This window comes from Peromyscus leucopus, chromosome 14 (genome assembly GCF_004664715.2).
Source record: "Peromyscus leucopus breed LL Stock chromosome 14, UCI_PerLeu_2.1, whole genome shotgun sequence".
In the NCBI taxonomy this organism is placed as follows: Eukaryota; Metazoa; Chordata; class Mammalia; order Rodentia; family Cricetidae; genus Peromyscus; species Peromyscus leucopus.
Genome location: NC_051075.1, coordinates 9,044,919 through 9,117,007, shown reverse-complemented (window position 1 = coordinate 9,117,007; position 72,089 = coordinate 9,044,919). Strand labels below are relative to the sequence as shown.

Below are 72,089 nucleotides of genomic sequence, written 5' to 3'. Positions count from 1 at the left end.
TAAATCACAGTTGTTTCTTTGGACTGTCCTTAAAGGAAGTTCCATTCTAGTATGTACTTTACTACATATGTAAACATTCTCTACATACCATAAACTGTTCTCCTAACTAGTTGCCTTGTTCAAAGCAATGGTTTGTTCTACCTCCTCTTGGTCATTGGGTCCCACTGGATGCAGCTCTCAACTTGTGGTGGCTCCTGAGCATTCCTGGTCGTATCCCAAACTCTCGGGCTTGGATCCGTTAGCACTACTTAATTTAGCCCATTTTATCCAAGCTTTAGTCAGCTTTGGGCAGATATAACAGTATCTTAGCTCATATTCTGTACATAACTAGCTTTCCCCTGCCCTGCCCCCACCCGGATTTCTTTGATGCGGCAGCAGGTGATCGCCATAGGGATATGCCCCTGCTACTTCTGCATTGACAACTGAGAATTTAGGGGAGTTCACACCCAAGGAACTGCATCTGACTAGTGCGACAGGGACCCACATAGATAATGGTTCCTCTGTGTCTCCTTGGAAGATATTTCAAGTATGACTTTTACAAGGCCCCTTCAAGGCTTCCCCAGGCTTAATCAGCAGTCTGCCGCAGCTGTGGCCGACTAGGATGCATCTCCTTCAACTGCTTCTCCTCTTTTACTGTCTCACTTTCTCCCTTAGTTCACTTCTGTTCCCTGAGCTGCAATTCTCAAATAACGTACCTTCAATAAGCAATTGTCTCAAATCTTGCTTTTGAGAGAACTTAGGATAAGATAGTGAAGAGCTCAGAAATATGAAAAATTGTACGCTTACAGCCTATTCGCATATTTCTGAGTGTATTAGGACTGATAGCTGCTTTGACCTTTTGCCCTGCATTCACCCAGATGAGGTAAAGGCAATTTAAAGGAAGCCAGGACTATGTAAACATTTTGAATTAACACCCTGTAATCAGAGGTTGTAAACCCCAGCTCTTTCAATGCCCCCCCCCCCCCTCCCCCCCCGCCCCCCCCCCCGGTTGTAAATCCAATGAGCTGCACTCTGCTGAGAGCTGCTCTTTCCCTAGGAAATAAATCCCAACTCCAGGGCCCTACTTCCCAGAGACTCAAAATCCTGCACCCCTGCACGTGATCCTTCTCTATAAAAGGATGTTCAAGGCCCCTTCTCAGGATCACAGAACCAAATAATTTTCCATGGCTCTGGTTTGCTAGAAATTTTTGTTCCTCACGTGTGTGTTTGTTGGTTTTTAAATAAAGCTGCTTCTGGTTCATAGACTTTGGTGGTTTGCTCCCTGTTATTTACCCAATTCCAGGACCCAACAAGATGTGTTCCTTTTCTTAAATACATTTCCCTTTTTGCCTACTTATTATGCTCCCTAGATTCAGAATGACTTCACTCCTAAGTATCTTTTATAGCCACATTGCCCTGTCTGACCCCAGGGAAGACCCTCAGAGGATACTTTAGTTGTTCTGAGTGCGCACTTGGTTTAGTATGGATTTAAGAAATTCCAATGGAGCTGCTGCCTTACTAATCTGCAGATACGTTTTCTACTTCACACAACTGGCTTGGCCTTGCCCACCAAAAGCTTATACTTGTCGATGAATACAATTTCATCATAAAGCTGCAGTGATTGATAAACTAGCTTTGTACTTTTAGAAAAACCTAAAGCCCTTTGAGATGAAGGTGGCCAACAGTGACCTGTGGGAAGTCCAGGGTGAACTGGCTGTGGCTGAGGGAATGTGACTTCCTTTGATTAGCATTGTCCAGCCTGGCCTGCACTTTCCCTCTGCATTGTCTCTGACCATTTCGTCCTCTCAATTACAAATTTCACAGAATCCATACGTCTGTTTGTCCCTGTGAATTCTATGGGTCATGTTGTTCTTGTTTTATAGACAGATGCAAATCTCCTTCATGTTCCTTTTATTGTTAAACCACCCTATCTATAAGTTTCCCTGACCCTTCATTCTCATCTTCTTTTATCTAATTTTGACTTGAACTTGAGATAGAAGGCTGTGTGTTTTCCTGAATGAATGCCCCCCATTAGAATACCCCCGGTTAGTCCTGTGCTCTGTAACATACTGAACCTCATGTACTGATCTTATTGTCTTTTGAGTTCTGTGGTCTTAGAAATTCTTCTCGTTGCAGTTTCAGTTCTGAGCATTGAACATACCACATGCCAGACATTTGGTAAAATTTAGTTACAGAGGTGGATGGATGGACAAGTTTATTTTAAACATTCTTTATTCTTTCACTGAACTCTCTTCCAATCATTTCACCAAAACTACCATTGGGTATAACACGAAGAAAATCTGACCAATTATGAATGCTAACACCTAAGGAGTTGGACAGAGTTACTGCCTCATCTTTCAGGGTTTGGTCCTAGAACCTGACTAGGGTGACTAGACATGAAGGAAGGACAGACACACATAGGAAATCTAAGATCTAGTGGACTGCACTTGCTCTGATGGAGAGCACCTTCTATGCAAGCGGGAACTAAGTGCATTTATGTAAAGCACAGGAGGAGTTAGCTAAGTTAGCTAGCGCTGGTGGGAGGTCTCTGGGGGTAGGAGTCTAGACTGTAAACACCCAGGAGAAGAAAGCTACTCTTAATGCTTCCTGCATATTCTGTGAACGTTTGCATACAGACCAGGGGGAGGCTTTGCCGTTTCTATTGGTCTGAGCACTGACATCCTTGACTTGGCCCTGCTCATGTCAATTATGCACACTGACTCAGGACTTCATCTGCTTCCCACAAGACTCGAAAGCTGGAAACAAATTTTCTCATTTGCTGAATGGCTCTCTCAGGATTGCAAGGAAATCCATAGACCAGAGAATTTTTGGTGGTATAAAAATGGCTTATATGTAAAAAGGAACTGATGACTTAAGTCATAATAAAATAAAAATTTTATTTTTCTCATCAAGAATCATCCTGTAAGCTTTCCTTCATAGAAAGTAAAAACTCAGGTAATTATATAATATGGATGAAAGAATTTTAATGCATACCATGCACAGCTCAAGATGAAGTTCATTGCTGAGACCTAGAATTAATTGATGAATATTTTTGTGTGCACACATTGGGGCTAGAGGACAACTTGAGATAGTCAGTTTTCTCCTTCCACCAGGTCCAGGGACTAAACTCATATTGTCAGTTTGGGTGGCAAGCACCTTTTCCTCACCCGACAATCAGAAATTCTGTACTTACAACATTTAAAAATAAGGAAAACTAGCAAAGTACAATTGCATATTACCATCTTGACCGATAAGTCCTGTAAAATGCCTCTTCAGGGTACAACGATCGGTTGTTCATTTGTTACCCAGAAAATATTGATCCTAAAGTCAAGTCAAAACAAAAACTCAAATCAAGGCTATCATATTTTCTGAATTAATAATTTTGTTTTTAAAGTTAATCTATTAAACATAACATTTATAAATCATCTAAAATGTTAAAGAAACATTAAATCTGAAAAATTACAATTGTGTTTCTCCAGTGGGAAGTGGCTACAACAGAAATTTGAAAAGTCTAGACGCCTTCCAGAATAAAGTAGAAATACTTACATTTTTCTTGTTAAGGAAAGTTGGAATAGAATTTATGAAAAAGCAGCCTGACTATTAATCTTCAATTTTTTTTTTTTTGATAGACTGAACAAGGAAGAACAAGAAAGATCTGGAATGTCTTCCTTTGTGTATAGTGGCAGATATATACCACCGAGGAGCTGGGACAGAGTGTCTACCATCTCTTCACTTGATCAACAGTGGACCAGGATTTTCCCATCTACAAACTCAAAATCGTCTTCAAGAGGACCTAAACAGCAGTTTAAAAGCCACCATATTGCCAGGAGGTGGTGGCACATACCTTTAATCCAAGCACTCAGAAGGCAAAGCCAGGTGGATCTCAGAGTTTGAGGCCAGCCTGGTCTACAGATCGAGTTCCAGAAGAGCCAAGGCCTTTACACAGAGAAAGCCTGTCTCGAAAAGCCAAAACAAAACAAAACAAAAATTAAAGCCACCATATTTCTATTGATGACATTTTACTATGATCCAAGTATTTTGCCTTTCAAGATGCAAAGATGTTATTTTTTGATACTAAGGTGTACTGAACATACACTATGTTTTTTCAAAAATGTAATCATGAAATATTTTTGGTAGCTCTATCGCTAGACTCAACAGAGAAAGCTAATTTCCATTTTAGTGTCAACTGACTGTGCTTTCCAGCAGCCTTGAACCTTCAAGCTGTCCTCAGTCACTCTTTATGCCATTTAGCCAAGTTAGCAAAGGGTGAGCTGTCGCCTCACTTGTGGCCCATCTTTCAAAACCTAGTTGTTTACTTAAGAAACAGGAAAGTCATTACATTCTTGAAGCCCTACATTAATCAATCAATCAAACAAACAAGTACAGAGACCACAGCCGGACATTATGAAGAGTGAGAAACCTTGGAACACTTAGCCCTCTACAGGATGTCTCCAACTAATCCCTCCCCTCAGTGCTCAGGAAACCCACTGAAGAGGAGGCAGGAAGAGTTAGGAGCCAGAGGGAATGGAGGACACCTTAGAAAACAAGGCCCTTCCTCTAAATCCACATGATCAACGCACTCATTGAAGGGGACCCCACCCCAAGCTCCTGCACAGAGGGGTCTTCTTGCAGGATCATGGATTGGACACAAACCACACCCAAACACGGGTTTTCACAGAGAGATCCTTTATTAAGTGGGAAAGAGAAGTTGAAGTGATTGCTTTCTGACTCAGGCAAACAGCAACAACAAAACAAAAACAAAAACAAAAAACAAACAAACAAAAAACCCCAGCAGCTAATGACTTTGCAGGTATGATTTTTTAAGAGAAGGGGAGGCCTGTGGTGCAGTGGTAAAGTAGAGGACGGGAATGAGGGAGAGGAGGAAGAGCTATTTCTCCCCAAGGAACAAAGGACTCCCCTTGGATAGAGAGGAAACAGATGTGGCACATAGGCAAATGGAGGTTTATAAAGGTAAAGGGGGAAACCCCATGTTTGGATGAGGTGTCTAATTTTAATTGGGCATGTTAATTAGCTTCTGATTGCTGGATTTCCATACTTCCATAGCTGGACCTTGGTAGTCAGCCTCAGGAGGAGGAAGTGGCTAAAAAAGGAACTAGACCTTGGTGGCCCGCTTTAGGAATGTAATCTAAAGGTTTTTAGCAAGGCAGAGGGAATGGGGGAGAAGGGCAAGGCCTGCCAGAGCCATATTTGCCATGCTTGAGCTGGCCAGAATCCCCTCACTCACAGAGACTGAAGCCATGGCCAGCATGGGTCTGTACCAGGTCCTCTGCATACATATTATGTTTTCAGTTTAGTGTTTTTACTGGATTCCCAAATCTATGAATGAGTGATTCTTTGTTTCTTATACCCTCTTTTGGGCTCTTTTTCTGCTTTTTTGTTTGTTTTGTCCAATTTTGATGTGTTCATTTTGTTTAATTACATTATATTATATTCCCCTAAGAAGTTTTTTTTTTTTTTTTTTTTTTTTTTTTGTTTTTTGTTTTTTGTTTTTCTAATGAGAGACAGAAAGGGGATGGATCTGGATGTGGTAGCTGTCGGGCTCCTTCCTTCCTTTTTTACAAGGGCCTGGCATGCTGTAGAGGAACTGGAAGGAGTAGAAGAGGAAACTGTAATCAGGATATACTGTGTGAGGGGGGAAAATCCATTTTTAATAAAAGGGAAAGATAAAGATTTGGAAAAAAAAGACATTGTTCGAATGAGATGCATGCTAGGCGTGAGGATGCTGTTTATTGAAGATGCTAACTCTAACTGTGCCAGTATAAATAGGCCCAGCCACATTAACTTCAAATAAATCCAAATTTACAGTGTAAGCATGTGTTGTTATAAGAGAGACTGTTAAGTATTTGGAAGATTTGCAGTCCCTGGGGGAGAAGAACATCTTTTCTTGATTTTCTTATAGGAATTAATTTCTGTATTAGGGTACCATTCTGGCTTTTGCCTACATGTGGGCCTCTATGAGACAATGAAGCTCAGAATTCCAGCTACAAAGTTGTCTTCTGTTCATGTTTCATCCTGCATGATCTATCCTAACATCTATATTTATACTCTAAAACATTTGAAATTTTAGTGTTTATATACCACTGTGCAGGCAATTGCTAATTATATCGTGCTTCTCTCCCCATCTTTCTCACATGCAATCTGCCTCTTTTATGCTTTTGTAATCTAGCCAAAGATAGAAAGTTTTCTATATTCCTTCAAGCAATCAACCACAATACTGAAAATGTGAGAATCTAAGCACTAGTTCTCGGCCTCTGTTGCTTGCCTGCTAGAGTCTGTCCTCTAGTGATGTGTGTTCTCATCTTCTGGTCCCTGCCTGGCTGTGTTTGTTGCGTAAGAAGAGAACACTCAAGTAAACCAACAAGTCTGTGTCCCAGGAACTGGAGCTAAACCAAACAGAGAGAATGCCTGCATATATATCGGGGTCTACAGAGCAGGTAACTTACGAACGGGCGTTAGCCATTTCCAACAGGAAAAGAGGGCCATGCACAGAGAGGGCCAGGAGTGAACAGGGTTTCCTGCTGAACTTCCAGCTTTGCTCACAGAGCTTCCTTAGGACCTAACTGAATTCTTTTCCCCCTTAATTTGTTCTTTGAAGATTTCATCTGTCTATATAATATACCTTTCATTTGCCTCTACCAACACATGCCAAGATAACCCCCTATAGCATCTATTTCCTAACTTCCTGTGCCTCTTACAAAAATGTTTTTAGATCTATTTATATTTTATGTGTATGAGTGCTTTGTCTTCATGTATGTATGTGTACCATATGTGTGCATAGTGCTTGGAGGGGTCAGAAGAAGACATCATATCTCTTGAAACTGGAGTTATAGGTAGTTATGAACCACCATGTCAGAACCTGGGTCCTCTGTAAGAGTAGCGGGTACTCTTAATCACTAATTCATCTCTAGTTCAATGTACTTTTTTTAAAAAGTAGGTTTTAATTTTTTGTGATTTCTATTTTTAACCCACTGAATCCAATTAGTGTGGTCCTTATACATAGGTGTGGGGTCATCTCCCGGAGTATGAGCAACTTTCCAGTGACCACATCTTGTGTAGTAGTTTCCTTGTAGACTGAAACATTCCATCTCCTTAAAACTTCTGGAAAGCAAACAACTCAAAATTGCTTCAGTAAGTCCCTGAAACTGACTAGATCCACTAGGATCTGGCCTCCCAAGAGTAAACAATAGAGACGGCTGAGAGTCACTCTTTGACAAGCCAGGCTGCAAAAAAAGACTCTGAGACTTAATCAGCTGCCCAGAAGCAGCAGAAACCAGCTGAGCTGACTAGAAGAGGTTTAGACCAGCTGAGTCACTTGGAGAGGACACTCTGCCCTGTTGAGCCACCTGCAATATGTGCAGTGAGCTCCAGGCTCCCAGCTTCTGTTAGTGGTCACCTGTGCTGGGTGGGCTTTGGGTTATGCAGCTGTCTTTAGCTCATTTCAGCTCCTGTAAGTAACCCTTCACCCATATTCCTGCTAGCAATCCCAATCAAACTCATTGCTTCACCAAGTTGGACTTTGGTATCTGTATTTGGTCTGTCATAGGCTTCCTATCTGAGGTGAGTAGACCTATGTGCTGTGTCCCCAGGAAAAGTTTTATCACACAACACCATACCCTTAAAGAAAATGTTGGTTTAAATAAAGATGCTGGAAATGGTTTTTTAAAAAGGGAGATGAGGTTCAGGTGCCCTAGACCCACTTATTCACCTCTGACTTAACCATTCTACAGAAAGTAACTCATTGATTCTAGCTCTTAAGCTCCTGTATTTGGAAAGCCAGGACTGACCCCAAGGCTTTTGATCACTGTCTCAGTGATTAGAATTCATGAATTCATGACATTGCGTTGTAATTATTGAGTTAGACATTTGAACCTGTCTTTATAGTCCCTCCCTCCACCAAATGCTTACATAATTATTTACATTATATCCATATTCAATCAATAAAGAATCTTTAAAAAGATTATATGTTGTACTATTGGCACATATAAGGATAACCTTGTTAAACATACACAAAATCTATATACAAATCTCTATTGAAACTAGATTTTTTTCATACAATATATTCTGATTATGTATATATGTATATTTTTCACACAATATATTCTGATTATGGTTTCTCCTTTCCCTGCCCTCCCTACCTTCTTTCCCTTTCAGATTTACACCTTTCTGTCTCTCATTAGAAAACAAGGGATAATAATAAAATATAATAAGATAAAACAAAAACAAATTTGAATAGGACAAAACAAAAGAGCCCCCCAAAAGGCACAAGAAACAGATATTGAGGCAGTGAACCTCTTGTTCCCATGTTCAGGAATCTCATAAAACATAAAACCAGAAGCCATAATATATATGGAAAGGACATGTAGGATTAAAAAAATAATAAAAAAATTTAAAAAAAGAAAGGAAAAAATTTGCTTTGCTTTGATTTGATGCTATGAGACAAGGACCCTCCAAAGACACCATGAGTTTGTTTTCTGTTGGCGTCTACTGCTGAGCATGGGACTACACTTAAATGTAGTTTGCTTCCCCAGTGAGACTCCCTAGGAGAAAATGAATTTTTTTTTGAGTAGTGTTGCTTACTGGATTGCAAATGGTTATCAATTGGAGATAGCTTCTTAGATGTTCATTTGAAGGTTGGAAAGAAAACATGTTGCCAATACAATATCTACCTCGGGTTCCTTGACATGGGAACTGGGTCCATGGAAGAAATGTAGGGAAAATTTGGGGATCATATGGGAAAATCAAATACAAAAGGTTAAATGCAGGTAGAATATTAAGAGTCATATAATAATGCATCTAATACATTTTTCAAATGGTCATTCCACTCATTCTCTAATATTTTTATTGCTGGAAAATTTACCAACTTCTGGTGTAGAAATTCCATTTGGGAGTATGTCTTAGGGTTCCTATTGCTGTGGTGAAACATTATGACCCAAAGCAACTTGAGGAGGAAAGGGTTTACTTGGCTGTTCATTTACATCACCGTTCATCATCGTAGGAAGTCAGGGCAGGAACTCAAGCAGGGTAGGAACCTGGAGGCAGGAGCTGATGCAGAGGCCATGGAGGGGTGCTGCGTACTGGCTTACTCCTCATGGCTTGCTCAGCCTGCTTTCTTATAGAACCCAGGACCACAAGCCCAGGGCTAGTGCCATCTACCATGGGCCACCCCCTCTGACATAAATCACTAATTAAGAAAATGTCCCACAGGTTTGCCTACAGCCTGGTCTTACGGAGTCATATTTTCAGCTGAGGTTCTCTCCTCTCTGATGACTCTAGCTTGTGTCAGACTGAAATAAAACCAGCCAATACAGGGTAATAGGTTTGAATACTTCTTTCATGAATTAATTTTATTTACTTCATCAAAGGTGTCAACCGATTGGGCTTGAAGCTGAAAAGACTGTACCATGTGTCTTCTCAGAACAAACTTTTAAAAGTTAAAACCACCATTTTTCATTTTATTCTCATTTTTTTTGAGACAGAGTTTCTCTGTGTAGCCTTGGCTATCCTAGAACTAGCTCTTTAGACCAAGCTGGCCTCGAACTCACAGAGACCCATCTGCCTCTGCCTCCCGAGTGCCCGGATTAAAGGCATGCACCACCACTGCCCAGCAAATTTAACATTTTCTTAAAAATGCAAATCCACAAATGTTAATTTTCCTTTTCAATTCTTATATTCCTATTTTTACATTGGTATTTTAAAATGCGATCCTCACACCCTGTTTGAGGTTTACTCTGCTCTTTCTGCACCATATTTTTCATAGAACCTAAAACCAGATAGCTTTGTTTTATATTTAGGCACAGCATCGATCTGTCATGCTCAGCTCAGAGTGAAAAATGTAAGCTTTTATTTGGGAGGGAAGAGACGCATAGGATGCTCTCAGTCTTTACATTCCTCCACTGCCCTGATGAAAACAGTCTCCCTTATTTTGTTGGCTTGCTGGACACGCTGCTTTAGCTTTGCCATGAGGCGTCTGCAAACAGTGCCGGGATCTGATAGGTAGTGAGAGGAGACGAAAGACTTCAGAACGGCTGGCGCAGAAGGTCCGCTTTTACAGAATACAGAGGAGGAGAAGGGAAAAGTAGAGGTCAGCAGTGCTGTGGGGTACCATGTGCTAGGCAGGGGAGGTTCGAGGCTGACACAGTAGGTGAGGGGGGGGGGACAAGCTGTTGTGAACTGGGGAGCAGTAGCAGCTTTGGTGTGCAAGCATCATCCAGTTGGGGCGAGGAGGGGTAAGCTCGCTGCCTTAGGAACCAGGCTGGTTCCTGAATACCACCAGACTTAAGTTTGAGGGAAGGTTGTGGCAGCCTAGCCTTGAAACGGTGGTGGCTACCACTCCAGACCATGAAATGAATTTATGTTCCGGCCGAATATCACCATCTTAAGTCCCCCCCCCCCCCAATGAGTCAAGTCTTCTCATCGCAGTTCCCTCTACCGGACGCTGTCCTACAACCACACTCCATAGTCCACTCCACATTTTGAACTATGGAACTCCTAAGAAACCTTTAGTTCTCGGCATAGATGTTGCTTTGGGTTTTGGGAACCTGTCCCTGGTCTCTTGATGATGTACAGACATCCACTCTTCTTCTCCACAGCACACATCCTTACACAATTCAGCACACTGTGTCACACTCATGTATTTACCAGTACCTTCTCTGATGAGCTCCCTGGTCACAAAAGATATTTTATTCAACTTTTATGACCTACACTTTAGCATATAACAGAGACTATACAATAAAATAGTGATGAATGATTCAATAAGAAATTATTGTCATAAATCCTAAATTTAATTACAGCTTTACTTCTTAACAGCTGCATCATTTTAGTCCACTCACTGGTCTTGTGAACTTTGATTTCTTTCTTTCTTTCTTTCTTTCTTTCTTTCTTTCTTTCTTTCTTTCTTTCTTTCTTTCTTTCTTTCTTTCCTTCTCTCTCTCTCTCTCTCTCTCTCTCTCTCTCTCTCTCTCTCTCTCTCTCTCTCCCTCTCTCTCTCTTTCTTTGTTGGCTTTTTGGTTTGGCATTTTTGAACAAAGATTTCATAATAAGCCCAGAATAGCCTTAAACTTATGCTCTTCCTGTCTCAACCTCCCAAGTACTAGACAAGTTCCACTATACTACAAGATATTTGCAAAATATATGGTCTAAAGTAAGAAGGCTTTTTCAAGCACAAAGTTGAGCTCACCCTCCTGTGTCCTGTATAAAGTCATTTTAGACATCAACTACAGGCTCTGGAGGACCCTGGTTCACACCTAGAGCAACCCTCTGGTGAAGCAAGAGTCTGAGACCTCTGTGGTAACAGAAGGTGAGCCCAGATGGATGAAACTTCTTCAGAGCCTTTGGAAAGATGAAAATCAATTTGCCTGTTTCCCCTTTCTTTCAGAGGCGTGTCTCTCAGTACTTAATGAAAATCACAGTATTCATCATGATGTTCATGTATGTATTATAAGGTATATATTCCAATTTTTTAGCATAACCTTCTATCTATTTCACATGTAGCATATTCCATGCTTAATCTATATATACTATAGCCTTGAATTCTTACCAACATGAAGGACTAAAGCTGAAGCCATGGAGGAGTGCTGCTTACTGGCTTGCTCCTTATGGCTTTTTCAACCTGCTTTCCTGTACCATCTAGGACCTCCTTGCCCAGGGCTGACACTGCTTACAATCCATATCAATCATTAATTAAGAAAATAGCCTGTAGACGTGCCTACAGATTAATTTTATGGGGCATTTTTTTTTTTCATGTGGGACTCCCTCTCCTCAGATGTGTCTCGGTCTGTGTCAAGCTGACAAAATTCAACCAGCATAATAGACCCCTTCTCAATTTGACACACAAACACATCACTTATTATTAATATATAACCTTTCCTTTCTTGTTCATCTCCAAGATCTCATAATAATATCAATAGCACAGTATAGGGCATTATAACTTTTAAAAGTTCCCCAGTCTTTAAAAATTCAAACATTTAAAAAATTGTCTCAGCTGGGGCTGGTGGTACATAATCCCATACTGGGGAGGCAGAGGCAGGTAGATCTCTGAATTTGGAGCCAGTCTAGTCTACAGAGTGAGATCCAGGACAACCAGGGGTACAAAGAGAAATCTTGTATAGTTCTCCAAAAATCCAGTCTCTTAAAAATATCCAAAGTTTCTTTTAATGTTAAAAATCTCTCTAAAATATCCAAAGCCGCTGTAAAATTCAAAGTCTCTTAACTTACAGGCTCCTGTAAAATAAAAACAATAAGTTAAGTACTTTCATATTTTAAGAGGGAAAACCCAGGACATCCTCATAATCTGAACAATGCAAAACTATAATTCAATAGTGTAAAAAGTTTAGTGCTTGCTGTCTGGGACGCATACATAATCCTCTGGGCTTCAAAGGGCCTAGATCACTTCCTCGCCTCCATCCTCCGAAGCACATAGAACTTGTCCCCAGGACTCAGGCTGTAAAAACCAGTCTGCACACAGGGTCATCCGGAAGGGCAGCGGTGTTCTTAAGTGTTGAGTCGTCTCTCGAGTCCTAGGTTACACTTTTGAAACAGGAAGAATCTATTGTTATTTGCTAAATTAACCCCACTCTGGCTTTTGTCAATATTTCAGCCTTGATTAACTTGGCAGTCAGATAATCTGCAAGTGTGGAGCGAGCAGCAACAGCCTTTACGTTTGTGAAAACTTCTGCTGAATCTCAAAAGATTTGATGAACGCTAAAGCAAAGTAAGGCCCATTGTGTGTTTTTAAAAAAGTGATTTTGGGGGAAAAAGTTGTATCTTGTAAGGTGAGAACAGGGAAAAGATGTATGAATGAAAATCTTCAAAATGAGGAAAAAAGAGGAAATATTTAATTTTCCAGTATTCATCCAGAAATTTGCTTGCTAATATGAATAAGTAGTAGTTTTTCTAGAAATATTCCAGTTTCATCTGACCATGAAACACTAACTACTTCCCTACACTGTGATCCCATCCAGTCTGCTGATTCCAGAACCGAAAGAAGTTGCAAACATTGTCTTTCTTTGGTATTTTCCCCTGAGTTTATTGTTTCCTCTCTCCTCTCCTCCCACTGTTTCCTGCATTTTTACTTGGCCTTATTCTCTGGCAGAATCCTCATTCTTACCTTTGGCTTGTGTCTTCTTCATGGTGAGATCATGGAACAAACCGTTAGAACGTACCTAAGGGAAGGATTTGGACAGAAACTCACAGTGGAAAAATCTACTACATAGTCACAGAGAAGAAACTGCCGCTGCAGATTTTTCCACGAAGAGTGCTGTCCTGCTCTATTTTCATCTCAGTCACCAGAATTGATGAATAGGGAAGCTGACTGGGAAATATCACTTCCTGGACGGTCCTTGCTCAACTCTCCACCTCCTCGGGCTCTGCCTTTGCCCAGAAGACTCTCGCGGCTTTGGTCCCCACTTTATAAGTGTCCCCTCTCCCACTACTGCTCTGATTCCTGGGTCTGTTAGAAAAGAGGGTTCAGAAGGAAGAAGCCCCTGTAAGCATCACTGTGGTGTGATAAGGAGAGAGCTCGCCTGAGTCCATCCTCCAGGGACCACACTGTCAAGGTGGCACTGAGATATTTGGTGATGCTCATGAGAACTTGTGGCTTTTTGGAAAGTTCATCTGCGTCTCTGTGTGGCCACCCACCTTCCTAGACATCCCCCTTTCCCTGGGATCTTGCCTAGTTTATCCCTTCCTGATCTTCAAAAGTACTTCTACTGGGTATATTTTGACCTTATTGTCAATATGTGTTACTGATGCTTTCTTTATTGGCTTCCGAATCATTTGAGGATATGGGCAATGTCCTTTTAAAAGAATTACTTTTTTCTATGTGTATGTCGTATGTATATGCATGTGAACGCAGGTGTGCATATGTCAGAGTATGAATGGGGGGGGTGTCAGAGGATAACATATGCCACAGTGTGCACTGGGGGTGGTCAGAGGATATCACACACCACAGTGTACTCTGGGGGTGTCAGAGGACAACACATGCCACAGAGCGCACATGGGGGGGGGGCGGGTCATAGGACAACCATGGTGCTGGTACCTGTCTTGCACCCTGTTTAAGACATGATCTCTGTTGTTTGACTCTGAGTGCACCAGACTGTCTGGCTCCAGGTCTTCTGGGGTTTTTCCCGATTCTCCCTCCCATCTCACTATAGGAGTACTGCATTGCAGATGCACACCGCCACACACAGCTTGACAAGGTTCTGGAGAGTGGAGCTCGGGTCTTCACGTGTGAGCAGCAAGCCCTCCACCCACGGAGTCATTTCCCCGTCCATCACCATGTTCCTCAACACTGCATGTCCAGGGCCTTCAACTTCGTTTTTGCTCAGGAATGTTGTTGATTGGGTGGATGGTGACAGGGCATTCCAAAGGAAGGAAGAAGAGGAGGCAGCACGCAGAAGCCATTTCTGGAAAATATTATTATAAATTTTATTTGGAATAAAGGTATCGATAGGTATTTTATGTCTCTTTTTTATTTAAACATTTGAGATTTGAGGAATTTATTCAGATGATAATGTCTTTTGGGGAAAGAAATATTGTAAATAACCGAAAAGAATTATAATTTTACTTTTTCTTCATTTCATATGTATGCATGTTTGCTTGTGTGTGGCATATGTGTAGATGTCCATGCACATGAGCATGTGTGTGTTTTCATGTGGAGGCCTGAGGTTTGACATTGAGAATCTTCCTCAATTGCTCTTCTAATTACTCTGTGAGGCAGGATATCTCAAACCCTGAGCTGGCAGATACAGCTATTCTTACTAGCCAAATTGCTCTAAACGTCCCATTTCTGCCTTTCAGAGCTGGAATTGAGGTGAGCTATGGAAACTGTCCAGCATGAGGATTCCCAGGATCCAACTCGACTCCCTTGTTCTGTGGCAAGCACTTCACTGAGTGAAGTGATTTGCAACAATCATATCTCTTGGCCATCTCCCTAGCCCTGGAATTATAACTATAAATGTAATAAAAGTAAAACACGCGCTCACAATAATTCTGTAATGACTCTAGCTTCTAAAACCTCTTAACGCTTGGGATGCATTAAAGTCATGATTTTGTGCATAGCAGATTATTTTTTTCCCCAGAGATTTTGCAAACTGTCCATTGCAAAGCAAGTGTCTTTAGTGCAGGAGGAGAGGGCAGAGATGGACAATGACTCTGCTCTCTCTGAGATGCGTTCTTATTTCATCCGGAGGTCTGCTGCTGGTGCCCCTTGGTGGCAGTGGTTGGGGGTGTTTTTCCACAATTGCTGGATGATAAAAGCAAGACTGGGGCATCACTGAATTAATTGGACAAGACTGTAATTAGAAATGAAAGCTCTTCAGTGTTCTAACAGCTAATGGTAGAAAATGAAGTACAATAAAAATACCCTGGGCTTTGATGAGCTTTGCTTTTGATTAATTAGCAGATTTAATGGCCGTCCACAGTGTGACAGCTATTCTATTGATCCACCTCATTAAGGATCATGAAAGTAACTCCTCTTCATTTTGGTACCAAATCTCTGTGATTCATCCAAATTTCTCAAAGGGCTGCTAGCAATAATGTTGTTAGTGCTATATGTGGTTTCCAGTGTGTGTGTGTGTGTGTGTGTGTGTGTGTGTGTGTGTGTGTGTGTGTGTGTGAAGTATGCTGATTTGAAGTAAGTCTATTGAAATTTCTTAGTTCATATTTGTTTGCTTGACTACTGGATAGGGATAAGTAGAACAAAATCCTTAGAAGGGACATTGACTTACAACTGTATAAATATTCTATCAAATACTATACATGAGTAAATTTTAATTATTTATCATTGTTGACATGAATTTGCTGGTCCAACATGAGAAAGACTGACATATTGTGCTAAAGTGTGCAATAGTTTCTGGGTATGGTGCCTTGTGTCTTTAATTGTAGCACTCGGGATCACAGGTGGATCTCTGCGAGTCAGGCCAGCCAAGACTACATAGTGGCCCTGTTTTTAAAATATGCAATACCTGGGAGATCATGCAATGTGAGTGTGTGTTATTTCTCAAGCAATTTCATGCTGCGGTAAGAGTACATAATTGCACGTTCTTTTCTAGTCTCAGTACAATGAAACAGAGAAAAAGGAATAAAGCACGCTGGAAACCACAGGTAAACGACCCGTGACAACCACCGTTTTTCTTGTTGCAGAGAATCAGTGTGAGATGCTAGAAAAAAGCAGCAAGGAGCTAGACAGCCAGGAGGGTTCTCGTCCTAACAAAGATCCACTCTCCACGAACTGACTCCTCCTGGCCTGCAGCCTGCTGGGTGGAGCTGATGAAACATGCTCAGGCAGAGGCAGCAGACAGATGCCTGCGTTTTTGTCTTGCTTGGGGAAGATGGAACTCACGGTGTGAAGAGTCAAAAGGACGTTTCAAGTGGACGGACGCCGTGGATGCTCTTGTTTTCGGCCCTCCTCCCCTCCCTGCTTCCCTCTTGCCCTTTGCCCTTCTCCATTTACCTCCCTTCGTTTATTTTCCCCTTTCTTTCTCCTCCTGTCCCATCTTTAGTTTCTTCTTTCTCTTCACTCTTTTTATTTTTTTAAATACCGTGTTTTTAGTCATGTTAGTTGGTGCTATTGTGAAACTGTATTGAGGTGTTGCAATCCAGGGCACGGTGAGATGGCACAAGAACTCGAAAGTAAAGCCAGCTTTGTAGACATGGAGATGATGTTGCAGACAAGGAAACATGAAAAGAAGCTTAGTTTCCAAAGCTTATTTTCCAAAAAGCAATTATCATATAGGGGAAGGCAAACACATTATTTATTAAGATTATTTATTCTGGAAACTGCACAGATAACTTGATGGCTGCGCAACTGCAGACACACTGTTAATTTAAAGACTGAACAAGTCCTTGCCTGGCAGTTCTGTTGCAGTGGGGTGCAGGAGCTCAGCCAGTCTTTCGGAAATACTGCCATACATTCTAAAGCTGCATTAAAAATATATGAATAAAATGCCAGTCTACTTTCTGTCTCTGTGACAAAAATGCGTGATCAAATGATCATAAAATGAGGAAAGGTTTAATCGGCCTTGGTGTCACCATCTGTCATCCTAGTCACTTTGGAGTCTGCAGCTAGCAAGAAGGCTGTCTGGGCTGCGTCGTGAGTTTGAGGCTGGCCTGGGCAACTTAGTGAGATCCTGTTTCAAAAGGAAACAAAGGAACAAAGAAAAATAAGCAAAAGCAAAACAAACAAACAACAAAACAAAACAAAGCAAAATAAAATGTAAGAGGATTGGCATATAGCTTAGTGGTGGAACAAGACTTGCCTGGCAAGTATGACAGTTCCTAGGATGGGGAGTAGTGATGTTCATGTCTGTCTGTCCATGGTTTGTTGGGCCCGGGTCACTACAGTATATTATGGTGGAAGAATGTGAATGCTTGGTCACCTTCCTTCCTGGTAGCCAAGAAACAGAAAAAGAAGAGCCCTGGGGTCCCAATGTGTCCTTTAAAGAACTGTCCAATTATTAAACTCTCTTCCACTACGTCCAATCTCCCAAATGTCCTACCATCTCTCATTGTCACTAGAGACTGGTGACCAGGACTTTAATGCAAATATTTAGGATTCAAAAAAGAGCAAGTGGCAATGAGTTTGAAGATACAGAGCATTTAAAAAGCCCTAACCTGGCAAGTCTTCTAAAATAAAACATAAACCCTCATTTCTAAACAGGGATATTGCCAGTTTTCATGGACCGTAAAGTACTCAAATAGCACTCAAAGCACCTCTCAATATGCCAGGTTCTTAAAATTTTAGACAGGAAAACATGGCGACCATGAAAATATGAGAAATGTTATTTTTGTTTTGTTCATGCTCAACCTGAGGGCAGAGCCATCTTGATGATTAATTTGTCCCGTGCTTGGCAAGCTGTGAGGTATCACAGAAACTATGTATTAGCACGACAGTACCATGCGCCATTGAGGCCGGTGCTAGGGTACACAGTCTCCTGAGTTCAAAATGTTTCTCAGCATGGTCAAACAACATGTGGTACTCTTTAAACTGTGAATTGTGAGGAACGAGTCAATAACTGCAAACAGAACACATGTCTTTTGATGAATCCTTTTCTTCTTTAAAAATTCACTTCCCTGCTTTCTCCTAACAGTTGTTTCTGTGGACTAGTGAACATAGCTCTTGAGCATTTATTTATAAACCACAATTGAAAGGAAAACCAGGTACCTCCAACTGTTACTAGTGTGGCTTTCCTTCCTCTTGCAGGGATTTTGCTAACAGATACAGCAAATGTGTTTTTAAAACCATGCTTCATTTTCAAATCTCCTGAGCAACTGAGCCACAAGACATCAGAGTAGGCCAGGAGTCACTGGGGGCCACTGGTCCTGGCTGGGTCGTCAGCTGCTTTATACCCTGGGATTCCTTCTCCTGAGGCCACACTCTTAGACTGTGGTGCTTACAGCTAGCATGTGTTCTGAGTTCCTTCTCTGTCTCCATCCTGACCCTTCACCTGCTCAGATCTTGTCATTGATAGAGGGTGTTGGCATACCCAGATTCTCTCCTTATCCTTTAAAGTCTTAGATTTCTGAGTTTCCCCTCTGTCTTCCCCGAGTTGGCATAATTTAATCAGAATTGACCTTTCTTTTCAGACCTGCCTTTGTGGCGCAAGGGGACAGCTGTTCTGATTGCATCTCTAGCTGTTAGCTGGTGGCACAAATCTTCTTCCCTCTTTCTTATTTCATTCTCGCTTTTCAGCGATGGGACTTTATACAGATGCGAGTTTCTGAGCATCCTCACTTTCTTTGAAGGGCTTTAGCTAGTGATCCATAACCCTATGCTTTTATGGGGCCCATAGTTGGATACATGATTGATTGAGATCTTTAGTCTATTAAAACCACCAGTGGACAGAATTATGCTTCTCTAGACTTTAAAGCTCTGATAAAACAAGTCCTCTTGTTCCACAGGAGATAGATGTTAGTATTTTTCTTGTATGTGTGTATGTGATGTGTGTTTTCTCATATGTGCAAGTGCACAGGTGTGCATATGTAGAGGTCCAAGGACAACACTAAGTGTAGCTCTTCAGATACTGTCTATTGTTCTTGTTTGGTTTTGTTTTATGTTTTTTTTTTGTTGTTGTTGTTGATTTGTAGCCACATATTGATAATGTTCTTTTTATTTTATTTTATATTATTTTACAATACCATTCAGTTCTACATGTCAGCCACGGGTTCCCCTATTCTCCCCCCTCCCACACTCTCCCTTTACCCCCAGCCTACCCCCCCATTCCCACCTCCTCCAGGACAAGTCCTCCCCCAAGGACTGCAATCAACCTGGTAGACTCAGTCCAGGGAGGTCCAGTCCCTTCCTCCCAGACTGAGCCAAGTGTCCCTGCATAAGCTCCAGGTTTCAAACAGCCAACTCATGCAATGAGCACAGGACTTGGTTCCACTGCCTAGTTGCCTCCCAAACTGATCAAGCCAATCAACTGTCTCATCTATTCAGAGGGCCTGATCCAGCTGGGGGCCCCTCAGCCTTTGGTTCATAGTTCATGTGTTTCCATTCATTTGGCTATTTTTTTTTTCAATAATTGAGTAGAACCGAAATTTATAATAAGCCACAGTCATCCTAGGGACCTCCATACTATATATCCAGACAATGTTTTATGTTTTATTTTGAGACACTGTTGTTGTTGGTTGTGGTTTTACTCTTTGCTCTTTCGGGGGGGGGGGTGCCCTCCACCCAGCTCCCAAATAAACCACATGGAGGCTTATTCTTTCTTATAAATGTCCAGCCTTAGCTTGGCTTGTTTCTAGATAGCTTTTGTCAGCTTAAATTATCCTGCCTATCTTTTGCTTCCGGGCTTCTACCTTTCTCTGTTTCTGTGTATCTTTCTTTCCTTCTTACTCCATTGCTGGCTGTGTAGCTGGGTGGCTGGCCTCTGATGTCCTCGTTTCCCTTTGTTACTCTGTGATCTCCCTTTTCTCGTATTTCTCCTTCTAGTTATTCTCTCTGACTGCCAGCCCTGCCTATCCTTTTTCCTGCCTTGCTTTTAGCTGTTCAGCTCTTTATTAGACCATCAGGCATTTTAGACAGGCACGGCAACTCAGTTCCACAGAGTCAAACAAATGCTGCATACATAAAAGAACACAATACATCTCTGCATCATTAAACAAATCTTCCACAGCGTAAACAGATGTAACACATCTTAAAATAATATTCCACAACACGGTTTTTCTCACTGGTCTAGACTTAGCAAATCTGCCAGGCTTGCTGGCCTGTGACCCTCAAGAATCAGCTTGCCTCTTTCTCCCTTGCACTGGTATACCACGCATATGATGTAATGCCCATCCTTTTAAAACACACATTTGGACTACTGGACTCCTGCTTGGAAGTCTGCTCGTAGTTTACTTCCTCCCCAGTCTAACTGTTGGTATTTTTCTGTTTTGTGTGAGCACAGAGGAATTGTGCTGACCCATTCGGCTGATTCTATGGGGGGCTCAGGAGAGGTTCCCTGTCTGTCCCTGCCAGCGGAGAAACAGAACTTAGCTCATCAATCAGCTTTGCTGTAGTGAAGGTGAAGGAATCATCCCTGCCACCTGGTGCTTCACACAGACATAACAGGTCCCGGGAGTGGCTTGCATGCTATTTATTTTCTTGGATCCATCTCACAACACCTAAGTTTTATGCAATAAATAGTGTTTAGGTTGTTTTAGAATTATGAATATATGAAAGGTAAGAATAAACTTGTTTAAGACCAATGTCTAGCAAGTTGAAACCCTAGAAAAAAGGGTTGCCACTTGTGAAGCACTGTAAGGCCTCATGCTTCTGGCATTCTCCAGCCACTAAGACAGGACGACAGCTTCTCTAACATGTCAGGCAGGGGCTTGTTGACCAAGAATCCCAATGTGATGAGTCTTGTGGCAAGCTTCCCATATCTTGCAGCTCCAATTTAAGGCTTGGATGCCAGATTAAAGGAAAGCCTAACACTTTAGCTCCAAAGATGCTTATTATCAGGGTAGGCCACAAACAAGTATCTGCTGTGTAGTGTGACCCTTAAAGCCCAAAAGCCCCACATATCTGGAGGTGTCTGACTTCCAGAGTCAGATGTCTGGCTGGCTGTGATGGAGCAAGGGGTGCAGACTCACCTGAGCCTCAGTCTGTGAGCTCTCCTCACTGGGCTCTTCTTGGGCAAGTAAGAGACCTGCCTTGTTTGGTTGGCTCTCATAGTTCCTAATACTAGATTTCTGTGTAGCTTTGGTGTGTATGTTTTTGCTGGATAGCGTCTTGAAAAGGAGACAATTTGTTCAATTCACTTTCCAAGTCGTTGAGTGCCTTCCCATGTCTGATACATACCGTGCTACGTGTGTCTTATGGTAGTAACAGATCCTGCTTTCAGTCTCGTGGGAGGAATCTAGCCCACTCCCCAACATCAATCAAACAAAATATACACGATAAGGAAGCATAGAAAAAGGTGTTAAGACAGTTACTGTGGGAAAAGAAATTATGTTTATTGGTAGATTATTGCAAGGATTTTTGATGACGTTAAGGGTAAATGCAATTTAAATTCTTAAAGACCAAATGAATAGAAATGGGAATGCAGAAAGAATGGCAGAAGGAAATGAGTTTTGCTGGGGTGGAATGCTTAGGGGAGGCATAGAGGAAATTGGCTTCTCACGATGAGTTGTAGCAGGACTACAGATGGTCTTGGATTCCAGAGTAAATAATTTGGATTTTATTGGAATTACCATCCTGGAAGATTAATTTGGCAGTAGTGGATAAATGATTTTGGCGTAAGAAGACATGTGGCGAATGAAAGGGCCAACTAATTAAGCTCCTTGGTCTGAAAGAACACAGGAAGAGCAAACAGGGAATCAAAATCCAAACTACGGGAAAGAATGTGAGAGGTACTGCTTGGCCTTAATGAAGGATAATATATTATTATAGATTAACAAGACAACATGAGATTGGCCAAGGTCAGAGTTGATGCTAGTAGGAATATAGATAGACCAGACAATGACAGGCTTCCTGAGAGGACTGTCCTGACTCAGTGGTCACGCCAGCCTGAACTTGTGCCATTACACATCCATGTAAATAAATGCGTCATTGTAGCTTCTTGTAAAGTATTGACTAACAGCCATATGCATAGATAGCCATTGCTGAATGGCATCTGCCTAGCATTTTCCTTGTTTCCAACAGTCTAACTGCTTCCAAAGACGCTTTGCCCTGTTTATGAGTAAAGACAAACACGTTAAAGGCAGGGTGAAGGTCAGTTATCGTTATGACTCAGAGCAAAGTTTCCTTCTGTTTCTAGGTATTTAAGATAAATATTAACAGAGAAATTATAACTTTCCACAGCCTTCAAAGAAATATTTTATTTTAGACACGGACTGCTTTGAAAAACACATTGCCTATTGTGAAAAAGACACTAAACAAACACAGATGGTTTTTGTCGTATAAGTTTCACAAAGGGAAATGTATTTTTCAAACATTTATATTATGTGATAACCTTTAACAAAAGTCGGGAAAGATGAATTATGATTCTGGGAGGTCACTCCTATAGGATCTTAAGCTCTTAGCTAACATGCGCATTCCATATGATATGATCTGGTAGACAAATGAAGCTTAAGATCAGAACAGGGGTCCTGGAAAGGTGGCTCAGTGGTTAAGAGCACTGCTCTTCCAGAGGACCCAAGTTTGATTCCTAGCACCCACATGGTGGCTCATAACTCTTATTCCAGTTCCAGGGGATCTGGCCTCTGAGGGCATCAGGTATGCAGACAAAGCACCCATACATGTTTAAACGACCAAATGAACAATAGAAAGAAGAGAATGGGCATAATTCCTCAAGGTATGACCCTTACTAGCATTCAACAAGAAGACTCCATTCTTATCTCTGAAAATGCACAAATGCACATTTTCAAAGTAATGTGTATGTGTGTGCACTACCCATTAAAACATGAATCGGTAACATTAAAGCATACATGAATATGTCTTTTTAAAACCTCTTTGACTATGTATAGTTTTTGTTGTTGTTGTTGTCTTGAGACAGGATCTCATGTAGCTCAGGTAAGCATGTTCCTAAGGATGACAATGAACTCCTAATCCTCCTGCCTCCCTTTCCCAAGTGCTGGCGTGGTAGATGTGCGGCACCACACCTGGCTCTGATATGCATTTTATTAACTGAGATTCTGACAGAAGCTGTGAGTCAGCAGAGCTGCCACCGAGAGGCAGCTATTCATAAGAACAGATGTTCTCTGTTGCTGACCAGGAGGAACCTATATACTTGGCTGTCAGCTGTGCAGGTGGCAGAGCCAGCTTTGTGATGTCAAAAGCTTGCTTTGTGTGCCAGCCCAGGTGGACTCTTTCCACAGATGACCTCTAAAGGTTTCTTCCCTGAAGATTACCCCAGACTTCCCAGCTGGGGATGCCATGCAAATACAAAAGCGGTTTGTCTTCCTTTTAGGTACTACTAAAATTAGGGAACAGATAAGGTACAAAAACGAAGGAAGAAAATGTGACCTAAATTATTTAAATATAAGCAGAAAACTTTCTATTTGAAATGTTTATTTCCTTATGACAAATAATAAAAGCTAATAACACAGGTGACTTCACACACAAATGACTCACCCATAATAAAATTCTTTTCCTGTAGATGAATGTGCATGCCATTTGCACACAGTGAGTCTGCCTCTCTCTGTGGTGAACTCTTACTGGAGAAAACTGCCCTACTTTCTTGCCCTGGTAACTCTGTCCTACCTGGCAGCGTCTTTACGTGGAGCTCAGACAGAGAGCAGTTCCAGATTTCCCACTGTCTGCACAGAAAAGTTCCCAGAGCTCCGAGGAGGCCAGGGTATTGAATTCCCAGCTCTGGAAACCGTGCTATGGCTCAGGTTAGTTTGAACATGTTCTGGCTGTGAAAGACTGTCATTACACCGTCCTGGATTCCACAGGAGGAACTGTGGGAGCAACAGGGACTTGATTTTCTGTTCTGACTGGGGGGTGACAGTTGCCTTGGCTTAGTTAACTGCCTCTTTGGGTCAACCTGGGTTCTCAGATGGCCAGATACGGCTCTAAGTCATTACTTCTTGTTTGGTTGAAGAGATCCTGTAATTTCTCACACATTTGACTTTGATTTTGCCTGTCTGCTGATTCTGATTATAAAATAAGTATTTCTACGGTTTGTAAGATAATAGAATTAACTAGTCACACATCATGATTTAAATTAGGATGAAGTTTAGGTAAGGTGTATAAAGTCTCTGGCTTACATGATGGGACAATAGATTTTGTTTACTCTGTTGTAACAAAAAACTGATAATGCGGTCTAAGTGGATCACTGGATCTTCATGGATCAGTGAATTCATCTGCCACAGAGTCAATAGGTTTAGGACATGCTACGAAACAGCATTTTTCTTTCATGGGTTAAACATTTACCAAATACATCCTTTTTTTTTTTTTTTTTTTTTTGGTTTTTCGAGACAGGGTTTCTCTGTGTAGCTTTGCGCCTCTCCTGGGACTCACTTGGTAGTCTAGGCTGGCCTTGAACTCACAGAGATCCACCTGGCTCTGCCTCCCGAGTGCTGGGATTAAAGGTGTGTGCCACCACTGCCTGGCTTCCAAATACATCCTTTTAATCGTTACTCATTGGTGGTAGTATATCATGTGAGGCGTTTTTGAGTTCTTCTTTGAACAATACAGGTTCTTTCCTTTCTTGGAATCATGAGAACTTCCATTAATTTCCTCAGATGTTGATTCTAAAGCAATCCTTTTAGCCCACATTGTTTTATGTTAAATACAGAGGTGTAAAGCCTATGACCGGATTCAAGGCTGTACTATTCTTAAAGTTCAAATGTTGTAATTCTTTATCGTCTATGATAGATTTTCTTACAAAAAAAAAAAAAAAAAAAGAAAAGAAAAGAAACACACCTTAGATTAGGCAGACAAGAAAGTCTGTCTAATAAATGGAGACTCACCATTTAATTTAATTTAATTTAATTTTTAATTTAATGCCAAATGCTGTTTATTGAAGGAGGGAAGAGATCTTAAATACAGGCTTACAGCACAATGGGAGAACCCTGGAGGGCAGAAGACACCATTTTAAAAACAGTTCATGAGCCCATTTAACACAAAGTCTAGGCTTCTGTGTCCTGTCACATTGCACAGAAGGGAATTTGGACTGGTGGGAAATGTTTCAGCTTATGACATTTGGGAGTAAAGTTATTTTCCTTAGGGCATCACACTTGACTGTCTTGAGATAAAAAAATAGGAAGTACACTTGACCTTGAAGAACAGAGGCTACAATGGTGGACATCCTGGTATGCAAACTGGAGGTCATGGGTATATTCCTGCAAGTTAACCTGGGCTGCAGCTTGTCAGCTGCATGGCCTTGAGAAAAGCTATGAATTATTCACTTTTTCTTTAAAATCAATTTTTTTTATTAACATGTATGTACGTGCATGCACCTATGTCTCATAGGGTACCTGTGGCAGTCAGAGGACAATTTTTGGGAATCAGTTCATTCCTACTGTGGGTCCTGGGGATTGAACCTGCGATCCATGTAACCGGCCTCTACTCACCCTTTCTAATTAGCCGTTACTTCATTTAATAAGTCGAAACATAAGGAGTAAATGAGATGACATACTGCTATTTGTAAGTGACGAAAGGACAAACTGGATTCAAAGGGAGGAAAAGCCGGGATTAATGTCTCACATGAGCAACCACAAGGAGGAGAGATTCCCTCCTTTCCCTCCTCCCCTTCTCTTTCCTCCCACAGCCAAGCATGTGTTAACACTCCTTTCTTCAGGGCCACTCCTAAAAGTAGAGAATCACTTATGAAGGGAGACTGGGAGTCAGGGAGGAGTTTGTGTAAATCTGTACCGAACCTAAACAGCGCCTGCGCAGTAAGGCACAGGGCGGGGCCCTTGGGAAGCCCACAGGACCACTGGGTGGCTTAGGCTCTCTCACAAGTGGTTCCACTGCCTTCTGCACCTGCGCTGAAACCTACCCAGTGACCGCCAGCCCCGTGTGGAACTGCCAAGTAGGCAAAGCTGGTCCTCTCAGATTTCTCTTTGTTCTCTGTCTGCCAGGGGTCACTCACCTGAGCTGTCTTCCTTGAAATTTACTTCTACCACACTTGCTGATGAAATCACAACATTTAAATATAATAGTTCCTACTAGTTTGGATGAGATTATTTTCTCTTCAAAGAAGTTTTCAACCTTTGGCAGTGGATCTATGTCTGGACTGGATAGATCAAGGGTGGGTGTGGTGTTTCCCTGGGTCTTGAGTGCACCAGGCATGGGGCTGCTCTTCCTCCCAGGACTCTCAGAGCCTCCCTGAATGTAGTTCTCTCCCAGTCCTTCCTTCTCACAGGATCAGCTACTTAACTCATTTTCTGAAAGTTCAATAAATACTGACATAGCACATATATCTTCTCAGGAACCTTGGAAAGATACTTACTGAGAGAGCCAGAAATCCTACCTAATACTCAGGAGGCAGAAGCAGAAGGACCACAAATTTATAGCCAGACATGGGCTACATAGTACATGCCAAGTCAGCCTGGACTGTCGAAAACCTTCTTTGAACAACATCCAAAACACTGTACCACCACGACCACCACCACCACCACAATGACCACCACCAAAACCATGACCATCACCATGATCACCAGCACCAGCACCACCAGCACTACCACCAGTACCACCACCACCACCACCAGTACCCTCTCCATCCCCCCCCAAAAAACAGGTTCTGTTGCAATGCACACTCTGTATTGAGCCCTAAATCCTTACATATTAAATAGTGAAGGGGGGGGGGAGGGCAGCCTCATGCGTCATACTAAGGAAATCATTCATCTTTCTCCATTTTTGTATACAAAATATCATGCATCAAAAGTTACAAAAACATGCACATGTTAGCACACACATACACACACACAAATAATAATTACAAAAACTTCACAACTACTGAAGTAGTCTAGAAGGAGGTTATAACTTTGAGAATGGAGACAATACTGCATAGATAAAATTTCAGAAAAATTCTCTAGCCCTTCAAAATGAGGGAAAATGATTCGGGGAGAAGGCTAACAGCCTGGGAAGACTTTCGGAAATATGTCAGTTATGATCCAGTTAGATGCTCAGAACTTTGCCAACAGAAATCTGAAGCAGGGTTTTCTCCTTTTTGGGTGATACAGATAATCCAACAAATGAGCATCCAGCTTCTCTCTCGTGTGGAATCCTGCATCTCACTCATGTCAGAATGTCTTCCTTCATGTAACTGACTTTCTGGTCTGTCTCTCTTGCCTTTCAAAATTTCCCTGTTGACTAACAGTGTTTTAAGTTTTGGGGAGCTGAGTCACTCATCCCCAAAAAAGATACGCTCATTAAAATCTGAAGAGATTAGCTGAGGAGGGATATTCCATCGAACGCGTGTTCTCATACTCTCATAGATTAGAGGTTTCTGGCAATACTATAAATATATCTTGTGAAACAAGCAAAACCTGCCTGTAGGTCCAAGCTATCTGAACTCATTTTGCTTTGAACTAAAGATTAGATTGTTAAGAGAAGTGCACCTTATAAGCTTCTGAAGCTGGATTTGTGAAGAAATAGATCCTGAGGGAGGACCAGTAAGACAACCGACCATCTCTGCAAAAGCATAAGATTTTACAGATATTTTTAAAAGTGAAATTACCACCGCATCAATCCTGAAAGAATCAAAACTTCAGGCAAAAGGTTACAATCTCAGAGAACAATATTAGCCCAGCCCCACCCCTGTGAATGTGATAGCCTTGACCTTGTCTTTTGGCTATGAAAATGGACACAATCATCCTTTCTTTGTGTGCTCTCTCATTTGGGGCCCTGCTACTGCTGTCTTACTTGAATTGCATTGCCTTATGACCTTGCTCAAGTATAGCCGTCTGATCCTCATTGAAGAGTCATATCATATCATCATGATATCGTTCATTGCCTCAGACTTCATCTTTTATAGAAGATTGAAATGAACTTATCTGTGCTTTTTGTGTGATGGACACAGTAGAAAGACTATCTATTGATGAGTGACGGGCCAGTCCTATTTCTTCCACGAGGTGCTGAGGACTGGGTTTCTGGACTTTGATATTTATGGAGAACTCCAGTGCTCCAGCCTCTCTCGTATATGTTCTCTTTTGATCTCCATCCCTATTTGAAGTCCTGCTCTTTTTTCATTCTTTGTTAGGAGAGGAGAGGGAGAAATTCAGAACTCAGAGATTGAATAATAATAAAAAAAAATGCTTTGTACTTTCTTTGACAGAAATTCTCCCAGACACAGGACAGTGGGTTTACCTCATCAGGCTCGGGGCCGTCTACCATCAAAGACGATTTTAATAACTCACACAAGACAAATGATATGACTCAGCCGCTCAGTGGTTGCCAAGGGAATGCAGCCGAGGTGGCTGGGATGAATTTACTTTACAGTGTCTTTCAAGGAGTCTTCAGCAAAGCATGCTTATGTTTATCGCCCATGTGTAAAATTTCCTGACTGAAAACATGTTTATGGATAGTATACCTTAATTCATGAGCTCTAAGATGACAGAGTGATCCCTGAATTCATACAGTTTAGCTAAAGAAGCAAGAAGTTAGCACCCAATATTGATTTTTTCCCCTTATACTTAACAGAAATAGAGTCATGACTGTGATTTTAAAGGTAATCTGGTCCATTAAATGATAGAGTAATATGTCAATTTTGCTGATCAAAAAATCAGTTGATGGCTTTCTAACAATTGTTTATGACTGTAAGTGAAAGACAGAGTTCTAGCAACTGAGCGGTAATCTTTAATCTTCAGAATCAGAGCAGGTTGTCACCACTCTTGGTGACTAATACCTATAATCCCAGCATTCAGGAAGCTCAGACAGGGGCATTGCAGTGAGTCTGAAGCTGGCCAGTGCTGCAGGGTGTGATCTCAGGAAGCATGCTTTAGGTTCTCTAGGGGAAAGCCCTGTTTTATTAGACCGTGTTGCATCCCTACCAAAGAGCCAGATGGAAATGGATTTTTTTCATGTTTGAAATAAGGGTCTATTTTGATATGAAAAGTTTTAAACATGAGAGAAATTATTTTTAAATGAATATGGCTATATAATAGTAGATAATTATTAATAATTAAGAGAGCATTATGAAAATGAACAGAATTGCCAAACTGAAAAGCAACAGTCTTTAGTGGTTACTTTGATTTTTTTTGTTGGTTTTTTGAGACAGGGTTTCTCTTTGTAGCTTTGGTGCCTGTCCTGGTACTGACTGTGTAGCCTAGGCTGGCCTCAAACTCACAGAGATCCACCTGGTTCTGTGTCCTGAGTGCTGGCATGCGCCACCACCTCCTGGCTACTTTGAATTTATTTAAAAAAAAATCACCAAGTGTTGCAAAGCTTAAAACAAAATGTAGAAGTTTATAAAATTTGTGAAATTAGAAATACAGTTTTCAAAGTGTGTGATAACCATTTTATAAAACATTTTTCTTTGTGTTCCCATAAGATACAGCACCCCCCTCCAGCAGGAAGTAGTAAGAGATGCTACGCCCAAATTCCCAAATATACCAAGCTGGCTTTAGAGATGGAATTGGCTCACTCCCCCTCTAAACCCAGACATATTGCTTAAAAAAAAAAAAATGGTTAAGAGATTCTTATGTCCCAAATCAGAAGAGCCCTCTGGTGTGTGACATTAACTGCAGTAACCACTGCTCACCATGAAAAGAAACTTCTTTGGCCAAAATTGAGAGTAGTTCTAACCTATGGCTATATAATCACAAATGCTTAGATGTCTGTTTGACAATACACCCATGTAACAAAGTCACAGTAGGTTCCCCCTAGGGCTTATGACCTCCCTAGCCATGGGGTTTTGATTAGGTTTACAGTATCAGTCATAAAATCCTGTGGAGCAGAACTAAATTCAATTAGAAAGCAAGTGGTTAGTTACATGGCGGTCATGCCACTTTGGTGCTAGTGGGCACATTTGTCTGGCAAGTTGGTATTGTAGCATGTAGAGCCCAACACCACACAGGGTCCCACCATGTAGCCCTGGCTGGCTTGAAACTGCTGTGTAGACCAGACTGGTGTCAAACTCACGGCTAACCTGCAGCTTCTGTTCCCTAAGTGCTAGGATTGTGAGTCACTACCACCACGGCCAGCTCTAAAGTGTCTTTCTTTCTCTTTTAAAAAGATTTTAATTGAATTCCTTTTCATACAATACATTTGTGCTTTTCTCTTCTTCGGCTCCTCCCAGATCTTCCCACCTCTCCACCTGGCAACTCTTTTTCTTGATCCCTTTAAAAAACAAACAAAACCCAAGAATTATAAAGCCTCTCCCTGCCAAAACCCCCACATATTTGGAAACCCAAATATACAAGCAAAAAGACCAATGGGACAACAAACAAACAAACAAAGCCCAAACAAAGCAAAAGAGACAAAAATCTACAAAAACACCATTTAGTTCATTTTATGCTGACCAACTACTTCTCCTGGGCATGGGGCTTGCCCTGTAGTGTGGTTAATACACCCAGTGAGACACCATCGGAAAAAACTAATTTTTCCTTTGCTAATTGCAGATAATGAGGTTCATTTTCTTAAACTGAGTGGCTCTGTTGCATTTGCTTGAGGATGGTATCATGTATACCTCCATTTGTAAAACTCAGACTTGAAGATGGTCCATGAAATAGACAATATATTTTTTTAAATTTAATGATGTTTAGTGCTTAAGTAAAGGAGTAAGCACCTCTGTTGTCTAGTTTTTATATATGGAATATTGCTTGTTTTAAATTTTAAATTAAATATTGTGTGGAAATTTGTGATCAATATGTACAATAGGGTTGATGCTAAAAGTATTTCTCAGAGGTAAGTGACAATATTAAAGAAATACCCAATTAAGATAAAAAGAAGCAAGGAGGTAGAGCTGCATTGGATATAATGACATCTTGAAGAGGATCAGAGTTTCATAGTCATGTTGCATAGAACATTTGGTTTTATGCAACTTTGAGTCATGTGACTCTCTTGCAATAACACACAAGAAAACTGAGAGTATATACTAGTGCATTTGTTTTTATCACTTATGTTAGACAAAAATTAAATACACCAAAAATAACTTTATTGCATTAAGATGTATACCATATATACACATATGCATATATGAAATCTCTCAGTTCAAATATAGATTTGTCATTTAGTGTGATGATTAAAGAGTTTTGGAATAATGACTTAGTTTTCAAGGACATTTCAAGGACTCTATGGTCTCTCAGTTATCTCAGTCTTAAAGGGAACATTTCATCTGATATGATTAGATTTGATTTATAAGTTGCTGCTACATTACTTTGTAGAATAAAATGATTATTAACCTTCTTTCTGTGGACCCAGAAACTTAATTGTGAATTCTACACACTGCTGTTGAGACCAGGCAAGTACAATTAGGCATAGAATGTACCATTTGTTGTGGTTAAAACACAAGGTGTATCAGTAATCATTTTGACACTAGCCATTTTTCCTTGAAAAATTTAAGCATGAAACAGACATTTAAAATTTTTATAAGTTGTTGTTTTGGAAAATCATGTTCTGAATTCAGTATATATTTTGTCATAGGTAAGTAGTAAGATTTGGGATGTTCTTACAATTTTATATTATTTGAAATAAAAACTATGAATCAGTGTTATATGCTAAATCTAGATGACATTATAGTAAAATATCCCTCACACCTGAGTCTCAGACCCATGCATCCATGTATGCCATTCACTGCTGCTTAATGAGCAGTAACTCAAGCCAAACATGAAAGGTCAACTTGACTCATAGACTCACAGGCTGCACTGACTTGTACAGACTTGGGAATCAATGAGGATGAGGGAAAGCCTCGTCCACAGCTCCTGCCTTTCAGAGGCGTTGTTTAGAGCAGGGACAATGAGGAGGGGATGTGGGCCATGCAAACTGTCTGGCTGCTGGAGTCCAGGTACAGGGTGAGGGAAGCACGCCTCCAATATGTGTGAGCGAAGCGTGTGTCACAATCCTGTCTGAACATCGTGGAGGGCACGGGATTTGCTCCTCTTTGAAGCTTGTGGGTCCCTGTTCTTTAGAGAAACTAAAGAACTAAAGAGTAGTCTGCAAAGGTTGTAATCTTGCTCAGCCAATAGTTCCGTCTTCAAGTTTTCCTTTTGTCCATTTTTTAAATTCAATACAATTCATTATGAAGGTTGTTTGTATTTCACCTGGTCTAAAGAATTATATTGTCATGTTGGGAAACATGGCATTTGAACCTTCTTACCCAGCCCAGTCTTCCACTTTTGTTTGTTCTTCTGTAATAGCCCAGCCATTTGCCCAAGCCAAGACTACTCACTTTTAAGTTTTATTTTCTTCTCTGCCCATATGTTGGCAGTTTTAAGTTCCGCTGAACTTTATCAGAGATATTTCTTCAATTCATTCATTCGACAGGCACATCGCAAGGCCCACCATTGTCATTGGAACCCCTGCCGCTGTGTCCTGACGTGTTCCCTGACTCTTCCTCACTGCAGATGTTCCCCATGTAAAAACAAAAACATGGGCTCCTTTACTCACTCCCCAACTTTTATGCTAAAAACTAAACTCCTTCTATAGGCTTAGAAGGTTCTTCACACTTCTTCTTTCTTCCTGACTTAATCCATATATCCCGATTTTCTATCTGGTTGAGTCTGGGTCACCAAAGTTCAAGGCATAGGTCATTTACTAGTACTTGTCCACCTCTGAAACTACTTTTGGGTCTTTGCTTAATATTTGAAATGTCCTCTGACTCCATGTTGGAATACCAGACACATTTTTCTTCTTTCTTTTCTTTTTTCTTTTTTTTTTAATGAAGTCACTTTGGAGTTTATTGAGAAAGGTTTTAATATTGACTCAAATATGTGTGTCAGGAGAGCAAAGTGACATATAATATATTCCTTACAATGGGAAGAGATTTTGGGGCAGGTAACACATTTTCTTAACCGTAGAAGATCAGTGAGAGCTGGAGCTGTGCTTGGGTGTATTCATCAACACGCTGCAAATTCTTGACCTAAAGCAGAGTGATTAATGCCAGAGGGCTCAGCCCACTGTGGGTGGGGCCAGCCCTGGGCTGGTGGTTCTGGGTTCAATAAGAAAGCAGGCTAGCTGGGCGTTGGTGGCGCACGCCTTTAATCCCAGCACTTGGGAGGCAGAGGCAGGCAGATCTCTGTGAGTTTGAGGCCAGCCTGGGCTACCAAATGAGTTCCAGGAAAGGCACAAAGCTATACAGAGAAACCCTGTCTTGAAAAACCAAAAAAAAAAAAAGAAAGCAGGCTGAGTAAGCCATCAGGAGCAAGCTGTAAGCAGCACCCCTCCGTGGCTTCTGCATCAGCTCCTGCCTCCAGGCTCCTGCTCTTTTTGAGTTCCTGCCCTGACTTCTTTCAGTATTGGACTACAATGCGTAAGTGTAAGCCAAATAAACCCTTTCCTTCCCAGCTTGCTTTTGGTCATGATGTTTCATCTAGCAATAGAAATATTCAAAATGAGTTGATAAATTAATGTAGGGATGTATATAGAATGAGCTTTCCTTTTTTTTCCTAGCCATTTTTGTTGGCTATATTCCTCCAGCTTGAACAATGATGTTCATTAACACTTTTCCAATATCATGTCTTCTCTTGTCTGTGATCCTTTCCACATGCTTTTCTCCTGCTAGGATGCCCTGAATCTGTTTGGAGAGGCCCAAATGCAGATTCCCATGTTAGTGCTCATCTAACTTCATGGTCAATGTAATGCTCAGGTCCCTCCCTCTCCCACATGTGTTCTCCAGAGCATTCCTTGTCACCTCTATGGCATCTGGCTATGTGATATGCCTCATATGTGTATATGGAAGAGACAGGAAACGAGTTGGTATGTTTTTGGAAAATAAAAGTGTCATGGAAAAGATACCTAAAATACATAAAAAGAATGAAAGATCTGCCCAGACAACAAGAATCTGAAAGAAAAGCTTCTGAAATGTCAGCATGACTAGGTATGAGGACTAACACTGAGGTGATTTTTTTCTACTTGTATTGCTAAACTTTCTTGAATGGGGTATAAATGATATCCTAAAACTTAAAAATATCTTGAAAATCCCAAGAAAAGCATAATGTGAATGTCTGCCACATATACTAATATCCTTTCAATATATTGATGAATTAATACATGTCTTTTTATTTTTAATTTTCTTTACATTTACTTGTTCTCTCTCTCTCTTTCTCTCTCTCTCTCTCTCTCTCTCTCTCTCTCTCTCTCTCTCTCTCTCTCTCTCTCTCTCAACATGGCACAGCACAAGCGTGGAGGTCAGAGGACACCTTGTGGGGTCAGTTGCCTCCTTCTGCCATGGGGTCCTGGGGATGGCATTCAGGTTGTCAGTTTGGCAGCCAGTACTTTTACCCATTTTTAGGACATCTTGTTGGCCTAACGCACATCTTTATCATCGTCTTCAGGACACGTGCTAAAACAATCTTGGGTTTTCTGAAAAAGCAAAGGAAGAAATCAGATTCCTTGGTTGTGTGTTTCAGCTTCGCTTTCCTTTTCTGCTGTGTGCATGGGTTGGTCTCCTACTTGTGTGAACAGGCAGAGTTAGACAACAAGCAACCTCTTTGTCAGACAGACAGATGCAAAGTCAGTAAGTTGCACAAACAGAACGGAGTCCCCTTCAGGCTGATCCAAATACTTAACGAAGGACACGTGCAGACGCGGCCAGGTGCTTGACAAGTCTGTGCAGTTCATCCGATGGGAACCAGGCTTAGCATACCTGTGCACAATCCAGGAGCTATTTGCCTGTGGGCTCATGGAAGAATAATCCAGAAACAACAGTCTTTCATTCACATACAAGCTGCCAGAATCTCAATGTCTTAAAACCTGTCTTATCTCTGAAGTGGTAAAACCGAGAGTGACCATATCTGCTCAAAAATATAGATAGCGTCAGTGAGACAGAGAGATCCAGTAAAGGATTCACGGCTGTTATATAGTGTGCTCAGTTCCCTAGCTACTTAAGTATTTTAGAAAATATGGTTGTAATCTGACAATTTAGCATGTAGGTTCTTATCTCCTTTGATCCATCATGGACAGATCTAATGTGATTCATGGTTCTTAGGAATATAATATAATATAATATAATATAATATAATATAATATAATATAATATAATATAATAATTGACAAGGATCCAATCTCTCTCTCTCTCTCTCTCTCTCTCTCTCTCTCTCTCTCTCTCTCTCTCTCTCCCTCTTCTAGATTAAGTTTAGTTAAAACAAAGAAACATACAGTAGTTCTCTATTTTATTAACTGGGTGAATCCACACCACTTAATTTTGTCTTCCAACTCTGCCAGCTGAGTGGACCTCAGCAGGGTGACTCTCTTATGGTCTGTCTTGTGGTCTCTTTGAGTGGCAGTGACATGGCTGTGGCACATGTCTGTCACACAGATGGCCCTCTCTATCCTGCTGGGTCTTTTCCTGTCACACAGGTCTTAGCTTGTTCATTCTCTCTCTTAAAGGTTAGCGTGGAGAATGACACAGAATGACAGCCATTTGTTTACAAACACTTCCTTTGTTTTTTTCCCCCAAGAATGGCTATTATTTACCCTTTAAATATTTTTAAATCAAGTACTTTTACCATAAAGAACACAAAATTTTAAGTGAAATTAAAAAATATTTTATTTCAAATATTTTCATTCCTTCTTTCATGCATTTTGGTCATAATAAGACATTATTATTTAGGAAAAATAATCACATTCTTGTCTACAACTAAATTTAGGAGATTCATGTAATGAAGGTTCAATTGCATTTGCTTTTAAAATGGGAATAATAACACCTGCTGTCCTACCTTAAAGGATAAATTAAAAGATAAATGAATTTGTAGGTGAATGTTCCTAGCAAGTCCTACATAAATTCCAAGGCAGACATGATGTTAGTTATGTAAATGAAGACTTGTTTTGATGAATTCATCTGGATTTGTTTGCTTTGCCATGTTAATCTGGCTTAGGCAATGATTACTTAGCCCTGGAACAGAAAGAGCTGGAATCAAGACATCCTTGGCTCTTCAGCAGTCCTCAGCAGTGCCCTCCAGGTAATGGTGTGATACTTACGTCCTCATCTTCAACATTCTCAGAACTGTCTTGTCTTAAATTCCCAGTCACTTGCTGTCTTGTGGAGCAAAGAAGGAGAAGCAGATGTCACTGTTTTAATTTAGAATTCTACGTGTATTTATGTTCGGGTATGAAGCAACATTTTAAAGCTATCTTATGTTTTCGTGGGGGTTTGTTTCTATCCATCTGTCCTCTGTCCATCCATCCATCCATCCATCCATCCATCCATCCATCCATCCATCCATGTGGTCTTGAGTCTTAAGTCCTCACACATATGGGCAAACCTTATCACATATTTTACTAGTGTGGAAAACTTCCTACTCAAAGATCACAAAAATCAGGTGTTTATTTATTTAGATTTGATACAATGAAGGGAAGGTGAGAATTCACAATCGATTTAAGATAATATTTCTTATCCTATAGTATAGTTACATATTTTTTTTTATATCTTCACTTAATTTTTTATTGCAGCTGTTCCCTTTGCCTGACTTATCTCATTTCTTTAACACCCACTCACCAGCAGCGCCATCATTATCTTCTCAGGGAAATACTCCCACTGCGGTTAGGTGGCTCTCCTCTCACTTGCTTACCACACAGCGTCGATCCCCACTATTACTACTTTTCTTCTGCTCCACCCACTGGTCTTTTAAAGTTTTGATCAAAAACAAAATGCGCAATGCATAAATAACGTTTCCACATGACAAGAAACCATAACTCTAACAGTCCAAACACACCCCTGTAATTTCCACTAGAAACAATTAGCTGATTCTTGTTGGGGTTAAGGTGCTGTGTTTTCCTCAATATTTGGCCATATCTATCACCAAATCTTCTCATATCCACTGTTCTCTGCTAATAATATAAAATATACAAATAGGTGTTTTTTCTTTTGTTTGTTTGCTTTATTTTTTATTTATTTATTTTTTTTGTTTGTTTGTTTTTCGAGACAGAGTTTCTCTCTGTGTAGCTTTGCGCCTTTTCTGGAACTGGCTTTGTAGACCAGGCTGAACTCAAACTCAGAGATCTGCCTGCCTCTGCCTCCCGAGTGCTGGGATTCAAGGCCTGCGCCACCACCGCCCGGCGCTTTTTTTTTTTTTTTTTTTTTTTTTAAATAAGTTCTAACCTGGTTATTTGTGTTTTTTTTTTCCCCTTAGCCTTTGCTATCTACATGACCTTTCTTTTGTGGTTTATTTGGTGGTGCTTTCTTGCTTTGGTTTTCTTGATGCTCAACCTGAAATTTTAGTACTGGATTTACATCCTCACCCATCTGTCCAGTGCCGATTCTGGCTCTTGGTATGTGTGCCTCCTTCCTCGATACCCTCTTTAATGCATCCTTTAAATATCTTTAACATTCTAAAAATGTGTATAATAATTTGTAGCATAATTTTTTCTTAGTCTTTAAGCCTGGTGCTCACAGTTTGCTTTATAAGGAGAGTTTCCTAATACTGATGCTGTCCTTTGTTTAGGCCTCTATATGTGGATTCTCTGCTATCAACTTTCCTTGCCTGGGCTGATGATATATCTCCTTATTTGTACGGAATTTGGGGAATCTCTTGGTCTGTTTCACTGGCTGGCTTCCTGAATCAGCTGTAGTTGCTCAGGGAGTGAAAGTAGTTACATTGTTCTCTGCAACAGGGCTGTTCTATGGTTCACACAGTGACTCGAAATTACACCTTTTGTCTTCATGTACTGAATTATTCCACCTAGACCCTTGGGCTTGGTTGTGGAAAACTTGTCCTACTTCCTCTAGATCTGCGTCCTTTCTCACACCAACTGTAGCTCATTTGTAAGCAACAACACATCCATTTACAGAGCATGCAAAAACCCATACTTCATGTATGGTAGTCAGAGCGACCAGCATAGAAATGTAGACTGTTTTCTCTCAGTTTTCTTTTATTTATAGTAAATGGAGATTACTTAATTAGTTTTACCAAATATTAAATATCAGTGCAATTAGCAAAATGTATAATAACGCATTTGAATGATTCAGGTTAATCATATGCCAATTTATTATGTTCAATTAATTACTCAGATAGGATAAATGTAGTAGGGTGGGATTATCTGTGAAGAGTGGTGTAAGCTGTTTTACTAGACTAAAAAAATTAGTATGATTGATGTAGCATTAAAATAAAATTATCTAAAATAATATTTTAATACTTGAATAATTTAGTATCCCAAACCTGAAGCAAATGAACCAGTGCACAAATTTTAAATTGTGTGGCTGAAAAATTGGGTCAAGACAGAAATGAAGGAAGAAATTAAAGACTTCTTAGAACTGAATGAAAGTGAATACACAACACATCCAGTCGTATGGGACACAGTAAAGGTGGCCCTAAGAGGCAAGTTCACAGAACTAGGTGCCTAAATAAAGGGGGAAAAAAGGAGAAATCTCATATTAGTAACTTAACAGCACACCTGAAGACTCTAGAAGAAGAAGAAAAAAATCACACCCAACAGGAGTAGACAGCAAGAAATAATCAAACTTAAGGCTGAAATCAATAAAATGGAAACAAAAAACAATACAAATAATTACTGAAACTCAGAGTCAGTTTTTGAGAAACTCTTATCCAAACTAACTAAACGACAGAGAAAGAATCGCCACATTACACAATCAGAAGGGAAGATAACAATAAAGGAAATTCAAAAAATTATGAGGACATATTTAAAAAACCTGTACACCACCAAATTGGAAAACCTAAAAGAAATGACAATGGGTATCGCTTACCAAACTTAAATCAAGATCAAATAAACAGTTTAAAAGACTTATAACCTTTAATGAAATAGAAGCAGTCATTAAAAATCTCCCAACCAAAAAGAAACCAGGGCCAAATGGGTTTAGTGCAGGATTCTACCGGAATTTCAAAGAAGAGTTAATTCCAATACTCCTCAAATTGTTCTAGGAACAGAAACAGAAGGAACACTGCCCAACTATTCTATGAGGCTATAGTTACTCTGACACCCAAACCACATAAAGACCCAACAAAGAAAGGGATTGCACACCCGTCCCATTTATGAACATAGATGCAAAAATTCTCAATAAAATCCTTGCAGACCAAATCCCAGAAAGATCATCCACCATGATCAAGTAGGCTTCATCCTAGAAATGGAGGGATGATACAACATATGTAAATCAATAAATGTAATCCACCGTATAAACAACCTGGAAGACAAAATCCACATGATCGTCTCATTAAATGCAGAAAAGGTCTTTGACAAAAATCCAACACCCCTTCATGAGAAAAGTCCTGCAGAACTTAGGGATACAAGGGACATATTTAAATATAATAAAGGCAATTTACAGCAAGCCTATAGCCAACCATTAATTTAAAGGAAGAGAAACTAAAATCAGGAATAAGACAAGCTTGTCCACCAACTCCATATCTATTCCATATAGCACTTGAACTCCTTTTTTCTTTTTTTTTTAAGAAATTTTTTATTCATTTTACATACCAACCACAGATCCCCCTTTCTTCTCTCCTCCCACCCCCAAGCCATTCCTTCCTGTGACAAGGTACTTGAACTCTTATCTAGAGCAATAAGACAACTGAAGGAGATCAAAGGGATACAAGTTGGAAAGGAAGAAGTCAAAGTATCTTTATTTACAGATGACAAGATAGTCTACATAAGTGACCCTACAAATTCCAGTAGGGAATCACACTGATAAACACTTTCAGCACAGTGGCTGGATACAAGATTAACTCACAAAAATAAGTAATCCTCCTATATACAAGTGAAAAATGGGCTCAGTTATCACTGAAACAACACCTTTCTCAATAGCCTCAAATCACATAAAATATCGTGTGATGATTCTAATCAAGCAAATGAATACTTGTTTTATAAAAACTCAAGTCATCAAAGAAATAAACTGAAGAAGATATCAGAAGATAGAAAGATCTCCCATCCTCATGGATCAGTAGGATTAACGTGGTACAAATAACCATCCTACCAAAAGCAATCTACAGATTCAATGCAACCCTTATCAAAATTCCAACACAAATTTTCACAGTTCCTTAAAGGACAATTTCAGTTTCATATGGAAATATGTAAAAATTTCAGGATAGCTAACACAATTTTGGATAATAAAAGAACCGTGGGAGGTATCATCATGCCCAATCTCCAGCTGTGTTGCATAGCTATGGTAATAGAACCAGCATAGTATTGGTATAAAAACAGACAGGATGATCAGTAGAATCTGATTGAAGACTAGACATAAATCCACACACCTATGGATACCTTTTTTTTTTTTTTATAAAGTAGAGAAAAATACACCCTAGGGAAAAAAGATAGCATCGTCAACAAAAGGTACTGGTCAAACTGATGTCTGCATATAGAAAAATGTAAATAGATCCATACCTATCACCCTGCACAAAACTCAACTCCAATGGATCAAAGACCTCAACATAAAAGCAGACGCACTGAACCTGATAGAAGAGAAAGTGGAGAATAGCTTTGAACTTGCCAGCACAAAAAAAAAAAAAAAAATCTCTGAACAGAACACCATTAGTACAGGAACTGAGATCAACAATAAGTGGGACTTCATGAAACCGAGAATCTTCTGCACAGCAAAGGACATCGTCATTCATACAACATGGCAGCCTACAGAATGGGAAAGGATTTTTACCAACTACACATTTGATGGAGGGCTGATATCTAAAATACATAAAGAACTCAAAAATAAAGAAAACAACTCAATTAAAAATAGAGTACAGATCTAAAGAGAGAATTCTCAAAAGATGAAACTAAAATGGCTGAGGAGCACTTAAAGAAATGTTCAATGTTCTTAATCATCAGGGAAATTAAAATCAAAACTACTTTAAGACTTCATCTTACACCTGCTAAGATCAGTAAACAAATGACAACTCATGCTGGCAAGGATGTAGAATAAAGGGAACACTCCTTCATTCCTGTTGGGAGGGCAAGTTTGGACAGCCTCTATGGAAATCAGTGTGGTGGTTCTTCAGGAAGATGGGAATAGATTGACCTCAAGACCCAGCTGTATCACTCTTAGGCATACACCCAAAGGATGCTCCACCCTACCACAGAAACACTTGCTTAACCATATTTGTTGCTGCTCTATTCATAATAACCAGGAATTGGAAACAACCTAGATGTCCCTCAACAGAAGAATGAAAAAAAAAAAGTGATACATTTACATAATGGACTATTACTCAGATGTTAAAAAATTCATGGAATTTGCAGGCAAATGGATGGAACTAGAAAAAAAAAAGTCATCCTGGGTCAGGTATCCCAGACCTAGAAGGACACATATGGTATGAATTCCATTGTATGTGAATATTACCTGTTAAGTCAATGATAACCAAGCTACAATGCATAGAAGCACAGCTTAGAATAAACATTGAAGAAGCCAGGATTGTCAATAGGCCAATAGAAATAGGCCTATTTTCTTCAAAGGAAGGAAATGAATAACGTCTGGTCACCTGGAATGTCCAAGTAAAAGTGGTCAAACATCCTGGTGATCCTTTGCTATTCTGTTAGGAGCCAGCCTCCAGCCGAATCCCCCAATATTCTGAGCATTGTTTGGACCTTAATACCGAGCTTTGTGTCTCAGTGATTAGAACCCATCCCTAAGAAAGAGTCCCCATGTGCTTTGCATCCTCCACCAATAGAATCTGTCCTTATGCTTATTGCTGATCCTTCCTCTAGGTTGAGCCTTGAGCTCTGTTTATCAGCCAGTAGTATTCATTCTTATTGTAAATGTGGCAAGTGCCATGAAGCTTGCTGGGTGCTACATACCACAGTGGTGAGGGAGGGAACATGGGGAAAAACAGCTCAAACTAAGGCCCTTTTAAGGGGTAGTATAGAAACCTAATATAGTAGAAGCTTCTTAAAATGTATGCATTTATGAAGGCAATCTAAATGGAATCTCCAAGTAACGGGGAAGACAGAGTCCCGTCTGGCCATCTCATGTCACCAGATGAAGCTTCCAGTACTGGGATTGGGTTACATCTAATAGTTTTTAGCCAAAGTGATCCCATGGGAATCTGCAAACAACCCAGGCTGTTGCTCTCTACAAACTGACAGCAAGGCCCATTGCTGAAGATAACACCTACTCAACTCGTTAAACATGAAGAAGTTGAGTTGGTGTCTACTACATAGGGCCTCCCTCTCTAGTTCTAGTGTCTTTGGAAGGTACTCTGCATGCTACCAAAAGAGAAACATAAACACCAAGCTAACCACAAACCCTTTGATCTACAATGGTGTCCTGCCTGCAAGATGTAAGGGCAATGGTGGCAGGAAGCTTGTGGGAGTAACCAACCAATATCTGATTGGACTTTAAGGCCCACTCCATGAGACAGATGGAACCCATACCTGACATATATATTGACTAGATAGTCAATGACTGAGGGTAAAACCAAATACCAGTGTTCTAAAAACAAAAACAAAAACAAAAAACAAATAACAATAAAAAAACCCTTAACAATAAAAATGACTACTGATCACATTTTGCTACACTCATACATCAATACCTTGCTCTGTCAGAGAAGCCTCTTCCTGCGTTAGATGGGGACAAATGCAGAGATCCACAGCCAAACAGTATGCGGAGAGTAATGAGTCTTTGGAACATGCAGCCCTAAATGGGGTGCCTTAATCAAATCTCTCCCCTCAGAGCTTAGGGAACCTCAAGGAAGAGGAGGCCAAATAAGTATAAGAGCCAGAGGGCGGGCTGGAGAGATGGCTCAAAGGTTAGGAGCACTGGTTGCTCTTTCAGAGGTCCTGAGTTCAATTCCCAGCAACTATAGGGTGGCTCACAACCATCTTTAACCAGATCTGGTGCCCTCTTCCGGCCTACAGACATACATGCAGATCACTTATATACATAAAATAAATAAAATAAAATAATTTAAAATATTAAAAAAGAGCCAGAGGTCATAGAGGACACTAAGAAAACAGACCCTCTAAATCAACACTATCAAAGCTCATATAAATTCACATAGAAGAAGACAGTGGCATACTCTAGGCCCACATGGGTCTGTCCCAGGTCTTCTTTGTATATATTATGGCTTCCAAGTTTAGTGTTTTTATGGGATTCTTTTTTTTTTTTTTTTTTTTGAGACAGTTTCTTTGTGTACCCCTGGCTGCCCTGGAACTCACTGTAGACCAAGCTAGCCTCGAACTCAGAGATCTGCCCACCTCTGCTTCCCTCCCGAGTGCTGTGACTAACAGCCTGTGCCACCACTGCCAACCTTTTTATGGGATTCTTGAGGGCAAAGGAATGGGTCTCTGATTCTTGTGCTTTCTCTTGCACTCTTTTCTTCCTGTTGGGTCATCTTGTCCAACTCCCATGTGTTAGTTTTTGTTTTATCTTATTATATTTTATTTTTATCCTTTAGAAGCCTGTTTGTTTTTTAATGCAAGACAGGAAGGGAGTGGATCTATTTGGGAGGGGATGTCAGGGAGAGTGGGAGGATAGAGGGAGGGGAAACCGTAATCAGGATATATTACATGAAGAAAAAAAATCCATTTTCAATAGAACAAATAATTGGAAGTTCATTCTCTGCATTTATCATGATTTAATTTTCATTCCCAAGGGTAGAAGTGATTTTACAGTCTGGGAGTTGATGAAGATAAACACCACTGTGAGTTTAGGGTAATCCAACTTAGTGATGTCATCCTGGGAAGGCTTTTCTTATGTTCCATGTACTGCACATGGGGCTGTGTGGCCCCCCTTTTGTACGAGAATATTTTCCCTTGCAAGAGAAGTGGCACAGAGGCAAAGGTAATGTGCAGAATGATGGGTCTGCTGACCTCTGGATTAGTGGCAACAGTGAGTCAGCATTTACTGGCTTTTCTTCTTATGGACTCCCAAGCCACCACAGGTAAGATGATGTAAACTCATTTCTACCTAACCTGGCTTTTCACTTTGGTTTTAAAATTCCACTGGATTATAAGCAGCTTTGGAAAACTTAAAAACCTTAAAGTAGCACATTTTTTAAGTGATGTAATTTTGTAAGCCTTTTTCAATTCATACTCCACTGAGAGTTTAAGAATTATTTCAAATTTAAAAATTCAACATAGAAACCTTTGTCTTATTAAAGTGGTTTTTTATACTCTTCTAGTGTACATATGTTTAAGGGATTAATCTCTTTCAATCGTTTAACTATGTTTTATTGAAATTTCCTCTTTGGGTTACAAAATAATCATTTGTATCCAAATACTGCACATAGTCTGTAATTTTCTATAATATTTACCTTTTTTTTTTTTTAAAAAAAAACTGTTTGCTATAGTTGGGGTTTATTTGATTTGTTGTTCTAGATATATCTCTACGTTTTTTGGTATATTTTTAGTCATTCTGTATTGCTACTTAATCGTTATTTAAAAACACTCCATTGGGGATAGGATTCAGCAGTTAGCAGCATTGGCTGCTCTTCCAGAGGACCTGGATTTGTTTCCCAGAACCTGGAAACTGACAGCTGTTCATGACTCCGGTTCCAGGGTGTCCAATACCTGGCTTCTGGCCTCTTCAGGCACCAGGCATGCAAACAGCATTTACATTCATGTAGGCAAAACACTCTCACACACACAAAGGAAAAAAAAATCCTAAAATAAAATTTTCTATTTAATTGGTTATGCAGTATAGGATACTGGTTAAGCAGTATCCTATCATAAAGGAGTTAGGACTCTATGCTTACCTGACCCAGGACTCACATGTGGCTAGCAGCTGAAGAAAACACATTTTGCTTGGTATTGTAGCTAGTAGCATGGTGTCTGTGTTCCCATAAGAATATCCTCACCTGTGCTTCTGGAACCAGCCCTAGGGAAACTCACTGGGTCACACACATGCACAGAAGTCATGAATGGAGAAGATGGCTGATTAGAAGGGGGTCAGCAGGAGATTCTAAGGAGGGAGGTGACTGTTATCAAGATATATTTGGAAGCAAACAAAAATGACCCAGAAACCCATTATTTTGTATAATTGATATATGCCAATAAACATTTAAAAATAGTCCTTTACACAATCTTTTTGAGCAATCACAGGGGATATTTCAAGGTTTATATTTTTTTAAAAAAATTGTAAGCATACAGAATAATAAATGATATACATGTAAACATGTGTAGTAAAAACAACATAAAAACAAGTTTGAGGCAAATTTCAAGTCCCTAGTATTTCACATCTCCAGTTCTACTGTCTCCTCAAGAAGTTAATTATCCTCTTTTTTTCCCACAATTTTATGTCAGCAGTTCTCAGTTTTTCAATTCTTGAAAATGTCATAAGATGACATTATAAGAATCTTCCATGCCGTCTTCAAAGTTGTACTTTACTTATTCTTATTGTCCTTGAGGATCTTTTGGTCTTAATATTATCGAAATTTAAATACTTTTCACCTTGTTAGTGGGCATTTGTTTTATTTTCAGAATTTTGCAACCATCTAATATGCCTATGAATGTTAGATTTTTAATAAAAAATTTAGAGAAATACGATGTTACTTGGCTTTTTAAAATTTTATATTTATTTTATGTTCATTGGTGTTTTGTCTGCATTTATATATTCGAGAGTGTCAGAAGCCCTGGAACTGGAGTTAGAGACGGTTGTGAACTGCCATGTGGGTGTGGGAGTTGGGAGGAGCAGCCAGTGCTCTTTATAGCTGAACCATCTCTCCAGTCCTCTCTTACTTGGCTTTTGTTGTTGTTATTGATCTTTGTTTTTTGAGACAGGGTTTCTTTGTGTAACACTCCTGGCTGCCCTGGAACTTTCTCTATAGACCAGGCTGGCCTCAAACTCACAGAGATCTGCCTGCCTCTGCCTCCTGAGTGCTGGATTAAAGATGTGTACCATCACTGCCCGGCTTCTTACTTGGCTTTTAATTAGCTCAAATAAGTTCATATTTTAATTACTGTATACATATTGGATATATTGGATACTAGGAAAAATTTGATACTAGTTTAATGTGAGTTATTATGGACTATGCAACCTTTGAATTCTATCCAAATACATGCATAAGAAACATTTTATAATATCTGGCTTCAAGATATGGAAGGGTCTTTGTTCACTAAGGGGAAACTAACTGAATTAGAAATTAAATTAAAACCTTTATAAAATGTGTAATAAAGAAAATGAAATGATTGAATATAAAGTTTTAAATAGTAATATAACATCTTGCTTGAATTGATTTCTGAGTGTCAATAAAAAGCTTAATTGGCATATGTACCACATTTTATTTATCCATTCTTCAGTTGAAGGGCATCTAGGTTGTTTCCAGGTTCTGGCTATTACAAACAATGCTGCTATGAACATAGCTGAGCAAATGCCCTTGTGGTATGGTTGAGCATTCCTTGGGTATATGCCCAAGAGTGGTATAGCTGGATCTTGGGGGAGATTGATTCCCAATTTTCTAAGAAAGCACCATATTGATTTCCAAAGTGGATGTACAAGCTTGCATTCCCACCAACAGTGGAAGAGAGTTACCCTTGCTCCACATCCTCTCCAGCATAAGCTGTCTTCAGTGTTTTTGATCTTAGCCATTCTGACCGGTGTAAGGTGGTGGTACATATACACAATGGAGTACTACTCAGCAGAGAAAAACAATGACATCATGAGGTTTATAGGCAAATAGATGGATTTAGAAAAAAATCATCCTGAGTGAGGTAACCCAGACTCAGAAAGACAAATATGGTATATACTCACTCATAGGAGGATACTAGATGTAAAACAAAGGATGGCTAGACTGCTACTCACAACTCCAGGGAGGCTACCTAGAAAACAGGATCCTAAGAAAGACATAGGGATCCCCCAATGACAGAGAAATGGATGAGATCTACATGAGTGGACTGGACGTTCAGGGTGTGTGTGGTGGGGATGAAGGGTTGAGGAAAAGAGAGCTTAGGGGAGCGGGAGATACCAGCTGGATCAAGAACAGAGAGGGAGAACAAGGAAAAAGAGACCATGATAAATGAAGACCACATGAGAATAGGAAGAAGCAAAGTGCTAGAGAGGTCCCCAGAAATCCACAACGATACCTCCACAATAGACTACTGGCAATGGTCGAGAGAAAGCCTGAATTGACCTACTCTGGTGATAGGATGGCCAAACACCCTAACTGTCGTGCTAGAACTCTCATCCAATGACTGAGAGAACCGGATGCAGAGATCCACGGCCAGGCCCCAGGTGGAGCTCCAGGAGTCCAATCGTCGAGAAAGAGGAGGGATTGTATGATTGAGAATTGTTGAGACCATGATTGGAAAAAGCACAGGGACAAATAGCCAAATGAATGGAAACACATGAACTATGAATCAATAGCTGAGGAACTCCCAACTGGACCAGGCCCTCTGGATAAGTGAGACAGTTGATTAACTTGAACTGTTTGGGAGGCCCCCAGGCAGTGGGACCGGGACCTGTCCTTAGTGCATGAGCTGGCTATTTGGAACCTGGGGCCTATGCAGGGGACATTTTGCTCAGCCTGGGAGGAGGGGACTGGACCTGCCTGGACTGAATCTACCAGGTTGAGCTGAATCCCCAGGGGAGTTCTTGCCCTGGAGGAGATGGGAATGGGGCGGGGGGCGGGAGGAGAGAGGACAGGAGAATCCATGGCTGATATGTAAAATTAAATTAAATTATAATTTTTTTTTTTTAAGAAAAAAGCCTAACTGGCAACATCTGATTAAAAAAACAACAACAACAACAACTCTGATTGGCTATTGCCATTGCTCTTGTTCACCAGAATTCAGTGGGTAAGACACTATTGATGAAAAACATTGTGCACTTTGAAAACAGAACACGGAGAAATCAGGTTGGTCCTATGAAGAAGCTCCTTTCAGATGGCTAGCTCTCATACTACTGGAGTGTCTGCTTTATTGGCTGCTGGGAGAAGGAAGTCATCACCAGTCTTACCCAGCCCTATGAGCTAGACAAGAGACACCCATGGATACAAAAGCGGCATGAATGTTATAAGGCTAATCAACCTAACCAGATTTAATGCTCGTTCACAGTGAGAAGCACATGTTTGGAACTATAAATCTGCTTGGTTAAGAACCCATGTTTGGGGAGTTATCAGGCCCCAGGGGTGAATCTACTACTATTAATCTGCTAACTGGACTTAGAATCAAACTGCCCTTTTAATTCCTATTTACCTATAGACTGGTGTAGCTCTCGGACCTCAGAGAATGGTACAGCGAATGGTGGTTAATGCAGAAACTCACAAGTGTTAGTGGAGTATTCAGCCACCAACGGAACTCTATATCACCCCATCTGAGGCTCCCGGACCTCACAGAGGAGGGAGGAGAAAGGTCATAAAAGCCAGAGGTTGGGGAGCCCTGGAGCAAAACAGTGTCTTCTGGATGTGACGGGATGTTTGAGCTCACAAACTCATGGCAGTTGTGGTTTTCTATGCAAGTCTTACAGAAGACCAAGCCAGTCAACCTTCCTGAACGAAGAAAGGAGATATGAGCACCTGCTCCTAACAGAGAAGATATCGACAGTTGGCTTCTGTGGGAATGGAGTGTCCATTTTCCTTAAGTGTGTGGAGTGGACCATGCTATTGTGGCTGGCCCCACACCCATGATTATACAGGCAGCAGCAACAGGGCTCAGTGGGAATTAAATACATCAGAGGGCATGACATGGGCTGGGTGGGGAGGTGGGGGTAGATTTGGGAGGAGTCACAGGGAGGAGCTGGGGTGAACATTATAATACACTGAATGAAATTCTCACATAACTGACACAAATAATCAAATAACTATTAAAAATTTAAAAATATATGTAAAACATGTCTGATGGCCAGTGTATTGTTTCTACAATTGTTTCCTTAGAGAGTGTGTGTACATGGCTTAGGATACCCACTGCCCTAAGTTAAATTATCAGCAACAAAATATGACTTTTAAATCTTTTTCTTCTTTAGAATGTCATGGTTCTTAAAAACCAGTTCTGTCAATGAAACACAGAGCTTACTGGATGGCTATGGTCTCTACATTTTTAAAAACAGATTTTTAAGTGATAGAAAATTGATTTTTGGATTCAGAGCAAAGCATGAACTGGCGTGTTTACTGCATAATATATCCCCCCCCAAGAAGTAAGGAATAGATTAATGATAAAACAAAGCTGTTAATTAATATTAGGACAATTTATATGGAAGAATGAAGTGGGCCACACAAGCTGTGGCTTCGGGGGAAGGACTTCAGTCGGTTGTATGGAGAAGACCCTGACTCTCAACACAGCGTCAGTCAGGCAGGTGGCCCAGGGCCCTAGACTGATGCTTCCCTAGGAAGTAACGATGCGAACAGAACCCTGATCCTACAGCCATTTCAGAGGCGAGTGAGGTCTTACACCAAATTCTTGCAAGGTATGACGTCTGTAGTTGCCACATGTACGCTCACCTTTTAAAAAGGGCATTTCCAGGAAGACTGCCACCTTCCTGTGACAAATATAAAACAGAACCCTTTGTATCATAGTCTCAGTGAAAACTGGTGTACCCCTTCCCAAGACCCACGGTGCTAACTTTCAGGAGACACGATTGTTAAGCAACACCTCCCCTGCCCCCCAAACCTCAGCTCTAGACACTTAGGCTGAGGAGGAGAGTTTAAGAGTTGAGAACTATGTGTGCGAGCAGGTGAATCTACAGCAGAGTGGAAGAAGTAACCTGAAAGAGACGGTTACAGATCCGTTACAGATTTACCCTGTGGAGCTCGGCAACTATTAATGACGACAATTGAGAAGATGGCAATAAGATGAAAATGCTTACAGCAGACTTGAGAAGAATCAGATAAAATGTGTGTACGAATGTGAGTGTGTGTCACCCTCAGGCACACACACACACACACACACACACACACACACACACACACACACACTGTATAAGAATGATGGACTGGAAGGGAACACCGGGGCCTGTTGATGCGGTGCCAGTGATAACCATGGACGTGGATTTATCAGAGCAGCTTTCTGGCTTGGCACACAGAATTCTTTGCATGTAAGAATAAACAAGGTAGTTACTCCCAGTGGCCTCCAGTGTGCTTCTTGCGACATTTAGAAGCAGCATGTGAATATTTCCCGAAGGCTCGACTTAACTCCACATCAGCTCAGTGTTGTTCCCTCACAGAGCTGTTTCAGCAGCCTCCGTTCTCTGTGCCTCCATCTGCATATCTCATCAAGAATACAGCTGCCGTAAGTTGACCAAACATAAAGTCCCCTGGGGGAAAATATCAAGCAAAAGATGTGTGGAGGTTCAAATGTGCTTTCCAAACAGCACAGCTTCGTAACCATGCACCAATTACAAAGAGATTCTGTCTCAGCTTCAAACCCGCAGCCAGACAAACTCGTTTTTACATAACAAGATTGACGGCAGGACACTACAAGTACAAACCAGGTTCTTTGCCCCAAACAAATTGTGAGTTTGCAAGTATGTGAAGGCTTCAGGGTGGACTTGCTGATGTTTGGAGTCCGGCAGAAACTGCAGCCTTTCCCCTGCCCTGCCCTCCCCTGCCGTCCCCTCCCTTTTCTTTTCTTTTCTTTTCCTTCTTCTTTTTTTTTTCTCTTCTTTTCCTTTGCCTCTCCTATTCCCCTGTCAGTTTCTTCTTCATGATCACTGATATTTTCCTTCTCATGTCCCTCTCCCTTCCCATCCTCCCTCTCCATTTTTGAGACAGGGTCTAATGTCTAAGGTAGCCCAGGCTTGCCTTGAACTTGCTGTGTACTTGAGATTGATCTTTGATTTCTGATCCTTCTGCCCCTACTTTCCAAGGGCTGGGATTACAGGTGAGCTGTCACAGCAGTTAAAACTCTTTTTTAATTCATAGGACAGGCTTTACAGTTAATGTCATCCGTGAGAAGCATTTAGTATATATCTAAACTTGTATAGGCTTTCTTTATTTCATCAAATTCAGGCTTTCCTCAATTTCCCCCACCAAAAAGTAAGTCACTGTTGGAATTCCATATCTTGGGTGGTTTTTCAGTAGGTCCTGTCACACAATAAAGCATTATAAAGTTGAATGCTGCATGCTAGGAGTTCCCAAAGCTGGATCCAAAGTGGAGTAGTATACAGTCAATAACCATGAATGTGAGGCAAAACACTATGTGTCATCGAGCAGGGATGTTGACACACATGTCTTTAATCTAGAAGTCCAATAGACAGCAAGAGCCAACTTTTATTTAAATAAAAAGTCATGAACAAACATTCATCATGGTAGTTAAACATTTTCTATTGGCACCAAATACCTTCTACTATGTGTAAAATGGACTACTAAATAGTGTCAGATGCCAAAGGAAAACCAGGGCACTTCTTCTTGCCATTGTCTCTGCCAGCAGAATTATGTATATATTTCCCCCTTCACTCTGGAAAGCATGGAGTTTCCATAGGAAAGAAATGATAAATGTGTGCTGATGCGTGCGTGTTGGGACACCTGACAGAACCTCTGGCTGTATTTCTGAAGACGTCTTTGAAAGAATCCCTCCATTCTGTCTGGGTTCTCCAAGCAGCAAGAGAGCAGCTGTGTCTCTGTGGGACTCTGAAGTGCCACCCTTGCTTCTGAGAGACGCCCTCGACAATGACTGAGCAGAAATGCTTTGACTTCATTATTTTAGATTTTGTACTTAAAAAGTAAAAATGTTTTAAAGTGACTAAATTGTTATTTTCATTTAGAAGTTTTAATATAGAGAATCTGTTTAAATATTCTGTTAAAATACATCAAACGAGTGTGAAATGTATGCCTGAGACCAACAGGCTAAGACCTACCATGTTCTTGTGACTGGAGCTAAGAGCTAGGGGCCCAGTAACCTTAAGAAATATTCTTCTTCAGAAACTTGCAAGCTCGGTGGCTCTTCTAATTGTACCCTATATTGAAGAAAATTTCCTCTAGCAGCTTAGCAAGTGGTTTTAAAAAGAGTGCCCTAGCCTCTTATTTGTCTCTCCTAACATCACATTTCTCCCAGCATTTAATCTGTCTGGGAAAGAGAGCAAGCCGTGGAAACCAAGCATTGCTTTGAATTCACATGTGTGCAGACAGAGGGCAGGTGGTGGCAGAGATTTTTTTCTGAGAGTTAGAAAGGCTAAAGGAAGCTGGTCGAAATTAGAGTTTTCCTGGTTTTCAGGTTATTTGGGATACAGTTTAGAGAAGGAAAATCCATGGCCGGCAAGGCAGCAAATAAAACGCAGAATTGTATTGAGGTTTTTTTTTTTTTTTGGTAATGGTAGAGTCGTAAGTAAAGTAGGAGTATGTAAATGGCAATCAGACCTTTTGACCTGTTCTGAAGGTGTATACTTTCAAAAGGTTTGGAGGCTTGAAGACTTGCACTCTGCACTCCTATTATAAGAAATTGCTGTTAACTTCCAAACTACAAGTGTTATCTGGCATTTCATTAGCAGCTAGAAGTGAAATACACACAACAGCTTATTCAGCCACTACTTACCCGTCAAAAATCTTATCGTTTTGGTCTCTTGATAAATACTGAGTAGTCATTACAGTCAGCACCACATTCTCACTTAATTTCTTTGCAGCATGATGAATGGTTAGTATGGCTGTGAATGCCTTAATGCCTTGTTTGTGCAAGGAAGGCAGACACTATTATTATGTTCAACTTTGTGGATGATACAGAATAATAGACAGATTAGATTGTACTGTCTATCAGCTATACCTTAGCACAGAAGAAAAAAATAGACAAAAAACAAGATCCCTACTTTGGACACATTCAGTATATTGGCTTCAGGACCTGTGACCTAATTTTCCTTCAGAGGTCCTGATTTACTATCAGGGATCCACAAAGCACTAGAAAAAACTAACTCCAACTAGATTGTACGATTAATGTTAATCAAACATGCCACTCAACCCCTGGACCACAGCAAATAGCTCTTGAATGTGATATAAAGTGGGGAAACAGCAGATCTGGGGGTTTGCTTGAGTCCTCAAGACAAAGTACCGCTGTGGGGGAAGTGCTTCAAGGCTGGGCTCCTTGTGGCCAGGAAGGAGGTTCCCTTCCTAGGACTTGGCACCGGATGGAAGCCTGGCCAGGAGGTGGGAGCAAGGTGCTTTATTCTGCCTCTCCACTAAGACTGAGTCTTGTGAACCAATGCTTTCTTACCTGCTAGTTGAAGTCGAATAGCCTTCACTTGCAATTTGAAAGTGTGCTGATCGACATGTTCACATGTCCACTGGGTAATGCCATCAATGGGATCTGGAAAAGAGATTTAGATGGAAGGCAGCCAATGGAACTGGGTGGTCTTTAACCCGTAAGCTGTGCACAGCTTAGTTAGACAAAACTTTCGACTTCTGCCCCTTTGATTGTCGCAAGGCGATTCACTTTATTACTTCCCTGCATTCAAAACGACCCTTGATCAATTCTCATCCACATACCCATTATGAACCTGCTTTCCATCTAGTAGAATTAGAGAGTAATACTTGTCAGGGACTGATCATAAGATTCAGGCACCATAGTTGGTAGATCAGTTTCTGTTAGGAATGGTATTTTCCTCTCTACTTAAAGAGAAGGCTAGGTAGATCTTTTTCAATCTCAATAACTGAATAGCTGTATCAGAGAGGGACACTAGAGTTGCAGTTAATTTTAATCCGGCCAACTTGGAATGGTGTTCTCCATTGACATTGATACTAGCTCTTTGAAGACAAATATGGGAATTCCATAGAATGAATTGGCATATAGAAGCAACTTCCAACACTTACTGAAATCATATCTCTGTGGTGGCCCTAAACCCAAAATGGATGACTTTCTTCTGAAAAAGAGACTCAGCCAGGTAGAAGAGAGGGGAGCCTTCTTGGTCTATTGCCATGAGCAGGAGCTTGGGCCTTCCATGGCGCCATTAAAGAAGAGAGGCCGTGCATGCCCTGGGCTGGCTCGGACTAGTTCCAGAGCAGAATATCGACATCATAAAGAACTTGTGTTATCTTCACCTCAATGCTTCTGAACTTCATAGGCTTTGGCAAAATCACCCCTGTTCTCTTTGAGTGTATGCCTTTCTTCTGTGGATGGTGATATGTTTTTCTCATGAACTGGATGTTTGTTTTTATTTCTCCAGAGCAAAAGCACCTGGGATACGATTCCTAAAAGCATTTCCCATATTTACATGTGTGATTCTTTCATACTCTGAAAAATACTTTTATCCTTTGAAAAATTCAGTAATTTATCCTTTTTTTTTTCCCCTCTTGATTTGTATGGATGTGAGCAGTGAAGGCTGGATGCAAGGAGATAAATTTCCAAGCTTCATGGTGCCATAGATGCCAGGCCTGGTTTCTCAGTAGAGTTTTATTAGTGTTTAAGACTATAAATTATTGTGTGCTGACAAATCATTTCAGAGAATTGTTAACACACTGATTACTCACATTTTAAACTCTCAAGAGTTTAAAAACATCAGTAGGATTTCCTGGGCTCTGTTTCGCTTCCCGTGTAGGCTGAGAGAACAGAACAGGACCATATTTTGAGTTAAAATTCAGTCTGGGAGGACTGGGCTACTTTGGTATGAAATGTCCCGGAAGACTTAATGTGAGGAAATTGCTTATGTCAGCAGCTGTCATGAGCGTGGGGCTGGCTGTGGAATCTGGAGCAGCTGGTGGACTGAAATACAACTTCTTTTTCCCCGAGAAATAAGAATATCAGTGGAATCTGCTCCCTTTGAAGTGTTTCTGCTTCTGTATTTCCAATTTCAGATGTCAGCAGCCACTTTGAGGTAACTAAATGAGGCACGGAAAATTCTACTGAGCCCTTAATATCTGTGGTATTCCCCAGTGGCAGGAATGTCTTAAGTGTAGCTGGGTGCGGAACATCCATTTGCTATGCTGGAAGCCGTAAACTCCCCAGGGAAGATGCGCTCCTGGCATTCTGCAGGCGGTAGCCGTTCCTATAGAAGGGCTTTATGGGAGACTTCCTTATCCCATCACCCCAAACCTCAGAGCATCTTTCCTTAAGCTATCCCCTGTTTAAGATAGAACAGCTCCTCTTAGGCCAATGGTTCTCAACCTGTGGGTTGTGACCCCTTGGGGGTCACATATTAGATATACTGTACATCAGATATTTCCATTATGATTCATAACAATAGCAAAATTACAGTTATGAAGTAGCAATGAAGTAATTTTATGGTTAGAGGCCACTACAACATGAGGGACTATATTAAAGAGTTGCAGAATTATTAAGATTGAGAACCATGGTCTTTGGTGGTCAAATGTCTTCTCTTCTCCCATTATTCAAATATCTTTGGAATTCCTGGAAGAGAGCTGCCCTGAACAAGAATAGCTAACCATGCTGGAGATGTTTTCCCACACACTCAGAGGCCCAGACAGACTCTCAGTGCAGCTGGTACTTTACTGTAGCACATATTTGCTCACATATAGTTCACATACTCAGCTGTATATGCTCCACGTCACTGGATAGTCTGTGTATTTCCTGAATTAAAAATAACACAGCGCTCGAAAGATTTCTGTGGTCCCTGCGGCCACCAGAGGCCAGGTTGGTGCCTGTGGTCTGTGCTGCCCCTGAAGACTCTATTGATGTCCGAGGTCTGGGCTGCTGCTGGAGACCATGCTGACAACCATGATCTGAGCTGCCACTGCTGCCGTGGACAAGGAAGCTGCTTTTGCAGGGTATCGACGACGGCAGACTCATAACTGAGAATGAGAGACATTGAAGGCTTCTTGCCATCCCCACCCCCACCAAAAGAAACAGTCCGGACAGAAAGCTATTGAAGAGAGTCCTTAAAATTTTTGATAAGGATGCTGGAGTGTAGCTCTTTACAGTGATGGCTCCTGCAGGGGGTGGGGTAGGTAAGGAGTCAGTTTTAGGGGCTGACCACCAGGAGTTTGACTGTGCTCCAATGAATGTATGGACAACACAAACTGGACTTGGTATGTTTTTTTTGGGGGGGGGTCACAAGGGTGATAGGGTGGCCCTGGGAGGAAAGGGAAGCAAGTAAAGTTGGGGTACAGTGTATGAAATTCCCAAATAATTAATAAAAATATTATGTTGGAAAAAAACCACAGTGTGTTAGGATAAATCCTAATCCCTGGGATAGAAATTAGAGAATAACTTGATAACTTGGCTTTTTTTTTTTTTTTTTTTTTTTGCCCTTAGTGTTGGGGGCCAAACCCAAAGCTGTACTGGTGCAGTGAAAGTACTCGCCTACGAATCGGCAGCCTAACCAGGCTTCTGGTCCAACGCCTGCCCTGAGCTCACGGAAGACGACAGTACACTGTGGCCTGTTTTCTGGTGGATTCAGAAGTGTCTGATAATGCAATAGTTAAGAATTATGTTCATTGGTGCAACATGTGAGAATTTTAATCACTCTAGTCCATGCTCCATTTTCTCCTTTTCCCTAGCCTGTGAAATGAGGTCAGTCATGGTGCTTTCTTGGAAGAACTGTGTGATTACACAATCCATGTGAAGTGCATACCATTACTAATAAAATTGTCCATATGACTTCAGACCAACAAAAAATTAGTCATCTAAAAACATGTAATACTCAGCAGTGCATGTAAGTTAGATGCTATCTGGCTGCCAGGCAGATAAAAAGGGCTGAATAAACAAGAATAATTTTTCTCATAAAGGCACAAAAACAGGAAAGATGGAGTAGACTCACATATATGCATGTGAATCATGAAATACTGAGAAATTGATTAATTTATTTTATTTGTCTATTTAAGATTTTTTAAATTTAATTTTATTTTTTTGTCTTAGAATGTGTGTACCTGGATCTATAAATATGCACTAAGTAGATGCCTGATTCTGGAGGAGGCCAGAACAGAATATCAGATTTTCTGGAACTGGAGTTATGGGTAGTTGTGAGCTACTTAATATAGATTCTGTGAAGTGGACCCAGGTTCTCTGCAAGAGGAAAAAGTGCTCTTAACTGCTGAGCCATCTTTCCAGTCTCCTTGTTATTTATTATTTTAAGGCAGGGTCTTACTTTGTTGACCACAATGGCTTTGAATTCACAGAAATCCACTGCCTCTGCCTCTTCAGTGCTGGAATAAAAGGCATGTGACACTATGTCTGGCAAATAAATGATATTTTATAACCAATAAGGAAGCACTGTGTAAAAATTATATTTATTACATTTGAATGCTCAGTGTTTTGTTATTTTTCTTACATTTACTATTATCATTTCCAATAAACAGAAATCCAAGAGAAAAGCTCCGACAAGACATTGGACAGGAGAGAAGATCAGGGACAATATTAAAGCTGAACCCAAGGGTGGAGGAGGGCCAGAGAAACAGCCAGCGCTTGAGAGCAGGTAGTGTGCGCTCAGCGCTTCTCTGCTGTCTCTGTTCCTGCAGACCTGCTCCCTCAGAGCATCCCTAGAACACCAGCTGCAGAACACCAGCTGCAGCCTCCCTTCTCCCTGCCCTCACCTCCTGTGGATCCCTCAGACTGTCCTTCTCCCTCCCACACCTCCCGTGGATCCCGCAGGCTGTCCCCTGCCCGCCTCCCTTCTCCCCTCCCTCACCTCCCGTGGATCCCGCAGACTGTCCCCTCCTGGCCTCCCTTCTCCCCTCCCACACCTCCCGTGGATCCCGCAGACTGTCCCCTCCTGGCCTCCCTTCTCCCCTCCCTCACCTCCCATGGATCCCGCAGGCTGTCCCCTCCTGGCCTCCCTTCCCCCACTTGTTGCTGTGTCCTAGCCCTTAACTCAGAGGGACTCTCACTGCTCAACCTGTGGGCCTTCTCCTGACATCCCTCCCTCCACTTACCGCTGCCCCCAGCAGCCTTTCCCTGTGAACACACAGCCAAGCAGGTCAGCAAAACAGGGAATGCACAGCCATCGCACTCTGAAATCCAGAGAGGAAACAGAAACCAAGGGACAACACACCCAACAAAGACAAACTCAGAAATCAGAACCTAGACCTATAATCAGCCCAAACCCAGATGCCTAGATGCCATGTTAAGAACACAGCAACAGTCAGGACTACCCGTCTCCACTAGAATCCAGCTGTCCTATCGCAGCAGGCCCTGAATAGTCCAACATAGCTGAAGCCCAAGAAAAAGACCTTGAAATCACTTATTCAAAGATGATAGAGGTTCTTCAAAAGGAAATGAATAAATCCCTTAAAGAAATCCAAACTGAAACAATTGGGTAAAATGGCGAAATCCCTTAAAGAAAGTCAACAAAAAGAAACAAACAGGTGAAGGGAAGGAATAAAACTGTTCAAGACCTGAAAATGGAAGTAGAAGCAATAAAGAAAACAGAAATGGAGGGAATCCTGGAAGTGGAAAATTTAGGAATGGGAACAGGAACTGCAGGCTCAAGCACCTCTAACAATACAAGAGATGGAAGAGAGAGTCCCAGCCATTGAAGATAACAATAGAAGAAATGGATACACCGGTCAAAGAAAATGATAAATCTAAAAAGTTCCAGACAGGAAACATCCAGAAAATCTGGGTCACTATGGAAAGACCAAACCTAAGAATAATAGGAACAGAGGAAGGAGAAGAATCCCAGCTCAAAGGCTCAGAAGACACTTTCAACAAAATCATAAAAGAAAAATTTCCTAACCTAAAGAAGGAGATGTCTATAGAGGCACAAGAAACATACAGAACACCAAATAGACCGGAAAAGAAAGCCTCCCCAAACACATAATAAACAAAACAAAAGGATGAATATTAAAAGTTGCAAGTGAAAAAAAAGTAACTTATAAAGGCAGACCTATTAGAATGACACCCGACTTCTCAATGGAGACTCTAAAAGCCAGAAGGGCCTGGACAGATGTCCTGTAGACTCTAATAAACCAAAGATGTCAGCCCAGATTACTATACCCAGTAAAACTTTTGATACCATAAATGGAGAAAATGAGATATTCCATGATAAAGTCAAATTTAAACAATATTAATCTACAAATCTAGCTAACAGAAAGAGGTTCAAAGGAAAACTCCAACCCAAGGATGTTAAGTACAACCATAAACACACACACACACACACACACACACACACACACACACACACACACAAAATAATCCCACACCACAAAACCACACTACCACCACTAAGAAAAAAAAACAGGAATAAACAATTATTATTCATTAATATCTCTCAATATCGATAGTCACAATTCCCCAATAAAAAGACACAGACCAACAGAATGGGTGTGAACACAGGGTCCATCCTTCTAATGCATCCAAAATGTACACCTCAACATTAAGGATGGGCATTACCTCAGGGTAAAAGGCTGGAAAAAGATATTCTAAGCAAGTCTCAACAGATATGAGAAAATTGAAATAGCTCCATGCATCCTTTCAGACCACAGGTTAAAGTTGGTTATTAACAACAGAAACCACAGAAAGCTTACAAACTCATGAAAATTAACAACTCTCTATTGAATGAAAAATGGGCCAATAAGAAATAAAGAAATTAAAGATGTTCTACAATTCAGTGAAAATGAAGACAGCATACTCAAACTTAGGGAACACAGTGAAAGAGGTGTTAAGAGGAAAGTTCATAGCACTAAGTTCCTACATAAAAAAATTGGAGAGAGTTCACACTATCAACTTAACAGCACACCTGAAATCTCTAGAACAAAAAGAAGTAAGCACACCCAAGAGGAGTAGATAGCAAGAAATAAACTGAGGACTGAAATTAATAAAACATAAACAAAGAGGACAATACAAAGAATCAATGAAACAAAGAGTTAGTTCTTTGAGAAAAATCAACATGATAGACAAACCCTTTCCAAACTAAAAGGTGGAGAGAGATCCATCCAAATTAACAAAATCAGAAATGAAAAGGGAGACATAACAACAGACACTAGGAAATCTAGAGACTAATAAAAACATACTTTTTAAAGCTGCACTTTACCAAACTGGAAAATCTAAAAGAAATGGGAAATTTCCTGAATAGATATCAGTTATCAAAGTTAAATCAAGATTAGATAAACAACTAAATAGACCAATACCCCCCCCCCACACACACACTGAAATAGAATCAGTCATTAAAGTATCCCAACAACAAAGAAAAAGCCCAGGGTCAGATTGTTTTAGCACAGAATCCTACCAGACTTTCCAAGAGTTCAAGCCAACACTTCTCAATTTATTCCACAAAATAGAAACAGTGTCCAATTCATTCTATGAGGCCACAGTTACCCTGCTACCCAAACCACATAAAGACTCAACAAAGAAAGAGAATTACAGACCAATTTCCCCAATGAACATAGACGCAAAAATATTCAATGAAATATTTACAAACTGAATCCAATAACAGATCAGAAAGATTATCCCCAATGATAAATAGGCTTCATCCCAGAGATGCAGGGATGGCTTATTATACAAAAATCAGTAAATGTAATCCACCATATAAACCAATGATTCTCAACCTTCCTAATGCTGCGACCCTTTAATACAATTCCTCATGGTATGATGATCCCCAACCATAAAATTATTTTGTTGCTATATCATGACTGTGATTTTGCTACTGTTATGAATTGTAATGTAAATATTTGTGTTTTCTGATTGTCTTAGGTGACCCTTGTAAAAGGGTAATTTGAACCCCAAAGGGGTTGTTACACACAGGTTGAGAACTGCTGATATAAACAAATCAAAAGAAAAAAAAACACCCAAAACATATGATCATCTCATTAGATGCATAAAAGGCCTTTGATAAAATCCAACACCCCTTTGTGATAAAAGTCCCGGAGAGATTAGGGATACAAGGGACATACTTAAACATAATAAAGGCAGTTTACAGCAAGCCTATAGCCAACATCAAATTAAATGGAGAAAAACTAAAAAGAATCCCACTAAAATCAGGAACAAGACAATCTTGTCCACTCTCTCCATGTCTGTTCAATCTAGTTCTTGAAAGTTTAGCTACAGCAGTAAGACAATTGAAGAAGATAAGGGGGATACAAATAGGAAAGAAAGAAGTCAAAGTATCTTTATTTGCAGATGATATGATAGTATATATGTGACCCTAAAAATTCTACCAGAGAACTAGAGCTGACAAATACTTTCAGCAAAGTGGCTCGATACAAGACTAATTTTTTTTTTTTTAAAAGTGCCCTCTTATATCTTAGGGTTGAAACAAACAAGACTAGTCTAAGAAAAAAAATCAATGAAATTATGCCTAATGATAATCTGCTATACTTATAGATCATTATCTTGTCTAATCATCAGAGAAACTTTCTCTGGTAGTAGATGCGAGCAGGTGCAGAAACCCACACCCAGAAGGAGAGAGTATCTAAGTTGGAGGTTTTCATTGGGTCACTCCCCTTGGAGCTCAAGGAATTCTGGGGATACCAAGGAAAACATGGCTCACTGAATAAACTAAGCAGGCCTCACAGAGACTGAATCAGCAAGCACAGGGCCTGCATATATCTGTACCAGGTTTTTTGCATATATGTTATGGCTGTTTGCTTGGCGTTTTTGTGGTACCTCTAACACTGGGAACAGATATATCTCTGACTCTTTTGCCTGCTCTTGGGGTTCTTTTCCTTCTGTCGGATTGATGTGAAGGCTTTTCCTTGTCTTGTTATATTTTGTTTTGTCCTGTTTGGTTGCTGTCTCTTAGTGGCCTGTTCTCTTTTAATGAGAGATGGAGGGAAAATGGATCCAGGGAAGACAGGAGGTATGTGGGAAGAGGAGAGCTGGGGGAAGTGGAGGGAGGTAAACCATGGTTGGGATGTATCATGTGAGAGAAGAATCTATTCTCAACAACAACAAAAAAGAAGAAATAAGAAACTTGCAAGGAAAAATCTCTAAAACAATAAAATAAATTACAGAAGGAAATAGCAAGTACTTATCACTACTGAATGCATTAAGCAATCTGAGACAAATACAGTGACTGAATTATGAACATACTTGTTCATTCATGTAACATGGTTGCATAGTCTTTATGGAAGTGGAAAAATACTTCCAAGATATAAAATGAGAAGACAAGAAGATAAAGAATTCAGTGGGAAAATATAAAAGAGAGATGTTCTTTCTTTCAACAAGTATTTTTAAACATCTGTCATATGCAAATGCAATGCAAAAAGAACAAGATGAAAATGAGAAAGATAAATGATGTAAAAACTAAATTACTGTTCCTAGAGTGGCTACATAGAAAGATGAGATACGGAACAAAACAGAAAGCTGACATAATCTGCCTGCTGTGGAGAAGCCCCAGTGTCGAGTGTCGTGGAAGGCCAGGACTGTGGAGAGCTGGCTCCAGGAGCTGACCCTGTGTCTCAGGTGCTACCACAGTGGCCCCAGCTCCTGAGGAATGCACAGAGGACGAGGGGCACTCTCCCTGCCAGGAGCCTCCCATTCGAATACACTCATGCTTAGTTTCTTTCTAGGACCAAATATCAGTCAACTTGAGCTGAGATGGGCCAGTGCTGGTTGAGAATGCATTCAGCTTTTGCTAAAATGGAGGTGCTCTGACTCTAAAGGTTATATTGCATATAGAAGTCCCACATATCCACGTTTTGGCCTTGAGCCAGGAAGCAACATTTGCAAATAAGATCAATCTATGCAAGCTGAAATAGAAATATTCAATAGCACACATTTAATTTATTTGCACTTGAATTCACACCCTTTCCCCAACGATGACGGGCCCCATCATTGCACACCTGTGAATGTATGTAGAAGCACCTTGGCCCCTGAACCTGTACTTACAGTCTGTATCTTTCTACTGTTAATTTTAAAGCAGTGGTTCTCAACCTCCCTAACCCTTTCATACAGTTCCTCTTGTGGAGTGACCCCCCAACCCTAATATTATTTTGTTGCTACTTCATAGCTGTAATTTTGCTGCTGTTATGAATTGTGATGTAGCTAACTGATATACAGGATATCTGATGTGTGGCCCCTATAAGATTGCAATCACCGATTGAGAATCACTTTTTAAACATGTTTTTATTTATTCTTTGTGTCTTTTACATCATGCCTTCCAGTCCCACCCATCTCCCCCCCCCACACACCCAGAATAAAACAAAATAGAATTTAAGAGAAAAAAGGAAAAAAAAGGGGGGGGGGAAATCTCATCATGGAAGCTGCAGTGTGACACAGTAAATCCCTTTATCCATCCATCTTTATATGCAGGCGTTCATCGCAAAGAATCATTGGTCTGGTTCAAGGCCCATAGTCTCTGATACATCATCGATACCAGGCCCGCACTGGGACCTTTCCTGGACATCCTGCTGCTGCCCTGTGTTATGAAGATCCTGCAGCTCTGTGTCCACAGAATCAACCCCGCCTCCCCTGCTTCAGAAGATCACAGATAGGGTGGATGTTGGGGTGGGCCAACACATAACCTTAGCTCTGGACCTGGGTAGGAGCAGGGTTGGTCAGCCTGCCTGCTCTCCCCTGTCTTCACCACCAGGGTGAGCTCTCCAGCATGGCCCGGCTAGATGCCCCAATGAGCAAGGGGCGGGGCCAGCTCTCCTGCTTTCACATCCTCAGGGTCCGAGAGCTGCTGCTTTAAAGGATCAGAAACTCACAGATTTTGTCTTCATCTATAGATTGTGCTACACGCAAATGATCTTGTTGCAGAAAAAAAAAAGGAAGGGGACATAAAAGGAGGATAAAATGACAAAGATATTCTTGTCTAACTGATGCACTTACAGGTATACAGGAAGCAGTTTAGGGTAAAATAAATTTTTAAAAATGTTAAATAAATAAAATAAAAAAGAAAAACTTGCTTTGATTTTAATCTCACTTGTGATTGTTTTCTTCCCAGAACCTGATACACTTTCACACGTATAACTGTGATCTTTATATTTTCCAAGACCAAAAGTTACTCTCCCTGCTATGAAATTCATAGTCTAGCTAATAAAATAAGTGTGTCATACACCCACCACGATGTTGTATGAATCATGAACTCCACGGCAGGGACGAATGAAAAACTGCAAAGGAATCAAATCTATATGCAAATAAACAGAACTTTTAAGTAAAGTAAAAAAAAAAAAAAAAAAGGAAGGAAGAAAAAAGAAGCAGTTAAGCCCGGCATAGAAAAGTCAATTTCATTTGATTCTAAGTAATTTAGAATAAATATTGATGGTCATGGCTATATACACTTATTCATTGTCTCACAACTTCATTTCTGAGAGACATGACATAGAAAAAGTCATTAATAGAAAAAAGCACATTAATTTTCATGGAAAAGTTATGATTGCATCTCTTCCTAACTCAGGATATTCAAACAGTTTTCAAAGACAAGGGAGAAAACTTAGATTACTAATAAACGTAGATTATACCAGTGAGCTTGAGGTTGGCTTGGTCTGCAAACCAACAAATAATGCTATCAACACAACCACCGGGAGCCATTTGTAAAGGAAGTACAACATTTGGTTCAGTGAATTTGGTGTTGTAAAGAGCTAGCCTTTGGAAGCTCCATTCTTTGTCTTTTTTTTTTTTTTAACTAATTTTTTTATTCATTTTACATACCAATCACAGATCTCCCTCCTCCCACCTCTTCGGCCTTCTCGCCCTCATCTCCCCCCCCCCATTCTCTCCTACAAGAAGGTAAGGCCTCCCATGGGGAGTCAGTAGAGCCTGGTACAGTAAGTAGAGGCAGTTCCAAGCCTCTCCTCCTGCCTCAAGGCTGTTCAAGGTGTCCTACCAGAGGTAGTGGGCTCCAAAAAGTCAGCTCATGCACCAGGGATGGATCTTGATCCTACTGCCAGGGGGCCCCTTAAAGCAGATCAAGCTACACAACTATCTCGCTATGCAGAGGGCCTAGTCCAGTCCCATGGAGGCTCCACAGGTGTTGATCTAAATTTCATGAGTGCCCCTTAGTTTGGTTTGGTTGTCTCTGTAGGTTTCCCCATCATGGTCTTGATGACCCTTGCTCATAGAATCCCTCTTCTCTCTCTTTGACTCAACTCCTGGTGCTTGGGCCTGGTGCTTGGCCGTGGATCTCTGCATCTGCTTCCATCAGTTACTGGATGAAGGCTCTATGATGACAGGGTATGCACTGATCTGATTACTGGGGTAAGCCAGTTCAGGCACCCTCTACACTACTGCTAGTAGTCTAAGCTGAGTTCATACTTGTGGATTCCTGGGGACTTCCCTAGCACCTGGTTTCTCCCTATCCCCATGATGTCTCCCTCTATCATGGTATCTCTTTCATTGCTCTCCCACTCCATCCCTGTTCCAGCTCCACCATCCTGTTCCCTTATGTTCTCATCCCCCATCCCCTACCCTCCATTACCTGCCCACCCCGATCCCCAGTCTACTCAGGGAGATCTCATCCTGTAGTGGGTAGCTATTCCAGCTTGGTTCTGGAAGTTCCAACCCCCATTGAGACTCTGGCAACTGTCACGCCTACGAGGCATGACAAGGGAGGCGTCTGGAGACCCAAGACCTGGATGGGCAAGCGCTCTCTCTGTTCCTGGACCCTGAACGGTGGAGGTTGACTGAGCAGAGCTCCAGAGAACACTGCTGGATTGCGATACACCTTCCCCAGACCCCCGCAACCTATCTATTCCTTCATTTGTAAGTCATCCACTAAGTAAATCTTCCTTTTAACTACGTGGAGTGGCCTTTATAATTTTCCCCAATATCATCCATTTCCCCTTCCCAGGGCAATCCATGCATTCCTCTTTTGGTCCTACTTGTTAGCTAGGGAAGCTCCATTCTTTCTATTCTACATGAGCCAGTGGATTATCTTGTACCCAGATTACATTTAAAAGTACAGAGATTGAACTTAAAGATATCTGTAGCTGGAAATAAAGATTAACAAAGTTGATATTCCAAGCCAGGCAAAGAACACTTGTGCACACAAGTTCACAAGTTGCAGGGTTCATTAAAAAACAAACAACAAAAACAAGAATATGAAGCTGTTTGCATTTCTTTTATGTGCTGTCCTCTGACTGGAATCTATCATGACAAGAACATTAAGTATGTTTGCCTAGAGCAAGATTGTAAGCGCTTTACTCCTACAGTGTCTAATGTATTGTATTTGGGCAGAAAGCCAATATGTAAAGAAAAAACCCAATGCAATTATTATATAAAAGGTTTCAAGGCCCTATGAAGGTTGAGCAGTTATTGTATGAGGAAGTCTTTCTGTGTCTCTCTGTGTTTTGCAAACTCCAGGGAAGGTAGGCTACAATGCTAATGTTCACTTGAAAGCTATAAACTAAGTTTCCAGTTTCATAACAGTTTAGGGCAGGGTGGGGGACACACGCCCTGGGGTGTGTTTGATCTCCCCCAATGACTTTTACATGGCTATGATAGAAAACTGAAAAAAAAAAAAAATGTTACAGCCCATCTCTTTCTCCGGTTATCTAGGAAGAAATATGTCTTCACTTCCACATTTTCTCTGACTTCCTTGACATTTATTAGTGGTTAGGAAATGGAGGGGGATGTGGGGGAGAGGAAGGCGTTGATGGAAAACTCAGTCAAATTCCAGGATGCTAACTCTTGCTTTGAGAATTGGAACTCAAAGAGTGGTGTAAACAGAAAACAAATCTGAACTGATGAACACCCACCAGCCAGGACCTCTGGTATTTTATTTCTGGTGAAGCACCAACATTTTTCATGGGTGAGGATGTGTAGAGGGCAGGCCAAACCTTCCATTCTCACAGAATCAGCAGGAAATATTTTGAGTGTAATGTATTGGGGGCATACGGTCTCCACCCCAGGGCCTGTCCTAAGGGCCAACAGCCTTGGTCAGCTGCTTAGTGGAAGAAAAAGGTTCAGAGTTCCACATTAAGCCTGGGATTCCTTGAAGGGCAACAGGGAGCAAGACAGACCTTAGAAGCAGGAAATACACTAAAGAACTCAGGTAAAGGACAGTAGAACACCAGTTTCTGGAGGAAGCTTTTATATATATTTACTAAAAAAAAAAAAAGAGCATGTGTTCTGGAATACAGTTCTGTCATGTGGATGATATGTTATCAACCAGCTAGACTTGAATAGAGTGTATAGAATTACATAGTTTTACTCATTCATTTTTAAAAAGAAAAATTGGATTCATTACATCTCTGTTAGTGGGAAATGTACAGGAAAGGCTACATTTAATTGCTTACTGTATTCAAGCCTACCAAAGTACAAGAGGTGTTGGATTAACTTAGAATTTTGTTAAATGGATTTACATAGTGTTTAAATGACTAAAAAGTTACTTTGAAATGGTATAATTCTCAAGTAATTTGTCATTCCTTTAGTTTAGACAATTTGCCTTTGTTTGGCTAAATGGGAAAAAAAGAAAAATGGAAATTAGTACACATTATTGTACAGTTAGTTTATGTTCATTTGCGAGTGTGCAGGAAAGAGCAGGACATTCAGCCTGGCCATGCTACTCTTTTGATACAGGTTTTGGTAGATTCTTTAGTAGCTCATGATTTCAAATGTTTTTTTGGTGAACACAATAAAGAGGAAGTCCTTAAAGGAGAGAGTAGCAGCGCAAACTTCCCAGAACAGCCCCAGGAAAGACTGGCTCATCACCATCCCAGGAGGGGAGTTGTGGCCATGTGACCTGCCACAGGTAGCTAATCCTTCTCACTCCAGGAGGGTTGAAGGCAGGCTGACCTGGGAAGAGCTTGCTGGAAGAAGTTCTCCCTGGGGACCCAGATCCAAGAAAAGCAAAGCCTTTAATAATTAAGAACCCAAAGAACCTGGGAAGAGAGGTGGGAAAGAGTAAAGTTTGTTGAATGATCTACCATATTTATATTTATAGAGGAGTGTATTTATTAGGAATGTAGTTATATGCTACACACATATTTAGTATTCACTCAGTGTTTGCTGTGTGACAGGCTGGTAATAAGCATCTCACATGAGTTCTCTCTCTAGACTTTTACAAGAATTCTGCGAGTTAATTATTCATCTCATTATGCTTCTATCAATGCAATCTCCCAGTTAGTAAAGGGAGTCCAAACAAGGCTGGGTTTTCTGATTCCAACGTGGGCAAATTTCAGTTGTTGTAGGAGACAGCTTGTGTCTATATCAGCACCATTGACTGCTCGGTGGGTGATTGACAGCAGACCAATATTCATGCGACAGAATCGATTGCATCTGAAAATACAAATGGCATGCCTGAAGAAGGGGAAGTATATGGTGTCAAAGGATGTGACATTTTAATTGCTAGACCCTTGGAATGGTAAGGATTAATTAAGAAGCAGAAGAAAAAAAAAGAGGGACTAAGTGTAATTTAAAAAAGAGATTTATAATGATGCAGTTGGTTCTATGGAAATATGACAGATAAAGAGCTCATGCATATTTCAGAAAGTTTCTATTTCCAGCCTTAATTTGGTAAGTTTATAACTGATAGGAGAATTCAATTGGTTTATGATTTATTTCCTCTTTCTTTGGGTAGATTGTACTCATTTATAGATCATTGAGACATTTGCCGCTAGGTTATTTGTGTAAAAATGGTAATTTCTAGTCCTAGGCAACGACACTGACGTCTGTTCTGTAGAGGGCCCCAGAACAATCCCATGAAAGACTTAATGGGCATGGGATCAGTTTTGATCCCCATCAGCTTTACCTGGGTTTCTGGGAGGCAGGGAGAAGGGATAAGACAGGATCTCTTACCAGATTGCCCCTCTCTTTGCTTTGCTCAAGCTGACATCTCACAGATCCTGAGCTCTCTCTATGTCTCAGGCTGTTACCACATCTGCCTCCCATGTCTGCTTACTTCTCTGAAGACATCACTCCTCCGCTCACATCTTTAGTTCTCTGGAGGGCTCCTTTCAAATGTCGGCAGGTTGTAGGGGCCCTTCCGGCCCCTAATATAAAGAAGCCATTCACTCTACTATTTTCTCCCTTCTTTCACTCTAATATTTCTATGGTGCTTGTCACCAACTCAAACATACATTACTTACGCAATTTACATGTCTGATGGGTTTATTAAGCTTCACCAGCTATTGCCTCTCAGTAGACTGAGTTCTTGGAGGGGAAAAATATTGTCTGGTTTGTTTGTTTCTATATTTTCAGCAGCTTGAACAACACCAGCAATGCAGTATAGAGATTTATTATATTCATAGAGATTTATTAAATGAGTAAAATAATGGACTAATTAATGAAGATATATGCAATAAATGTTATAACATAATAAAGATAGCACATATATGTAATGAATGCATATAGTGACTGTATGTTGAATTATATATAAGAATATATACGTATGAACTGTGCAAGAGCCAAATTGTTGACACAGATAATAGTCACTAGAGAAATTCGTAGAAAATGCTTGGTCCTGCACCCATTTGTAACATGTGCTGGGTGAAAACTGACTGAGGAAGAATAGTCTGCCTCTTAAATATCTGCCCCAGAGACACGCATAGCAGAGTACTTAATGTAGTACACACACTCCTTGTACATTTGTAGGGATTTTACATTTATAAAAGGAGTTGTATTCTTGTGGCACACCGACGTGAGGATTTAGATGAATGGTAAGTAGAAGAAAGGGCATTGGCCTCCCACATAAGATGCAGATGGAAACGTGGTTTTCTATGGCACAGCATCAGGGTATGCTGGCAAGAGCAGATGCGTGAGGCTACGAAAATCTAGTCATATGAGACTCAGCAAAACACAGTTGCTAAGATCTCCAGAACTTTCGGGGTTTGTAACTCTCATCAATTTGTTGTTGTTTCACATTAATTATTGAGCACTAATTGTTTGCCAGTAATTTGTTTTGATGCTGAGGACAAAGTAGTGAGCAAACAGAATAAATCTGTCTGTATCTACCTACCATTATAGCTAGAGGAAGGGAAATGTATGTCACATCCTGTCTATAAAAGGTAAGACCTGTCCAGCAATCGATCAAGGCAGGCAGGGGCCGCCAGAGTGCAGGGCATGAGGGCTGCAGTTTCAGGACCTGAGCTAGGGCAACTGTCGCTGAGACATGAGTGAAGTCTGAGAGCCATGTACATGTTAGCCACTGACATCTGGAGCAGTGAGTGGAGGAAGTGGGAAACTGTAGACCTAGCCTCCTGCTCACAGGCTCACAGGCAAGGAAGGAGGCCAGTTTGGCACCCAGCGGGAAATGGAACAAGGTGGAGAAGGCAGAGCAGGAAGGGATGAAGGGAAGGGAGACCCAGGAGCACCCATGGGCCTCAGAACCTGGTTAACTGGCTAAGAAGGGAAGCTGGTAGGCAAACTGGAACAGAGACAGTGCTGAATGTGATGAGGAGGTTAAAGGGAGCCCTGTGTTTGCCCTGTTTACTCTGTATGAGTTGGGGGTAGAGATGAGTTCATTGCCTCCAGTCAAAGTCAAAAGATACTTATCCATTTCACTTTTGAAAATATTCTTTGTTGTGCTCGCTTCGGCAGCACATATACTGAAAATATTCTTTGTGGACCAGGACATCTGCTGTGAGGTAGTATCTTCTGTATATGACAGGGATGCTGCACTCATGAAATATCAGCAATATGGTCCCTAAACGAAAGATGAAAAACACCAACAACAATTGACATGCCAATATTTTAGAGTGACTTCCATAAGGCCCACCCTAGAGGAAGAGCTATAGGAAATTAATGACTGTGGAGAGAGGGAGAATCAGCCTTCTCCAGGGACGAGTCCTGTGACATAGATGACCCAGTTCCAAGCAGTTAGCCATGAACACATATACATGTGAACAACATGAAATGAATGCAGCAGGGTGTGTGTGTGTGTGTGTGTGTGTGTGTGTGTGTGTGTACATACATACATATAATTACAGAGTAAGAGGTCATAAAGTTGCGAGGAAATGGGGTGAATCAAAGAAGAGTTGGGGGGAGGAGATGATGTCAGTATAGTACTCAAACATTAAATTCTCAAAAAAAAAATAATGATAGAAAAGTAGAATAATGATAGAAAAGTAGAAATGAAGAAAGAAAAAAGAATAACATCCCCTGAATCCAAAAATGTTCTTTCCCAGTTTGAGAGAAAAGTCTTTTCTTCCACTCCAGCTCACCTCCTAACTCCTCAGCGTTCCTTACCCGTTACTCTTGCTGTGGCAGATTCATCTCCAGGAAGCTTCCTGGAGTACATGGAAGACAAGTAGCCCGCCCGCATCTCTCCCACTCACTCGGTGTTCACGAATGCAGGTGACCTTGAGTTATATAGTCTTTCTAATACAGGTTAAGAGAAAATGAATTAGAAGAAAAAAAAACCTTCTGTAGATGTCTCTGGTGTCTTTTGTTTCTAATAATAGTTTAAATTATCATTTTAGGTTCAACACCTACCACAGAACAAAACAGACATTATTCAAAACTGTAACTTACTGCTGTGCATTAAAGCAATATACTCTAGAAAATTCTAAGAACTTTAACCAACCATGGTAGTTCTCAAAAGTATGAGACAATCTTCCTTTCATATTTATGTAAATCTCATAAATTGTTTAGTAGTCTGACCTTAATTTAGCTTACGTATTTCAAGAAATTTGTGAAGATATAATAACTTCAGAATTCCAGGTGTGGGATCTCCCCCACTTGAAATGCACTTCATCACGGGGAACTGAAATGGGCCTGACATTCATACATAAACTGATGTATCTGTTCATCACTTTTTAATAAGGTTAGTGGCTTTTAGAGCGCTTGCCTTGCCCTTTAGGAAAGGCCACGTGTGCTCCTAAATCACCGTGAGGAATGCGCGGCACTCCAGAGGACAGACTGAATCAGGCGCACCTGGGGGTGAGTCACGGCTTTCTTGGATGGCTGATAAGCACTTGTTTTAGAAAGATTTTAGCTTCCCATTCAAACGCCATAGTCTGAACACTGAATGACGAAAATCGGGTCAGCACTTTGCCACGTATTACATCAAGTTATCACACACCACCTAACACAATTCATCAAGTAGAAGTTAGCCAGCCAGTCTGAGTATGCCTTTCATTCTATGTTGGGACAGGATCTTGCTGCGTAGCCCAGGCTGGCCTGGAACTCGCCCTGATCCTCAGTGATGTGGTAGCAGGTGCGCACTGCCATGCCCGACAGCAGTCTTGATGTTCTTGATACTGTTAGTGGAGGTTTGTAATGGAATGGTGCTAGCCCTAAGGAAATACAAAGGCTAATTTAAGCTACTGAGAGGGAACTTTCACTATAATATTCTAACTCAAAGTTTTATTTCCCCCGGCACAGCAAAATCTCCACAAAAAAACTTCATTTTGAAACCAAAGTTAAAAAAACAAGAACAAATCCCTTCACTGCTGTCAGGTCCTTCTCCAGGGGCATCCATTTCAAGTAAACTCAAACAGACTTTGGTGGAATATGTTCTCTTTGCTATCTCCACAATTAAATAAAGGAAAGA

The 72,089-nt window shown here is 40.8% G+C and overlaps 1 long non-coding RNA gene across 1 annotated transcript; it reads left to right on the top strand.

The window, feature by feature from the left end:
* The first annotated feature begins 23,615 nt into the window (after nucleotides 1-23,615).
* On the top strand, nucleotides 23,616-63,575 carry LOC119088970. Its single transcript, XR_005092728.1, has 4 exons — nucleotides 23,616-23,823; nucleotides 56,033-56,226; nucleotides 57,076-57,191; nucleotides 62,966-63,575. It is a non-coding gene; the product is annotated as an uncharacterized LOC119088970 (long non-coding RNA).
* Nucleotides 63,576-72,089: the final 8,514 nt, after the last annotated feature.